This window comes from Bidens hawaiensis, unplaced genomic scaffold (assembly GCF_021521415.1).
Source record: "Bidens hawaiensis isolate Kalapana, Puna unplaced genomic scaffold, B.hawaiensis_p1.1 tig00010056_1, whole genome shotgun sequence".
Taxonomy (NCBI): domain Eukaryota; kingdom Viridiplantae; phylum Streptophyta; class Magnoliopsida; order Asterales; family Asteraceae; genus Bidens; species Bidens hawaiensis.
In genome coordinates, this window is record NW_027491759.1 from 629439 (window position 1) to 699849 (window position 70411).

Genomic DNA, 70411 nt, shown 5'->3' on the forward strand with positions numbered 1-70411 from the left:
AAATGCATTATATCGTATTGTTAGCTATATATGATTATTATTTCTTTATTTATATTTATCGGCACGTGTCTAGCTAGGAGACATTGGGTGGGTTAAAGCATATATTTCAGGTATGAAAGATATGCGTTTATTTTACTAACCCATCAAAACAAGTTTTGTTAGTCTTGTCATGCAGAGAAACACAACAGGTTATCAATACAATAGTATATGGTTACGAGATGACACAACAGAAGTTTTCATGTGAAGATCATGCAACATTGTTCAACTTAATAATTCGTATGTCAACGGACGAAGACACAAAACAAATGATTGAGTACAAAAGTTTTGAAGTTTTCATAGAAGATCCATATTTGCTATTTTAACGGATATATAAATCAGGGGGAGACAATACGCGCTGCACTCTTTTTCCCTTAGCTATGGTTTTGTCCCACTGGGTTTTCCTAGCAAAGTTTTTAACGAGGCAGCATCCTGAAGCGTATGAAGTTGATAACCAAGGGGGAGTGTGATGAATAATAATTATTATGGTTATCAACACCTAAAATAGATTTGGCTTATTCCCCAAGTTTTTCCATCCTATATATACATCTCATTATACCTCATTGTAAGACACACCTAATGAATGAAATCTCCATCTTTCTTCCTACATCTCTCTCTCACATGTTTGGCTATTAGGCTTGTTTCACAATAGATGATAAATATTTAAAATACAATTATTATGCATGCTCTTTAACATTAGTTTTGTTTTTATTAAAATCCTGTTTTTTTTTTTTAATTATACACATCATCCTTACCTTTAATTAGATCATTTTTGTTATTTTTAATCGTACTAACGGACACTTAAATACCTAATTTGGGACAAAGTCACAAAATGACAAAGAAAATAATAAGCCTGCACAAAATATATTAGTTATAATCAGTTTAGTAATCGTTTAATTTCCAGCACAAACTTTATCAACAGTTTCTAATTTTTCATTATCAATTTTATCAGCTTATGGCTTTGGATTAAATGCAAAAACATCAAAAATAGATATATTTCAGGCCAGTTCATAATTATTCGTTAATTTGGTCTAAAACTCTAAATAATTCATTGAAAGATATATTTCATGTCAACATTTTAAATATATATTAAAGTTATAACGTTGTTATAAAAAACAAACTAAATGTGTCATAATTAGTATATATAAAAAAAGTACTTAAAGAAAAAATTAAATAAGCTAGGCCTGTCATCATTTTGTCATGTTTGTAAACATTAATTCAACGTACATGCTCATTTTGTTTGACGGATTAATGAAAGAAAAAAGTAGTATGATTATTTAAGTATTAGAAAAATTATCTGAGAAGTTTAAATAGTATATATGATCTTATATATAAATAAATGTCCGTAAAACTTTACATCAATGGGTAATTTAATCTTCAACTTTTTATTTATCTTTAGAATCATCAAATTTCTATTCAACGTTAGATTCATTTTTATAAATCCTTACATTTGTTCACATAATTACGGCTTTTTATATTTGCTTTTAGTAATCAAATTAATTTTTTAATAAATCAAGTTATTTGTAAGAATTTGATTAAGTCATTATAATAACAAATACTTCATCAATATATTGTATAGTAGAAATAAAGTGTAAAAAAGTTATATAAATCAATGTTTATAAAACTAGAACATCACATATTCTTATAATTATTTAAAATGATTAAGAACTAAAAATAAATGAGCGTATAAATCCGTATTAATGCACATCGTAGAAGTCCACCTAAGGCACTTGTACAAGTTGTGATGTGAAGTGGTTGATCTCAATTTCTATGCTAGCTTTGAAAGTTAGGTCACAACTCAAAAGGACGTCAACCGACTATCATTCTAAAATCGTCTTGTGCGAATATTTCATACTAAGCTACTTCTGTTATCACATCTGTAAGCGCTAAAAAAAACCCTCCACATTCGTTTCTCGTGCTTTGTACATGTCTAAGAGTTGAGGAAGTTAAAAATTCAACAGGAAAAAGCAATGGTGTACATCGTGATTCCTTGTAAAAAACCATGGATCCCGGGGTGGTGTTCACGGCCGACCCCCGGGTTTTTCCTAGCTCTTCCCACTATCACTCCGTGTGCTCTAAGTGTACACGCGTCTTATCATAACGATTAAATCTTTAATTTATTGATTACATACATTCCTGTCACCAAACCAAAATAAAGGCAACAATCTACTCTTTTGATGGTGTGTTGTGTTTTTGCTCTAGATGTTTTTATAAGAGAGAGATTTTTGTAGAAAAAATAAACACAGCAAGCTTAAGAAGCCTATGTGTGGTTCAGTATACTTCAAACGGTAGGAACACCATTCATAAATAACATAAAACTCTTTTAATGAATGTCAATATATACTTAACTCATTACAAGATGTTTTTAACAATGAAGAAAATATATCATTTTCTTGATAGTGTATCTTTCAACTATTTGACATTGAATCATTACAAAAATTGCAACCACAGGTCCACAGGATTATCTTTAATTTGGTTGTACTTATATTCAGATCATCAATTTAGATATGTAGGTCTATCATAACAAAAAATTATTAACCGAGCTAAAATATTGTTCAGAATAAATACATATTTGAAAGAATGTTTACTTTTTTCCCTAAATAATACGCTACGCCCAATTAAGGGGTGGTTGTAATATTCATATATAAAAAATATATAGTTTTTTTTTGGCATTAACCATCATAGTTTAAATTACTAAACTTAATTTTCATTTTATACATTTTAAAGTTCTATTGATTTCTTAAATCAGCAAAATTATAAGTTTTCCTACTTTATTGTTAACTCGTTTGCATGAAACTTATATGCAAAGGAGATAATTATAAATAATCCAAATTAATATATACCTACGTTGCCTTCCCTCTATGTGATTGGGCCATTCAATTCGAGTAGCTACAAAACCCCTTAATTAATATTATTAAGACTTAAGAGTACCTTCACCATTTCCTCAAGGGTTACTCACTCACTCCATCACTCCAATTTAAATCCCTATAAATAGGCTTGTCTTTGCAACGGAAGTCTTCACTATCTTGACAGACATTAAAAGAAGATCATGGTGATGAAGGCTATGGTGCTAGGTGAAGTCGTGCCGTGCATGCTAATGGCTTCAATGGAGTTTTGCACCATCGGGTTAACCATCTTGGCTAGCACCGTCTTGTCCAAAGGGCTAAGTCCCTTGGTGTTCGTCGTCTACACGAATGCACTCTCTTCTATCTATCTTCTGCCTTACAACACGTTCATCGTCACTAAAAACAAGTTCGGTTCTTTCCTTTAACTAATTAATTAATATCAGAACTATTACAAGATGACCTGGTGGTGAGGATTAAGGACCTGAATAAATAGTCTCAGGTTCAAACCTTATCTTGGATTGACCATTGTTATCCAAAAACAAATATATATATAATCAACATCATATGATCATTCAAATGTATTTAGATCGAGCATATATATACCCAATCGAACACAAAGTTTGATTGTGAATTCAGATGCAAATACATATGGATCATCACCATAAATAACACATGATCGAACGAATGCATGCATGCAGATTGACTGTTTTAGTATATTCATAATACCAACGTACGGTTACTTAAAGTTTGCTTAATTCTATATTGGTTATATATCTTGCAGGAGAGAAGATCTTCTGCCACGGTTTTTTCTTCTTGGTTTCGTTGGGTTTGTATTCTTGCTCTTGATGATCCTTATTAGCAATGGCAATCAATCGATATATAACAGTTATGCGTGGTGAAGAGGTATGTACCCGCCTCAACACTGAGCGAGGCGGGTCAACCCACAAAGATACAGACAAGTAACTTGAAATCAAAACATTATGAAGGCACAAAGCCAAAACCTATGCGCATGGCGCATATCACATATGCTCAGGCATCATATGCCCAGGCACCACATATGCTCACGCATATCACATATGCGCGTGGCGCATCCGCGCGTGGCGCATATAACATGCTCGTGCATATCACATCTGCGCATGAAACATCTGCGCGTGAGAATAAAGAGAAGACCGAGCGCATCCTCAGGATGGGCGCATATCACACATGCACATAATCAACCTCGTCCTTATCCAAATCAGGATTAGGGCAACCTTGATTGTGCACGTCAGACAACCTTCCAGAAGGCATCTTTTTAAGGAATAAGGATATGCTGATGTTGACAGCTGCTAAATGAAAGGTGGACAGCTCAGCATGACTCATGGGTTACCACGTGATTATAACCAATGAAAAAGCACCAGGTGTCTCCAAGGACACGTGGCGCAAATCGATTGGAGGAGGCCAACAAGGCTGAGCCCAATCAATGGAAACCCTAGCACTATAAATACAGCATCAACTCCACAAGGAAAGATGATCCAAGAGCTGACAGTTACAGCCAGTATTTATTCACATTCAATCATATTCAATCACATTCACTCACAAAACAGTTACATCCAGTAACACCATAAGAGAGAGGGTTCAGCTATTCAGCAGAGTCTCCAGATTTGATACACGGAGAAACACAATCACATAATCATACAGAGTAACATACAGTATTCAGCAATTAAGCAATACTCTCCAAATTCCCTTACTCTCACATTATCATCTTCTCCTACATATACTTATTCTCACGCCGGAGGGTTACCCCAAAGAGGACCCCTCTGTCCCTTTCTGAGGGGTAAGTAACGGCGCTGTTCATTTTGTAGGTGGAAGAACACTGATCCAGAAGAACCATCGGTGAAATAGTATAATCACACCCGAGGAAAGTAGATCTGCTACCAGTGAGTAGATCCACGTTTCTTCATTGGCGCCATCCACTGTTACAAACGGCAATCAGATCTCATCAGATCTACAAAAAAAAAAAAAATCAATCACCATGGTTTCTGGCGTTCATAACGTTGATCAAGTTCTGGAGGATATTGAACGTGGGGATGTTAATGAGGGACAGCAGTTCCTGAGGGGGCCGCGTGATTCTACGCGCCCCACCAGTAACCGTCCCTTCATCACAACTCCTCACGGGCAGACTGAAACTCCTCCAGACGATCTCACGTTACACAATCTTGCCGGCGCAAAACAAAAAGGACCAATGGGTCCAGAAGATGAAGCGAATGATCCTAAAGAATGGCTCATAAGCGAGCAGCGGCGTCTAATGGACAAGTATAATGAGATGGTCAAGCAGAAAAACCTAGCCGACATAACACAAAGGCAAGCGTTTGATAAGCAGACTACAAAAAGGCCGCGCGCGCCGGAAGAAGGACATTCTGTTCACACTGCACACACTGAGTTCAGTGATGAAGAAGTGCATAGCATGAGGAAGACGCGAGATACTCATGCAAGAGGCTCACAACTCCGCGCGCCTGTGAACATGGCGCCTGCAGCCAGAGCAGATCTGGATCTGCACATGCCGTACAGCCCGCCAGTGAGGGGGCAAGTAGACGTAACCACGCCGTACAGGCCGGCCATCTTAGTGAAGCACTCAAAATTTACTGAGCGCATCGCTAAGGCCCCCATCCAGCACAAGACCAAGATGCCAAGTGGTCTGGGCAAATATGATGGCACAACAGATCCAGATGACTTTTTGCAAGGTTTCTATAACACGGGAAACCTAGAGAGCTGGACGATGCCAACATGGTGTCACATGTTTGCCCGCTGCCTTACGGGCGCGGCGCGGGTCTGGTTCGAGAGCTTGCCGACTGGGCAAATTGATGGGTTTGAGGAACTATTGGAAAAATTCCAAGCCCACTTCGTACAGCAGCGCAGACACACGCGCGATCCTGATGACATCATGCACTGCGTGCGCAGAAATGATGAAACGATTGAAGACTACATCACTCGTTTCAATCAGGAGTCCCTGGCAATCGGGGGTATAACTGAGCAGCTCCTGCGCGTGGCCTTTATTCAAGGCGCGCGCAGTGATCAACTCCGCCGAGCTCTCGTAAGCAAAGATGGTATGCCCACCACTTGGGCAAAACTAATGGAAGCATCGCGAGTCTTCGCGAGAAATGAAAAACAGATTGCCCAAGATAGGGCAAGAGAAAGAGCGCATCAGGCTGAATCACCGCGCAGCAAAGAGAAGAGGGCCAAACAGAACTCTGTATGGTCCAGGTTGCAGCCAACAAGTTTTTCTTCCGCAGAAAAACAAGCGCAACCAAGCTCACCCCAGCCCCAAAAAGATGTTCGTAATCGCGGGGAGGGTGACAAGAGGGAGGGCGGCAGAGATCCTAGCAGACCTCTGCCAAGAATATGGACTTCCCTCACTAAAACACCTTCACAGGTGTTAAGTACTGAGAATGTCCAATTCAAGCCCCCCAAGCAACTACACTACAAGGGACCGCAAAACAGTGGCAAATATTGTGAATTTCACAGGTCCCCGGGCCACAACACCGACGCATGCCATCATTTAAAGGATGCGATCGAGAAAGATGTAAAATCAGGCAGGCTGGCTCACTTGGTGAAAAACCCAAGAATAGAAGATGAGCAACCGGAAGGCGCCTCTGCCAGCAAGAAATACAAAAGAATCTGTGTGGCTGAGGGGGGACGACAAGGGCAGACGTCAAAAAAGAGAAGTGCGCAAATCAACGGAGATTGGCGCGAGCAGCAAGTTATCTTCCCAAGAATCAGGGGAGGCCCTTCAATAAGCAGTCCTCTCGTCATCACCACACACATTGCTCATTACGAAGTGTCAAAAGTCCTGGTGGACACTGAAAGCGAATCTGACATTATGTATGAGCAATGTTTCAGAAAGTTAGACCCGGCAGACCAAGCGCGGCTAGAAATTGTGAACGCACCAATCTGTGGTGTTTCAAATGAAATCATCCATCCCCTAGGTCAGATTCAGTTTGAACTAACTATGGGGGATGATGAGCACAAGCGAGCCGAAATTGTCAACTTCTTGGTCTTGCCCACCACGTCATGCCACAATATGATCCTGGGTAGGGGAACGATTGCCCAATTTAATGCTATACCGTCGCCGGCGCACGGCGCATTGGGGTTCCCTACACCAACAGGCGTAACATTTGTTTACCGCGATCATTTGTGCGCAGAGACAAGTACGCCGCGGGAAGGGAGAATGAAACTTCCAATGGCGGACAATGCGCCAGAGAAGTGGATTTTAAACCCAAAATTCCCAGACCAAACGGTCACAATTGGCGCTACCATTTCAGACGAAACGAGATTGAGAATGAAAAGGTTGCTCACAAAATACACGTCGGTCTTCGCGTGGCAACACTCCGATATGACTGGGGTCCCGCGAGACTTGGCGCAACATTCTCTTAACACGTTCAAGTCGGTGGAGCCAATTGCTCAGAAAAAGAGAATCATGGGGGATGAAAAGGCGAAGGCCATGAATGAGCAAGTCGAGGACCTGTTGCGCGCAAACATCATCCGCCCGATCCGATACCAGACGTGGGTAGCCAATCCTGTGATGGTAAAGAAATGCAACGGGTCATGGAGGATGTGTATTGACTTCAAGGACCTCAACAAAGCATGTCCGAAAGACTGTTACCCCCTCCCAAACATCGACGCAAAGGTGGACTCCGTGGCGCCATTCAAGCTCAAATGTTTCCTGGATGCCTACAAAGGTTATCACCAGATTCAAATGGCACCACAAGACGAAGACAAGACTGCCTTCAGAACCGACAAGGGTGTTTTTTGTTACACAAAAATGCCCTTTGGTTTAAAGAATGCGGGCGCCACCTATCAGAGACTTATGGATTCGGTTTTCAGTGAACAAATCGGAAGAAATCTAGAAGTCTACGTGGATGATTTGGTGATCAAGAGCAGGGAGGAGATACAAATGCTCAAAGACATCGAGGAAACTCTTCAGCGCCTAACGGAAGTTAACATGAAGCTCAACCCGAGCAAATGTACTTTTGGCGCGGAAGAGGGGAAATTTCTTGGTGTAATGGTCACTAAGGATGGTTTCAAGGTGAACCCTGAAAAAGTGGAAGCCATCCTTGACATGCCTTCACCATCCACCATGAAAGAGGTTCAGAAGCTGAATGGTAGATTGGTGTCAATCAACAGGTTCCTAGCGAACCACGCCAGCAAATCTACTCCATTCGTTAACACTTTGAGGAACTGCTTGAAGAAGAGCCAATTCAAGTGGACGCCTGAGGCTGAGCAAGCTTTCAGTGAGATAAAAGAATGCCTCATAAAAATGCCCGCGCTCACAGCTCCACTTCCTGGCGAAACCCTTACATTGTACTTGTCAGCTGGAGACCGCGCCATCGGCGCAGTATTATTGATGGATCGCAAGGGGATCCAAACGCCAATATACTATGTGAGTCGGGTGCTGACAGATCCTGAGACGCGCTACTCCATCATGGAAAAGTTAGTTTTGTCACTAACACACGCGTCGCGCAAGCTTCATAGATATTTCAATGGTCATCCCATTGAAGTTCTGACTGGTTACAACATCCAGCAAGTCTTGCTCCGTTCCGCGCTCTCAGGAAGGCTGACAAACTGGGCACTGGAATTAGGAGAGCACACGATCTCCTATAAGCCTCGACCAACAATAAAGGGACAAGTCTTGGCTGATTTCATTGCCGAGGTCCCCGAAGGAAAAATTGAAGAGGCTCAGCGCGAGGTAGACCCCCCGCGAGCCAATGATGAGGAAAATGTTTGGAGATTGTTCACTGACGGAGCTTCAAACAATGAAGGGTCCGGCGCAGGCCTCAAACTGTTGGATCCAGAGAATCATGAATATACTTACGCCATCAGGTTGGACTTCAAAAGCACCAACAATGAGGCTGAGTATGAAGCCCTGCTGGCTGGCCTGCGCATCGCGCACAAATTCGGGGTAAAAAAGCTAGAGGCCCATGTTGATTCATACTTGGTAGCAGCACAGGTCAATGGCCTTTATGATGCCAAGGAGAACACCATGCCTCTATATCTAGAGCAGGCGAAAAAGCTCACCGAGCAATTTGACAGCTTCGGAATCATTCATATTCCGCGCAGTGAAAACAAATCTGCAGACGCGCTGAGTAAGATGGCATCAACCAGTTTTGATCACTTTAGCAAAGATGTCAGGGTGGAAGTGATGAGCAGCCCGTCAGTGCAAATGCAATCTGTCCTTGTAATTCATACAACCCCTTCATCCTAGATAACTCCAATAATGGAATTCCTGAAGGAGGGGAAGTTACCGGACGATCGCGCACAGGCGAGGAAGATAAGACACAAGGCGCAGAACTATGAACTACTTGATGGTACATTATATCGACGCTCTTATCTTGGACCGCTCATGAAATGCCTGGATGCTGAAGAAGCAAGCTATGTGATTAGGGAGATTCACGAAGGAATCTGTGGAATACACGCTGGCCCGCGCATGGTGGTTGCCAAGGCAATGAGCTCAGGCTACTATTGGCCAGGCATGTACTTGGATGCGCTAAAAGAAATCCAAAAATGCAAGGCATGTCAGAGCTACGCGCCAAACACCATGCGGCCAAAGAACAACTTGATTCCAGTGACCTCCGCATGGCCTTTCCACAAATGGGCCATTGATATTGTGGGGCCCCTGCCGCAAGCGCAAGGGCGAGTGAAATTTTTGGTAGTGGCGGTAGACTATTTCACAAAATGGGTTGAGGCCAAGCCGCTAGCAAAAATCACAGCTGAGGCGATGAAGCAATTTATCTGGAGCCACATCATTTGCCGTTTTGGCCTTCCTATGGAAATTGTGAGCGACAATGGCAAACAATTCACTGACAGGAAGATATCCAGCTGGCTCAAAGAATTGCACATCAACCAAATCTTCACTTCGGTCTACCACCCTCAGGGGAATGGCCAAGTGGAGCGTGCGAATCAAAGTTTGTTAAATGGGTTGAAGAAAAGGTTGGAGGGAGAACCCCATTCTTGGGTCGAAATGTTACCTAATGTCCTGTGGGCGCACAGGACATTAAGCAAAACTAGCAATGGCGAATCCCCGTTCAGCCTAACATATGGGACAGAGGCTATGATCCCAGCGGAAATTGGGTGCCCATCCCATAGGGTACTCATGATGAGCAAGACTGATAACGAGCGCGAAAGAAGATTGGACCTCAACTTGCTTGAAGGGCGCAGAGAAGCGGCTATCATCAATGAAGCCAAATACAAGAAAAAGCTGGAAAAATATTATAATCAGCGCGTTAAAGAATGCCACTTCAAGAAAAATGATTTTGTCCTTCGAAACAATGAAGCTAGCCGCGCAATACCCCCAGGAAAAATGTCCCCCAATTGGGAAGGACCTTATCAAATCTCAGAAGAATTGGGGAAAGGCGCGTACACTTTAAAAGATTTGAATGGAAAAAAGATACCGCGCGCGTGGAATGCAGCACAGCTTAGAAAATGCTTCATGTAAAAATTCAAATATGTAATCAAGGCTTTTAAGCCATCATGAATGATGATTCGCGCTATCTTTCAATATTTGTTCTATTACCTTTGCATACATGTTTCACACTTCCTTTATTAATTTGGAGCAATATGACAACACTATATTGACTTCAAAACAAAATAAAACGAAGTAAAACATACATGCGCGAGCCTTAGCTCAAACGCGTTAACGAGTCTTAACTCTAAAACGTCAGGGCCGTAGCCTAAAACAAAAAGCCTTAGCTCAAAACACTCACAAACATCCATCTATCATCCCGCGCAGCCTGATCATAAAAATCCCTAAACACAACTAAGGCAAAATACATGCCAAATCATAGTTGTTAAGGTCTCAGGTCGTGGTCGCGCGCGGAATCATAGTGGATATCTGAGTAACACATGCTGGCATGTAATGGCTAAAACTCATAATTCCATATAAAAAACGCGCGACAATGACGCGCAAAAAAGGAATAGTGAAAAGTCATCGCGCGTGTCAGCATAAACAAGATACTGCGAAACCACTTACAAAATAGGACTATGGTTAAGTAAATAATTTCCTTACAACCTTGTTCTTATTTTAACGTGCAAGCATATCTTATATCTATACAAGCAAACATGAAGAGATGAATGGAAATGCGCAAGATGTGAAAAAGGGAAAACAAATTTCATTCCATAGCATTGAAATTTACAAGTGTGATGAGTTACAAATTACAAGTATAACAAAAAACAAAAAAAAAAAAAATTAGAAAGATGAAGGGCTTCTCAAGTCTCCACGTCGACGTCAGCCACTTCATCACCCTCATCATCTCCTGCAGCATCTGGCGCGCCCCGCTCCTCATCTCCAAACTGACCATAGTCAAGTTCTTCCTCCTCATTGGAGTCTTCTATCACGACGGTGTCAGGAGCAGATTCTTTCGCCGCGCCAGAGCCGCTGGCAGGGGCAACATCCCCCGCGCCAACATCATCGCCAACAGCCCCCTCGCATTCATCGAGCAACTTCTTTAGCGCGCCGAGGTCGGGCTGGTCAGCAAGCGCAGCTATCTGCAAATCATTAGAAAAGTATTGAGTACAAAACACTTGGAAAATTAATCAAGAAAAACTCATTAAGGTCAAGGTACCTGCACAAGGATGGGGATGGGAGTATTCATATACTTCTCCCCCACCGCGGCCATGTCCGCGCAGGCCGCGTCGCTCTTGTAAGGGTAGTCGGATGGGTTCTTCTTCAACATGCCATATTCATACCCATCCGTAAACCCTTCAGCTCGACCCACCAAGCGCGCGGCAGCATTGCAGTCCATCACAAGGGCTTGAAACTCGGCAGAATATTTCATCGCCAAAGCGCAACGAGTCATGCCCTGTGACACCAGCCATTGGCGATCCTGCGCGAGGCCAGCAACAGACGTCTCGAGGGCAGGAACCTGGGAGTTTAATAACTCAACAGTTTCCTAGGTCTTTTTTAGCTCCTCTTTATCAGACGCTGCTGCCGCCAAAATTTTTTCTTTCTCCGCCTGCGCAGCATCAAGTGCTTCCTGGCTAAACGCTGCCGTCGCCAAGGCCTCATCCCTATCGGCCTGCGCGGCCGCCAACTCCTTCTTCAGGCGCGCAACCTCACTCTCCAGTGATGATTTCTCAGTGATACTCTGGACGATAGCTTGGTCACGCGCCTCCGCCTGCTGTTCCAAGACACGCACTCTCCGCGCGTACTTGGCAACTTCGCCCTCCGCCATCTGCTGCTTCTCCCGCGCAGCTTGGAGCTCATGCCCGCGCTTAATAAAGGCGGTGTTGGCACTTGCTCGGTTTTCGCTGAGCTCCGCCTGGAGTTTCTCAGCTCGTGCGCGAGCATCAGAAAGGTTCCAGGCGGCCACCTTAACCTCTTGCTGGGCTGCCACAAGAGCATCGCGAACTTTAATATAATCACGATGAAGCTCTTGGGAGGCAGCAAAGAAAGCCGACCCAGCGAAAATGTGATCGTTGAGCAAGTCAGCGCGGGTGCGCCCCTCCTGATACCTCCTTTCAGTAGGAGGCACGGCATGAGCCCAGAAGTCCTCGCATACGCCCATGGATTGGAAGGAACTGTCTTCATTAATATTCCATCTCGGGCGGTAAACGTGGTCACCTTCCTGCAAAACACAAGAAATGTTCTAAGTCATAAAACATACAAATATAGAGGTACGCGCAGCGGAGCAACAAATTAAAACATACCTGCGGGGATGAAGCAGAAAAGTCAGCGCCAGCCCCACCAGAAGTCTGCGCTGCGAAGTCTTGTGGCATCGCAGGGCTGGCGCGGTCTCCCAAGGAGTCTTCAGCTTGAGCCCCCTCATCCTCCTCATCTTCTTCAATAGGCCTCTTCTCCTGCGACCTGGAGGGCTCCAAACCAGTCTCGCGGGGAGGGCTGCGTGTAGGAGGAGGCGAGGGAGGTCTCGATGCCGCCAGTTCGGCGCGCAATACGGTTTCCTGCTCCTTTGTAATCCCAATAAGGGGAGACTCAACACTAGCAGGAGCAGGAGCAGAACCAGAGCGCCGGCAACGGCGCCAGGAGTGTCACCAGCAGCTTGTACGCCAGCTACAACTCCTATGAACAAATCAACAACAAAAAATGGTTTATGACTTGATCAAAACAAAAACTTCAGAAGACAATGGCGCAAAACATACCTTGGCGCAATTCTGTTCGCGCGGCGAACATCGCCATAAAGTTCATTCTACCCTTTTCTGAGGGTAGAACAGGGGACTTCGAGGCAGTCCCCGGCGCAGCCTCAGCACCTTGTTGCGCCTGAGGCTGATCTGCTACCGTCGCCGGTCCTGCAAACATTCAAATGCAAAAAGATTTAATAATAATTCAATCAGAATCGCCCTCATTGAACCATTATGGGTAAGCAAAGTATACCTTTCGCAGGCGCGGCACTGCTTCTCTTTTCAGCAGCGCGAAGGGAGGAGGTCACGCCACCATACCTCAAGTGGACAGGAGGTCTGCCCACTTTCACAGGCAGGGAAGCTAAAGAAACCTTGGTGGTAAACACCTGGGTTTCCTCAGGTCCTTTCCTTTGAGCATGGGGATGAGCGACAGGGGTGTCATCTTTCTTCTGTTTCTTACTGGCCCCTGCGCCAGATTTCCCCTTAGCTTTGCGTTTTAATAGGGGCGCCTCCTCTTCCTCCTCCTCCTCTTCCGCGAGCTCCAGCTCGTAGTTTTCGAGCGCATCTACAAATACAAGCAACAGAACTGTTAATAAACTTTGGTATTCTAAAGGAATAAGCATAAGTGCGAAGGCTTACCAGGCGCGTCGCTATCAAAGTCAAATTCCAGATCCACAGGGATGAACATGTCATCGAAGCGATCTGGGAAACCAACCTCCCCAGCGCCAAGCGCGACGGAGCCACCTTCCACTTGATCATCATAAGCGGCGTGGATATAATCCTTGGTGACTGCGCGAAAACAAGTCAAGTGATATCAGCAAAAAGAATTATGTTCGCGCAGAAAAAGAAATAAAGCAATGAAATAAACTTACACAACCCGTCGACTTGGATAACGGGCTCAAGCGCGCTGTCGGCCCACAGCCTACTCATGCCGACCCCCACCAGCGCCTCCTCGCGAATTTTCTTGGCGGGGGATGGTTCGGCGGTCAGTTTCTTAACCCAGGCGCCGGTTGGGTTCTTAATAACATCCGCATCCGCGGGCGCAGAATCGATCGCGCGCATCGTCATGCGGATGGGGATTACACCAGCCCTGATGTAGAAGAACCTCTAAGACCAGTCATGAAGGCTCTTGAATGACACGGTGCTGCACTTAACCTTCTGACTGCGAGGAATAAAGGAGATCCAAGAATCTTGGATCTTGGGCTTGTAAAAAAATTGAAAGCGCCGAGGGGTGGGCTCCTCGCGCTGTGATTTGCACATGAACTCGAAATGAGTCATGCGCACAAGTCCAAACGGATGGATTTGGGATATATGAATCCCGAAAAAACGTAACACCGCGCCTACAAACCTTGTCATCGGAAGACGAAGGTTGCAGTGGGTGAAAAAATGGGTGTACAGTGAAATATAGCCGGGAGGCGGGTCCTCCGCCGTTTGCCCGGCCACAGGCAACATGCAGCCAAACACAGGGAGAAAACCCTGTGACGAGATGAGGCTGTCGAGATCGGCCTGCCTCAATTTGCAGGGGATTTCATTCCACCTTTTCGTGGCCTTGGTCCTCCCTACTTCCTCCGATGTGGTCTCAACAACCCTCTTCCCCTTGCCCTTTTGCTTAAATGTCGACATCACCACAGATTTCACACGGCGTCTTCGAGAGGCAATAGAGGTGATTGAGGGGTTAGAGGAGTCTGAACTATCAGACATACAATTGCAGCAGCAGATAATCGAAGATTCGAAAACAATGAATACACTCAAATCAGAATATGAAAGGCAGAAATTCGAAAATTAGCAACAATGAAGATGAAGATAAAAAATTTTCTTAAGGGCCTGCTTTTATAGGCCCAGGAGAGAGAAATTTGGCAACTGATCGGATTTCACGCGCCCCCACTCGCAGCTGTAAGCCAACGTGGTCGCGGCACGTGTCCTTGACACTGTTGAGGGGACATAAAAACGTCACGGAACTGCCACGGAGCAGAGACGCGCCCCCACTCGCAGGTGCAAACCAATGAGAGCGCGACACGTATTCCAGACAGCTGTGCGAGGGGACATGAAAGGCACTGTAGCACCTCGAGCACACGAAACGTCTGACACGTTTCCGGCGCACGTCACCACCAACCAACGACGTGTGTGGACCTTTCGTTTTAACCAAATGGATAGAACTTCGAGCAACGATGGAAACAACCAAGAAAACGACAAAACCCCATTAAAAGACCAAATCAGTAAGTCTAATATCTATCTTACCGCGCTCGCGCGAGATAAGACACACATTAGACTGGGGGGGCTTGAAGAGGTATGTACCCGCCTCAACACTGAGCGAGGCGGGTCAACCCACAAAGATACAGACAAGTAACTTGAAATCAAGACATTATGAAGGCACAAAGCCAAAACCTATGCGCATGGCGCATATCACATATGCTCAGGCATCATATGCCCAGGCACCACATATGCTCACGCATATCACATATGCGCGTGGCGCATCCGCGCGTGGCGCATATAACATGCTCGTGCATATCACATCTGCGCATGAAACATCTGCGCGTGAGAATAAAGAGAAGACCGAGCGCATCCTCAGGATGGGCGCATATCACACATGCACATAATCAACCTCGTCCTTATCCAAATCAGGATTAGGGCAACCTTGATTGTGCACGTCAGACAACCTTCCAGAAGGCATCTTTTTAAGGAATAAGGATATGCTGATGTTGACAGCTGCTAAATGAAAGGTGGACAGCTCAGCATGACTCATGGGTTACCACGTGATTATAACCAATGAAAAAGCACCAGGTGTCTCCAAGGACACGTGGCGCAAATCGATTGGAGGAGGCCAACAAGGCTGAGCCCAATCAATGGAAACCCTAGCACTATAAATACAGCATCAACTCCACAAGGAAAGATGATCCAAGAGCTGACAGTTACAGCCAGTATTTATTCACATTCAATCATATTCAATCACATTCACTCACAAAACAGTTACATCCAGTAACACCATAAGAGAGAGGGTTCAGCTATTCAGCAGAGTCTCCAGATTTGATACACGGAGAAACACAATCACATAATCATACAGAGTAACATACAGTATTCAGCAATTAAGCAATACTCTCCAAATTCCCTTACTCTCACATTATCATCTTCTCCTACATATACTTATTCTCACGCCGGAGGGTTACCCCAAAGAGGACCCCTCTGTCCCTTTCTGAGGGGTAAGTAACGGCGCTGTTCATTTTGTAGGTGGAAGAACACTGATCCAGAAGAACCATCGGTGAAATAGTATAATCACACCCGAGGAAAGTAGATCTGCTACCAGTGAGTAGATCCACGTTTCTTCACGTGGTTATAATGAATGGTAGAAAGTTGATCACTAATATGAAACTTTAAAAGAAAAGAACAATCAACTTTGGAACTAAAACTAAAACCATTTGTAGGAAAACATGGGATAATCAGTTTTAATCTTATACGTACGTGTTTGAGCTTCAAGGATCATAATATATACATAGTCAGATTTGCTTGATCTGATTTAAGGTATAATTTATGTGTACATATATACAGGGTGACAATGGCACAAAATCTAGCGTTTGTTGGATTGAGTTATAGTTCCCCTATCGCTGCTATTGGAATGGGTTGCACGATCCCCTCTTTTTCATTCATTCTTGCTGTGTTTTGCAGGTTCGCTTCCCTCGTTTTAATTACATAAATATCTTTTTATTGATTGAGGAATTTTAATAGTACGTAGCTTTTATATTGAATAACAAGCTAGTATGAAAATAAACTTGAAGTTTTTGGAAATATATAATTATCTACTTTCATGCAACGAAACCTTATATAATAGAAAATGATCCGTAGTTAGTGCAGTGGTTCTAAATACAAACGTTGGAATATGGTTACTGATGCACATTTTTGTATTATATATGAAAACAGTATATTTGCATGCATGCATGCAACCATGCAGTAATTGTCTAAGGATTTGGTTATTGGTTCACACGTAAATATATATATATATATATATGAATGTTTCACACAACAGATTTTGACAGCTTTGTTGGAAATGGCCGTTTGCTACATATTTCTGTACAATTTTGATATAGGAAACAACTGATCAGTTTTCTAGTAGCTAGTGAACTAAAAACTTACGTACATATATTTATAATTAATCACCAAAGAACCTTTAAATGGTATCGTTTTCCATGAGGTTAAGGGTTCCGTTTCCGTGATGGACAATGGTGTAGATCGATTTAGCTACAGGATATATTAGAGTGTTAATGTTTTTGCTCAAATTATAGATATATATATACACGTACATATGGTTAATAAGAAAATTCACAAACTAAAGACACACCTCAGACACTCAAGCTGTATATGTATAATTCTATCACATCGTATATTTTATTTGTATTTAAATACTTGCATTTGTTTTGACTTAATTTAGAAATCGTTTAAGAGAATATTTGATTCAGAAATTAGAAGTGGCCGGTGGCTCCCAAAAGCACCCTTAAATGACAACTTACGTTAGCTTTGTCTGTATAAAAAATGTGTTATTAAAATAAATTATGAGTATTATATGTACCGAGATTCAGATATATACAACTATACAAGAATATTGTTAGATCATGAACTCAAAACTATGACCAAATTGTTATGAGCATTTAAAACACAGAAATATTTTTTGTTTTATTACCATAGTGATTATTAATTTGTTATTGTTTATAGAAGGACAAATGTGGATTTGAGAAGTTCAAGCAACCGAATAAAATTGATGGGTACATTGATATCTGTGGCTGGAGCCGTGACGCTCACGCTCTATAGGGGACCCGTGGTGAAGGACCCATCGACTCATCTTCAACTAGCTCCTCGACTCTTTGTTTTCTTGTCTCACAATGAAAACTGGGTACTTGGTTGTGCACTTTTTGTGGCCGCGTCCTTGTCTTACTCAATATGGAATATTATCCAGGTTTTACTTGACCCAGTATAAAACACATATTATAATTACGTCAAGGAATGTTGTTAGTAAATATTAGTATTTAAACTAAACTTATAATTGTCGTTTGTTTATTTCAACCTTGTATTATTCAATTCAATTGTGAATTGATCTCTGATTACCAACAGTAAAAAGGGTCATTTTAGTCATTATTCCTATATGATAACGCCCATCAAGTATTATATATGATAACGCCCATCAAGTATTATTGCTAAATTGATATCCATGATTCAGTTTTAATATTGATGGCAGGTGGGAATAGTTGAAAAATGCCCTGATGTAATGACAGTGGCTTCTAGTTCTACCTTATTGGGGACATTTCAATCTGCTTTGCTTGCTATAGTCACAGAACGAGATCCTACTGCATGGAGGCTTGAATTTGACATGGCACTTCTTGTCATTGTGTTAACGGTAAGCAATTTAGCTCGCTTATATGAATCATGTCATTGTTTTGTAGTTTTACGGTTTAAGAAGTAATTACAAGTCTGATTAATTATCACGTGTCTTCCTTAAAAGCCGCTATTTGGAAGTCTAATCAAAAGCCATGTATATATGTGGTGCGCACAAAGAAAGAGCCAGTTTTACGTTATTATGTTCAAGCCTTTCGGGGTTGTAGTTGCTGGCATGTTTGGTTGCGTTTTCTTTGCTCAAACATTTCATTACGGAAGGTAATCCTTTCGAAACATTACATATTAACTTGCTACCAATCTTAGTTTGTTTTGGCATTATTAACTTTTCCTAATTAAGATACAAATCATATACGCAGCTTGATGGCCGCAGTGATATCGGGAATTGGATATTACTCAATGATGTGGGGTCAAATCAAAGAGGATGAAAGTAAGAAGGCCAAAGCGAACATACAGGAAGAGAGCATCCCTCTTCTACAAGAAGAACAAGTTTAATTAAGATGTGTTTTAATACATATATATATATATATATATATATATATATATGTTTTATGCAAGCTAGCTAGGGTATTTTTGAAGGCCCTAGCTATAAGCATAATGTACAATCTTATATCATACAAGAAATAAGTAACAAGATTTGAAGTTATGGATGAAAACAAAATAAAAAGTTATAAAATGGCTTTCTCTAGCATCAATGCAGCGGCTATCCAAGTACGCATACAAAGAAATTAATACCCCCCCCCCCCCTCCCCCGGAATGCAGGAACACCTCCATCTCCTATTTAACTTAAACTCCGGTCACCCAATTTCAAGTTATAGTACCCGGTCATTGATACCTTATTTGTGGACCCTCAATCTTACATACTCAGTTACCAATCATCTTTTATAATTTATTTGAAAAAAAAAAAGTTTTTAGTGGGTAATGTAGTATTGATAGAACTTGTAAATTATTTCAAGTAATTTTGTAACTCAATAAATGCAACCAACAAACCCCTGGAAAAAGTATTAATTAGAAACCAAAGCACTAAATGTCATACATATTGATGAGCAATTAGTTTTTAAATTTCTTGAAAATAAATTGAAATTAAGACATTTCATTTTGTAAAATCTTTGTCACGTCATATCATTGAATTTTTTTCATTTAGTGGAGCACGTCATATCGCATCACATAAATATTATTAAGATTAAGAAATAAATAAATGTACGCATATATCGTTCCAAAAAAAATAAGTGAAATTAATCAAGATTAAGGGGAAATAAAATGATTAAAGAAACCTCAGAAAAAGACTTGACAACCACAATACTCTCCATAAAAATTCAAAATTAATTTCTTGATGGTAGAATGGTTAAATACATAGATATGAATCATATATATCCAACCACCACTTGTACACCATGCAATGAAAGTTGTACATAGTATGTTGGAGGGAAATATCAGTTCTTATTTCATTTTCAAAGATCACCAAACAAACCAAGTATTGTTTTGTTAATATATATGTTTCCATTTCTGTTCATTTATTTTCTTCTACTTCAAGTGAAATATATATCTCTTCATAGGTTGTTGTCAAGTTAACCTACACTTGCTTTATACATACTCTCAATACTATCTACTCATATTATGTTTATGTAATATGTAATTTAACTCTCCAGTAAAACTAACATATTGTAACAATAATAATAATCATGCCATTCGGGTTGGTTTCGGCTTGGAACAAACGAAGGAGAAGCAGGTCGGACGATCATCTTGATCCATGTAAGTTTTCTCGGTTGTTTATTTTATACAAGTTTCCGTGTCATGAGATTTCTTGAAATTCTAATTGTGAATTATGGATTTTCAGGGGTTTATAGGCCTGTGGAGTGCTGGAAGCTTGAACATGATCAAAGTATTCAAAAACCGCCTCCGAAAAGGAGACATGAATCGTCGGTTTTTACGCTAAAGGAAATGGAGGACGCGACGTGTTCTTTCAGTGAAGAAAACCTGCTTGGGAAAGGCGGGTTTGGCAAAGTTTACAAAGGAAAGCTGCCCTCGGGCGAGGTAAGTTTTCAAAAAGTTATAATCTTGAGCATAGTTTCTTAAAGAAAACCGGATATATAAAGTGATGTATGGTATCTTGATAAAGACATGATTATATCATATTAGGAAAAAAGTACAGGATTTAAGTAATCCAATAAATTGGCAAATAAATAGGAAAAAGTAACAGATTTTGAATGAAAAATACAATCTTGAAGTTTGGTATTGGAAAGAAAATGATTTTTTTAAAGGTGTATTGATTTTTATTAATTCCAACATATCATTTTTTGGTCGCTACCGGTCCTAGTTAACGAATTGGATGATAGCGATCCCACCTTTTGTCATATTTGTTCCCAACAGTCTGCGACTAACGGAACGATAACGCTGTTAGTTGCAGGTAGCCAGAAAACGTTTTTGGCCAGAAAACTCAGCATTTTCATGCTAAACGTCTTTGTAACCTTAAGTCGGACCTTTAAGAACCTTTTTCAGTAAAAGACCCAATTATTAAGGTCGCCGGAACCCTAGAACCATCGTCGGAATCGGTTGGTAGTGCTCAAGTGGTGGTGGTTGGTTGGTTGTGGTGTTCGGGTGATGTTTCCCGGCAAAAAATGTGACTTTTCTGGCCAAAGGCGCTTTTCCGGGGGGCTTGCAACTAACGGTGTTAGCATTATGTTAGTCGCGGACCGTTGGAAACAAATATGTTAAAAGGTGGGATCGTTATTAGCCAATTCGTTAGTTAGGACTGACAATGACCAAAAGATGATATTTGGGATTAATAAAAACAAATACACCTTAGAAAAAAGAACAGATTTTGAATGAAAAGCAAGAATCTTGATTAACTGTTTTATTGGAAGGTTGTGGCAATCAAGAAAATGGAGTTACCGCCGTTTAAAGCAGCAGAAGGGGAGCGGGAGTTTCGGGTTGAAGTTGATATTTTGAGCAGACTGGATCATCCAAATCTTGTTTCTTTGATCGGGTACTGTGCAGACGGGAAGCACAGGTTTCTGGTTTACGAGTACATGCAGCAAGGAAATCTGCAAGATCACTTGAATGGTATTAAAAGTAAATATTTATGTCAGTTAAACATTTGGTGCATATTGTCATCTGAACAAAGTGATTACAGGAATTGGAGAAAAGAAGATGGATTGGCCTGTGAGACTTAAAGTGGCAATTGGAGTAGCAAGAGGACTTGCTTATTTGCATTCAAGTTCTGCAGTTGGAATACCTGTTGTACATAGAGATTTTAAGTCAACCAATATTCTTCTCAGTGATGACTATGAAGCAAAAGTATATATAACTTTCTTATATTAATATAATATAATATAATTTGGTTTACAAAACTGAAAACTAAATGGTTTTCGCAGGTATCAGATTTTGGTTTGGCTAAGTTAATGCCAGAGGGTCAAGAAAATCATGTGACAGCAAGGGTGCTCGGTACATTTGGCTATTTCGACCCGGAGTATACATCAGTAAGCAGTAATTTTATTTGTTCAATGATACACACAATATTACATTTCTATTAATATTGACCTCAACTAGGGGTGCAAACGAACCGAGCCGCTTACGAGCTACTAGAGCTCAGATCGATAAAAAGCCTGAAACGAGCCGAGCTTTTTCGAGCTCGAGCTGAGCCAAGCCTCAAATAAAGCTTGTTTGGTTATCGAGCCCGAGCTCGAGCCTTGTGTGTTTTTAAGTTTTACCTCTTTCAGACTTATGTTTATTAATTTCACACTACACGAGCTTGAGACGAGCTTAGGCTTGTTTAAGGTTCTTCCCAAAGCATATAAAATTAACTAAAAATGTATATAAATTAATTAACAAATAATAAACAAGCCGAGGCTGAGCCGATCTTGAAAAAACAACTTACGAGCCAAGCTCGAACTTTTGAAAAATAACTCGGAACGAGCCAAGCTCGAGCCTAGTCGAGCTCGGGCTCGGCTCGGACTGTTTACACCCCTAACCTCAACATTATGAGCATATACGCTATAGTGTCATCTCGTGTACTTGCTAAACTAATAAAGATTACTTTGCTAACAGACAGGAAAACTCACTTTACAAAATGATGTTTATGCATTCGGAGTTGTTTTGCTTGAACTTTTGACAGGGCGTAGAGCGGTGGACCTCAACCAAGGACCCAATGATCAAAATCTTGTACTTCAGGTATGGGTTCTTTAACTAATAAGGACCTTATATGTTAAGTCACCAAGGGTATTTTTGGAAACTTGCAGGTTAGGCACATACTGAACGACAAAAAGAAGTTGAGAAAGGTCATAGATCCAGAAATGAACCGAAGCTCATACACAATCGAGTCAGTATCAATGTATGCAAACTTAGCATCAAGATGTGTGCGAGTTGATAGTAACGAAAGGCCGTCAATGGAAGAATGTGTGAAAGAACTCCAAATCATCATTTATACAAACTCTAAAGGATTGGGCATGGCAATGCACGCGTTTAGAATGTTATGAAAACTTTACAGACTCTTTTTATGTTTTCAAAATAATTAAATTTCAATTCTGTAAACAAGTATAGCATAATCTCATTAAAATTTGGTGTTCCTCTATAGAACTTGAGGATACCACAAATCTTCATAGAGAAAAGAATGAGTTTGTTGGATATTTGTTTCTTTTTTCAAGAAAACATCATGTACTTTTGATATGTTAGTATGCATTATAGGATTACTTTCTTGTGTAACAAATATACATTCTGGAAAAAAAAAAAGAACTATGATACACTACAGCTTTAGACAGCATACCTCATGCATATGAGGCTATGACCCAAGGATGGTTGAAGTGACATAATAAGATCAAGGAAGCATTGACTTTTAATAGAAGTCAACTCTAAAACTTCAAGAATCTCTTCATCAAGACTTTTAGGCATCAGTTGGTGCAAGATTTTTTTCATCCTCGTACACTGAATTTGTCTCTGATCTGATATTTGTGGCGGGAGGAAGTTGTTTACGCATTAAATGTTTACGTCTTTGTAATGTTAAAAGGATGAAAATGCTATCAGTCTTGAAGACAGAATATCCTGCTTTTGAATACATGTTAAATGGAGCTGAATTGATCATTCGACAGTGCAAGTAAACCTCTTTCACTGAACTCATTTGAGAAATAAGTTCTTCGCTCGCCTTTAAGAGATGCCAACCGATGCCCTGCCTGAATGAGAATCACTTGTTAGACTTCAAATTTTATGATTTTATATAGTCATGGTAGCAAGAACAATTATTAAGAATCTAAAATTGAAAAAAAAAACAAATAAATAAATAACATGTACACAAAAAGGCAAGACAACCAAACATAACGGTTATGCTCAAGTTCTTATATGAATTCATACGGTTAGGCCTCCAAGAGTTGACCATAACTGTTAGGAACCAGTTGATTGGGTAAACAGGGCCGAAAGGGCCCAAACTTAGGAGTTCACATTAGTGATGAGAAGCTGATCCAAGAGTTAGCAGACTCTTATATGAACCAGCTTGATAGGGGTAAACAAGGCCAAAAGGACCTAAACTTAAAAAGGGCATAACGTGGGCTACGGGTGTAATTACGGCCCCCCTTACCAGTCAACGAAAAGGTCTCGACGATCCGGACATTGTGGCAAACCACCGTAAGCGGTTAGGCCCAGCTGTCAAGCCTAAAATCTTCATTTAAGCCTCTCATTTCACCCAAGAAGATTGTATACTCAAGATTCGCAACATTCAAAACTTTCGATAATAAGCTTAACGCATTTTCTAGCTTCCAACACTAATTTAGGCCCGTATTTAATATTTTAATTTCTAGCTTTCAAAACAATTTAGGTTGCAAAAGGTTAATTTGTTAATGGTAGGACTAGGAGAGTAAACAGAATTGTTAGTGTTAAATTGCTATATATATGAATTTTACATGATATTATAATTACCAATTTCCCACTACGATAACCAATATATCAAATATTTTTCCGCATTAACTGCTTAGCAAACATTGGATAAGAAAACACACAAAAGAAGAAATGTTAGTACCTACCTTCTAAGTGACTTGCTGACAGTCATATTACAAATATAAGGTGCATCCTTTGGAGGAGTGGGAGTAGGAGGTGAACCATTAGCCCCCAACTTATTAAAGCTTACTTCCACAGTCCCTGCTAACTGAATATCTTCCACTTCACCCCCTTGTTCATCACTAGTAACCCTTCCATGGAAAGCAATCAAAGTGGCAGCATGAGGCATCAAGCTCCTCCTCTCAATCAAATACTGTTTGACCAGAAAAGCCAGCAGCTTTACATAAGCTTTAGGCAGCAGCATGGACTCTGCAAATACTCAGCCAGCAAGTCAACTGTCATGTCCAGTTCTTGTTCTTGCATCACACGGATTAACAGCATTGACCCAGATGGTAGTTTGTGGAAAAGCTTGAAGCTTTGGAGGAATTGGAGGTTTTGGAGATCTGGGTATGAGAGGAACTTGCCAGTGGGAAGTGGGTTTGGGTTGTCTTGGAGAGTGGATGAGCAGGTGGTGAGGATGAGGCTGAGGTTTGGGGTGGGTTTTGGGAAGATCTTGGGGTTTGTGAAGTGGGTTTTGGAGTAGGGTGGTGGGTGGTGGTGGTGATGGTGGCGGTGGTGGATGTTGATGGAAGAAGAAAGTGTTGTGGCCATGGAGAGTGTGGAGATTGGTTGTTGGTCTTGTGGATATGGGGTGTTTGGTAACGGTGGTCGGAACTTTACATGATTAGCTAAGTTAGTGTGTAAAAACCTTTAGTCCACGCACATATTTTCAATTGTTTATGTCCACTCACATATGTAATTTTAAGTTTCATACATGTGCAAATACATTTTGGCTGGAATCTCGTTAAAAATCGCTGATTGTTGTTGGAATCTCGCCAAAAACCGTCGATTTTGGCCAGAACCTCATCATGAAAAGCCAATCAAGTCCGATTAATGCTGATTTTGGCCGGATTGACCACTGGCCAATTAATTGGCCGATTAGCCCAAAATTAATCAGCAGAGTGGGGATTAGGGATTAATCGGCGGCTAATCGGGATTTTTGCAAAACTGCTATGAGAAGTTGTTGATTCGAGTTTTGACGTATGAGTTAGGGTGTTTTACTTGATTGTTGGGTTTTCGTCTATGAAAGTTTTAAAATTGTGTCTGAAAAATTTTAAAAAACTGTTGAAGATTGAAATCTTGTCACCGGTAAGTAGGAGAATCATTGTTAAAAGAACTAGATGTTGTTCTCGGCGCGTTGCGCCGGTCGCAAGGTTCAAACACACAGCACGCCGGTCGCAAGGTTCAAACACACATTAAACATAGTATAACACGCAAGTCGTAAGGTTCAAACACACATAAAACATAGTACACTACAATAACTTGATCGCCACATCACCTTACATTTTAGTTGCTTGATTAGTATGAAATCGATAAATAAAAAAATCTATTTCAATTAAAAAAAATCAAAAAAAACCGGAACCTAACAGGTTCAAACCCGGGTGTTTGCATATTGCAAGGCGACATCAATACCACTATATATGTATGTTACTTTCTTTAGTTTCAAATCAATAAATATATAAACTAACTTTGAAATATTAAAAAAAATAATAAACTTAGTAGCTGCCACATGACACCTACTGATTGGACCCATAAAATATGTTGTAGTTAAGGGTTTCCATTTATATTAATTATTTATATATACATATATTATCAAAAAGAAAATAAGCACCTAGGCAAGGAGTTTAATAAGCAAACATAAATAAGTCTTTATCTGAAAGTCATTGAAGTGTTTCATTAATATAAAACTTTTATTATTAGACAAGCATGTTTTATAACAAAAGTATTTTACAAACATAGTATATAATTTTAGGAAACTTTTATTATTAGATAAATATGTTCAAAACAAGATTATTATACAAACCAAATAATATTGTTCTATTTATTTGAAACAGTTTTGAATCAAAGGTTATTTGCAACTTCTAATTCTATGAATTACATCAACCTTACATATTTAAGTTTAAGTTTTAATTGTCTTTATTTTCTATATTTCGATTATTGGAACAGTTTAATTCCATCTCATTCTCCTCATACCCTATCTATGCTTTGCTATATATAGAATTTTATTTAGCTCGTTTTTGTTTGTTTCCTATTATTAATTATTAAAATTTTATATTTTATTTATAAATTTTTTACATTATTACTATTATTAAAACATGTATAAATAACATAATAAACTAATTTATATTAACTCTACTCATCAATAGCAACTCTAAAAAAAGATAGTTAGAATCATAAGTTGACTATACATGTTTGGATCCTTAGTAATATATGGGGTTGATTATCAAATAGTTGTTTCAAAATTATTAGTATTGCTCTTGTTGACAAGTTATATAAAATTAAATACCCTCTTCTTTTGATAATGTTAAAAACTAATAACACGTGACATAAGTAAAGTATTCATACAATGTGTGGTCCGGCCATGAATAAAATGTGCTATAAAATTCTAAGATTGTTAATTTTGTATTTAGTTAGTTTATTATTCTTGTGATTATTTTTTTTTTATTCTGTCAATTGACGGACGGGTTATAGTATATATGCAATTGCTAATTTCGTATTTAGCTATTTTGTTAATCAATATAGATATAGATTATATATGTGTAACCATTGGATACTTATATTGCACATCCGGTTAACAAGTTGTAATCAATTGCTAATCCCGTATTTAGTTTAGTCCGTCAAAAGACGAATTGTAGGGATCTACATAATCCGTCCCCTAAGTTAGTATATTAATCAATATAGATTATAATTATGTACCATTCTATACTTATATTGCACGACCAGTTGGTTTTCTAAGGCCGACAATTTCTGAAAATGAATTAAAAGAATGTAGTAATTAGTTAATTACAACATTTTAAACCGATAAATTTCTTAAGTTCAAACTTACATCTAAAGGAACCAAATGGGTTGCTAACCCGGCTGCAACTAGTTCCTCACCGCTTAACCGGGCCCCGGTTAATGCAAAGTATTCGCCTATAACAAAACCACCAAAAAGAAAGCAAATAAATAGTTTTAACTTTAATAAGCAATTCCTAAGAGGAGTTGAATATGTACCCAAATGGCCTGGAAGATGAGAAAGAATGTATGAGAAACTACAATCAGTGTGAAACCCGATACTTGCTTCTGGCATGGCGAAAACCTGGAATTTAAAATAAAGTTTAGTTAAAATATTTGTTTCGATATAATGAAAGAGGAAGTAAAACGCTTACGGTTTTTTCGGTGACAACCGAAAACTTCATTGGAACCATAAGTATTGCACCTCCACCCATTGAGATTCCATGAACAAGAGCGACCTGCGGTTTCTTGTACGTGTGGATGTGATAGCAGAGCCAGTAATATCTATATACCACTTCAAGACAATAATCCTCTGTGGCATGAGAACAGAACTAACTGTTAATGACTTTAAAAATAAAAGATTGGTTACATATGTTAATCGAGAATTACGAAATTATTACTCGAATTCCTGCCTTCATAGAACACTCTTAAATCTCCGCCAGCAGAGAATGCACGACCCGAGCCCTATAAGAAAATCAAGAAACAAAGCTATAAGTTTTTGTAATGTTTTGAACAAAAAGTTTTTCTTTTTGTTTTGAACAGCTAATATTCTACTCTTAAATCCACCTAAGGGTGTAAACGTGCCTAGCTCTACTAGTCTCAAGCTCGGCACGTTTTGACTTACGAGAGAGCTCGAGCTCAGCTGGTTTCAAGCTCTTTTTCTAAAGCTAGGGCCCGGATCGTTTATTATTTACTCTTTAATTTATATACGCTTTTAATTATTTTTATATATTTTGAGAAAAACCTTAACCTGCTCAAGCTTGAGTAGTACCTTAAACAAGCCAAAACTCGGCTCGAGCTTGGCTGTGCAACGTGGAATTAATACATAGAAATCTAAAAGAGGTAACAACTTAAAATACTCAACGCTCGATGAGCCTAAACGAGCTTCCCATACAAGGTTCAAGCTTGGGCTCGATAACTAAACGAGCTTTATTTGAGGCTTGGACCGTTTTATCGATCCGAGTTCAAGTAGCTGGCAACCGTTTGCACCCCTAATTATCCACCTAACCCGCCTATTGCAGGATTTGAACCCTGGAACCTCCAAAGGAAGTGATTACCAATTACACCACCAGATACCACTGGGCCAAATGGCATAGTAACTTAAGTTATACTAACAAAGTAGTTAAGTTAGAATTAGGTAAAAAAAGTAACCTTAATGATGACAAGCTTTGCATCTTCATCTTTTTCCCACTTTTCAAAGTTTTGTGCCAAAAGATAGACCTAACAAGGCAGGCAGGCAGGCACATGATTAATGAATGACAATTTGTTATAATATAGTTAGTTAGTTAGTTACTAACCACTTCGGGTGAAATGACATTAAGTTTTCTTGGTTGGTTCAAGGTGATCAATCTCACATGACCTTTTTCTTCAGTAACAACAACCTATAACAAAACAGATCGAGTTGAATTACATCAATCACTGGAACATAATAAGTGCATAAAGATTATTAGATTACCTCTTGTTCTTGTTCTGGGTTGGTTGCCATTTGAATCAACTAACTTATGCAAGCAACAGGAACAACTGTGAGCAAGTAAAAGATGGGATCTTCAACTTACTTGATGATGAGATCAGTATGCAGAGTGAGTGTTGGAAATGACAATGAAGAAATAAATGTTTTTTTCTCTTTTTCTTTGTTAAGACTAAAGAAATAAATTTGTGGCTTATGGAAAATAATGGACTTGATGGGTGGTAGGTAAGCAAGCAGCATTTGTATTTCACTACTTTTGGTGGGTGGAAGGTGGTTTGGTTGGTAAGCAGTAACCTGTGTTCCACAACATCCTGTTTTTTTTACAATTTGCATAATAAGGATTTTTATTTGCGCATTGCCGCGAATAGTGTTCAACGCATTACATGTTTAGCAGTGGAAAGTATGGATGAGCTCGGTTCGGTACCAATACCGAAGACAAAATTTGAGAAATACCAGTACCGAACTGAACCGGTATCAAAACACAAAAGGTTGGTAATGGCTCATTACCGGTTCCCATAACTGTTTGCTCATCCCTAGCGGGAGGTCAGTATCCATTTGATTCGTTACGGTAAAAGTTTCAATGCCAAAGTTAAAAATTTGTGGGCAAAGTTGAATCTATACTAATAACAAAATTACAAGACATTCATATCCGGTAAATCTCACTCTTAATCAAGTTATAGACAGAATTTGGAAGGTGAAATATATAGAAACCTTACAAATTTGTGGACCCAAAAACAGTTTTAGGAGCTTAGTGTCTGACAAAAAAAAGTATTATAGGAGCATATGAAAAACATAAATATGAAGTAAATTAAAAATACAATCAACCATGCTATGCAACAAGTCATGTTCTCAAGGCGCAAATCTAGCAAATTTTATCAAATCTATTCATCTCAACGTGAAGGATTCCACACAAACCGTGTTGACGAATGTCTTTTCTTTAGATAACTAAATCATCTCAATTGATCCTCCCTAATCTATTATGACATACTAACTCCTCCTAATCTTTCCTGAAAAATCTCATTTCTTATTCGGTCCAACCTTATGTGTCCACACAACCACATCTCAGCCGCATCCACAATCTATATTGTATAACATAAATGGTCAAACTGCAACCGTATTAACATCAACATTTTCCTCCACGACCAGTTCTTAGTTTCTTGAGTTTATTTCCTGTTTGTCTCTGCTTCTCTTTTGAGTTAACATCAATCTGTTGTTATCAACATGTATACCCTCATGGCCACATCTACTAGTAGGAAGAGGTTTAGAACACATAGGTCCGCATGAACTAGTTCCAAAGATTGGGTTGCACGAAAGGCATGCATTGTCTCAACTCTCATGGACCCTCTAAGTTAAGCCATGCCGTGCATGCCAAAGCCATACGCCCAAACGTGTATGCCGGTTTGTGCTTGTAAACATATAGAAGATGCTACATGTAGTATGACTTTGTAAAACTTGTTTTTGAACCATGGTACTTTCATAAGAAGTCTTCCAGTCGGTTCGTGTATCCATATATGCTCATTTTCCATTAGAACCTTACACCCTTTTATGTCACTTGTCCGAGACTTAAAATGCTACTTTGTAAAGTTTAGTTATTGGTCTTTACTCTCCATTCTCACATCCGAGATCTATCACCAAATCTGACCCTTCCATTCATTATCTCATCAAGTTTGGTAGAATAGGAACATTCACCGGTCATGTGATTGCTAGCTTCGTTGTCTATATACCGCATATCATTCCTTAGCTAAGTAAAGATTTGGTAGAACTCTTTCTTCATCTAAGAAAATGTTTTTCTTTTCACCAATTGTCATTAAAAGAGTTGTTTTTTCTTGCTTAATTTTAGAACGTGGGCATTGTCCATAATGTCCATATATTCTTCACACTTGTAACACTTGACATGGCAATTATCCACTCTTCCTTTGTTGTAGTGTCTTTCATTCCTTTGAAATTTGTATTCATAGTGATCTGTTATGAAACTTATGGTTTGGTTTTTATCATGACAAAATTAAGTTTTATCTCAAATTTTGGGTTTTAATGTTGAAAAACTAGGAAAAAACTTAAAACCTGATAAAATCTCTTCTAAAAAAATAAAAAATAAAAAACCATTATTTCAATAACAATGACAACTAAATGGGTTTATAACTTTGTCAAACTTACAAATGAGATTCATTGGATCCTCCTTTAATTGCAGCATCAATAAAGTATTAAAAAAGAAAGTTGCACATGACCTTTTCTCATCAAATCCATGTGAACAATCATCACCTTTCATCATATGCCAGTTGCTTAAACAATAAAAAACAGAGCATTAATTCAAGTCTAACTGACTTTTTCTTCTTTTTTATAGCAAGAATACAACTGTTGATATCTAGACAAGCCAAGGAAACAACATAAACAAACAAATAAGAGTAATGAACAAAAACACAAATGTATACTGGCCTTCTTTTCATATGAATACATGTATCACATCACATGGATTTGCTGTATTTAATTTACCTTTAAGAATACAGAATATTTTATATTATAATTCCATCTGTACATGGATAAAAAAAACTATTTCTTGGAGCACCATGTCTTGTTCTTCATCTACATGTGTTATAATTTTACTAGCTTGTTTCCTCTGACTTCACCTAATTTCTCCATAGTTGTTCACCTCATTTGACCATTTTTTTTTTAAAAAATCTAAACTTTTTTAAAGATTCCATCTTTTCATTATATCTAACATGATCTCATTCCATGTATCTATTGGCCCGGGCAAGCACCAATGAACACAATCGTTTGGAACCCTTTCTCGTTTACCATTCGCAAAAGGAAACGGATACATGTAAGGCCCCGGGTGCCCATCTGGTCTCATTAACGCCAATTTCGTCACATCCAACGCCTCTAAATGAAAAGTTTTAAATTTCTCAACGCTTTTCTTGGCTGAAATCACTTGCTCAATCTCTTGTTGTCTCATTTCATAATCCATTCCTTCTAAATTCTTCTCGTTTTCATCAAAAGGTTTCGTCTTTGAACAAGCGTCTAACAAATCCCAATCGCCTTCAAAATGGGCAGGCGAAAAAGTTGTTACAATCACATCTATTTGTCTGTTAACCAACACCTTAAGAGTAGTATTAAATGCCATCCCATAAACATCATAGAATCCAACCTCAGTGTAATTCTTGTTATTACAAGAGTGACAACCTAGCACCGAATCACCGTAGTAAAACACCGCAGGGTGAAGATACCAATGACCGATCGACAAAACCACCATATCGATTTCGTCTAAGTCTTTAGCCCAAACATCATTAACAGAATCCAAATAAAGCCTATTATAAGGTGTGTGTTCTGACTTCTCAACACCCTTAACAAGAAAAGGTGACCAATAAACTGAAACATTAACATTATGTGATGCAAAATGCCACTTCCTAAACTTATTGTCTTCACCATTGGTGTAAATTAACTTAGGAACAGAGACAGTGGCAAGCATACATAGGAGGGACTCCAACTGGTTCCTGGCAAGTGAGTCACCAACAAATGCCACGTGTCTGTCTCTGGTTAGGTGGAGGAAGGTGTTGGGGTCAAACCTGGGGAGATGACACTTGTTGGGCTTCCATCTCCAGAAGAGATAGCCAGTGTCTGGTCTGCCATGGCCTGCACAGTTCTGACCATCTTTGATTGTACCACATGCAGTGGAGTTGTACATTGGACCCATCTTGTCATGGACCCATTTGCCATTGGTGTAGTCACAACCATCTCTTCTGATTCTACTTTCTTGTTCCACAACATCTGAAAATTAAATAAAAGAAACAGTATCAAGAATTTGTAATAAATGGTTTGGAAATTAGAAAATCTTAAAATAAAAAACAAAACCCAAGAGCCTAAAGTTCCAAATGGTCAAAAAGGTTTAAACTTTAATAAAAAAAAACAAGATCAAGAATTTATAATTAATGGGTTTTGTGGGGTAAACTGGAACAAGAAAGAAATTAAAAACCCATGAAAACCCATGCTCCATTTAGTAAAAAGATTCAAAATTTATCAGAAAGATGGTAAAAGGTTAGAAATTTACTAAAAAGACCAAGATCAAGAATTTGTAATAAATGGTTTGTAAATTAAAAATAAAAAATAAAAACCCTGGAGCCTAAAGTTCCAAATAGTCAAAAAGGTTAGAAATTACTTAAAAAAAAGACCCCAAAATGAAGAGTTTATAATTAATGGGTTTTGTGGGGTAAGCTGAAATAAGGAAGAAATGAAAACCCATGTTCCATATAGTAAAAAGATTCAAAATTTATGAGAAAAATGGTAAAAAGGTTGAGTCTTTGGGCTGTATAAAGATGGTGTACCAGTGGCCGGAGGAGTCAGAATCCGATCAACGGCGGTGGAGGTGGAGGATGGGAGGTTGGTGGGAGGTGGGAGTGGGAAGAAATACAAACGAAAGATGGCAATGAAAAGAAGTGCATACAAAGCATAAGGAAGCAATTTCTTTCTAAAAGAATGAGAATGATCAGCTTTAATGCCCATGAGCCACCTTTGTTTGTTGTTGAGTTTCCGTGAATGATGGGTGAGTTTGAGTGGTGGTGGTGATTGGGTCAAGATTCAACAAACAAACACTAAGAGAAGAGTGGCAATGATATTATATAAGCAATATCTTGGATGCATATGTTACCATTTGGAAAGTGGAAACCATTGTCCTCATATGCTGCTGCACGTTCTTGTACCACTTGTTTTTTCCTTTACCAACAAAATTGACTTTAAGCATACACATTTTTCTAAATGAAAAGAAAATCTATAAACCTAGATTAAGGGTGGAAGGGCGGTCTATTTGGTTCACCCGAGTACTTGAGTAAACCGCCTCCCTTCGGCCGAGTAGATGGTCAGGTAGTTTGGAGCGGGTACATGTACTCGGGTGGTGTAGATGGGTTGTAGTTGAGATGATTTTGGTTGATTTAGATGAGTTTTAGAAGGTGCTCTAATTGTTAAGTAAATAAATAATTATAGAAATTAATTATATCACTAGTGATTGTGATGTTAAGAGATGTGGTAAGTTGTTTTTATAAGGTAAAAAAAGATTACAAGTCCATATAGTTCCTAAGGATTAATTTAGAAGAGAGATGAAATGAAGTTATTGCATGTCAAAATTGGAGAATCATCTCAATTTATTATGTATATGTATAAAGTTTATATTCTCACAGCTTAATTATTATAGCATCCCATAGTAGTTTCAATGGGTTCAAGTCTCACAATATGTTAAAAAATTAAAAATAAAAATTAGCTGTTAAAAAGAACTCGTAGTCTTCAAAAATTGACAATTTTCATCTATTTTGTGTTACTTTATTACTTAAATAGGGATGATATTTAGAGAATCCCTTTCTATATTTAGAGCTCCATTATCTTATCTTAAGAGAGTGTAAAAAAGAGAAAATCAAATCAAATAATAATATGTAAATATAATTTAATTGAATAGTGATGTATATTATAAATAGGATAGGATGGGATGTAGAATGAAGGAATGTAAATTGATACAAGCCAAAAAAAATTATTCACGGTTTGCAAGTTTTGTTTTATGTTGGTTTGTTACCAACTTGGTGTGAGGTGGGGGCAATAACACTAGAAGCCATACCAAACATATCATATATTCATATGCATATGCATCTCGGATATCTTGTATTTTGGGTTCATAAATATCAATAAATAGTAGATCGAGCTACTTAATGTTGTTGACCATATACTATGCTATACTATAGACATTTGTCAAATGTGGTACATTAAATGTAAATTTATTTATGCGGAATTTGTTCGGCCGTAGATTATGGCAACTTCACGTATTCTCATGTTTATGTTTATGTTGACATCAACACGTTAAGACTAGTGTATTATATAAAAGATCTCGAATGTGCATCATCAATTATATGTCTTATCTAATATCATCAATTATAAAACAATTTATCATCACATTCTCTAATGTGGATTCAAGAATATTATAACTAAAATCTTGCATTTTAAAAATACTTTTGTTAAATAAAAAATATCTAAATAAGTCCAATTCGCTTGATATGGCAACCGATGTATGCAAAGAAACAAAAGCGACTTGAGTAAATTTTGTAACAAAACATGGATAAAATTATACTCCGAACACCCTAGTTTATCAAAAATAATTATTATTCTTATTAAGTTTGACCAAATTGTTAAACTTGAGAGCATAACTCAAATTGTCAAATTCAGATGGGTGAAATTGTCTAACTTAAAAAAAACCCCAAAAAGTCCCGCTTTCTATAAAATCACATACTCGTTTATTAAATAGTTATATACATTTCACAAATTTAGTGTATGAATTGGAAGACATTTATTGAATTTACAAATTGATTTTGGTTTCAAACTTTAACTTACTTGATCATGCATGTAATCACAAGTTAATAATGAAACAAATTTGAGATTAGTCTCATACGTTCAAACTGTTATAAACCGTATTTATATATCAGTAGCTTGGTTGAAACTAGTTTGAACAAAATCTAATCTTCAAACCGGTAGTTGTTTAATAGATTGAAACGTGCGCACCCAAAAAACAATCGGGTGCATATGTAATCAATTGATCAAGTTATAAAAAGGATATATGTAATTTTCTATTTTCTTTCATGAAGTAGAAAATATATTAACAAAAAAGGGACTGCTTTTGAATAAGTTGTATTTAGGCACGTGAGGGAAATGGGTTGTTGTGTAATGTGCACTAGCTTCATGATGTCGATGTGACCACTAATACGTTGAACCAACCGACGATCGTTACAACTAATGCCTATTTGTTTATTAGCCAAACACTTTACAGTTTACACACACAATGCACACCAAGGGAGAAGCTTTTTGAAGGGTAGGGACCCCCTCGATTATTCGTTTAGAAGTGTTAATTTTATATTCTGTTCACTTCGAAAAATTATACATACTGAGTTTGCTTCCTGATTTATGGATTCCATGACTTTTTATCCGTCAGCCCCCTATATTATGAGTCAAGCTCCGCCACTATAATGCACACACTAATTTAAGTAAGCTTTTCTCTAGTTATACTCCCATTTATTTTTCAGATGCCTCCTACTCTTCTTTAGAAGATAGCATATGTTATGCTAGTAAGGTGTCTCCCTTATATTGTAGAGGTCGATGTTTTAAATCCTTGAGGATGCAAATATAGGTGCTTTATAGAATTAATTAGAGGTTAATTTGTCGTTCAGAAAGTTATATATTAGAAGTCTAAAAAAGTTAGAAGAGAAAACACAGTTACAATTACAAATGAAAATACAACGAAAAATAACTTCATCTGATCAGGATTTATAAAAGACAAGAACTATCTATAGCTCACCCAGTTAAACGATGTGAGCAAAATATCGCATCGTTTTCATGGGAGGTAATTCTATTTTATACCTTAGCTTTTAAATGTAAAACTTTATGATGAAATATGAAAACAAAAACTTTAGTGGTTCATTTTGGAAAAAAAACTTCTTATACACACTTTCTCGTGAACCATTGTTAAATTATATTTATCACACGTGGAAGTAGAAACATATTTCTAAAATCGGTTTTTCATACACTAGTTTATGCACCTCTGCTTCCAACTTCCAAGGCCCATCTCATAGCTTTGACTTTGAGAGGTCTAGTTGGACTCAGTTTGAGATTACAGATTCGATTTGGGCACATGTCCTATTGGATATAATCTGAACCCAGCGGCCCATCTTAGTTATCCGGTCCACTGAGATCACCACCGCCCATTTTTTATTTGGAATAAAGTTGACTCAAATGTACTTTCATTTAAAATTACCAAGTCCACAACTTTTTAAAATTTAGGATTTCATAATCGTAACTAAATCTTACATGGATGTATTAAATCACTTAATTTTCATTAAATATTTAATATCATCACCTGATAACAACCGCCTTCGACACATGCTTCACATCGATTACGAACCATAAATATGGTATTGGTAGGGTACCGGCACTAGTATAACTTATGATACAAAAAATAATCTATTTTGAATACAACTATGTTTTTTAACAAAAATTTCATAGGAATGCCGAGATAAAAACATTAAACACATATGCAAAATCATATAGCGAATACCGATACTTGTTTAATAATATTGATGCCAATGTTGTTATGTTGAAATCAATTTGGTTCGTCATTGTATCAACACTCGCATAGCTTGGAAAACAACAAAAAAACACTATGTATTTTGAATACAACTTTATTTTAAGCATAATTTATGCATAAGAAAAAAAGACTACACACACCTTTGTATTCAACTTTTGTAAAAAAGTTAACGAACGTAAGTTAACATAGATTTTTTTTTTGTATTAAATTTTAACTAGGTTAAATATGTGTATCATTTAAGTATAAGACATATATTATTTAATATATATATATATATATATATATATATATGTAGTTTAATAATACATTTGAAAAACCAGATGAAAAATCTTATGAAGAAATAAGTACATACAAAATATTTTATTTGTAAGGTATATAGACATAAAAGAGAAGACTATGTATGCATCCTTGGTCTCTAAGGAAAGCGTTACTCATGAATGAATATCTTTTTTGCTTTGAATCTTATTATTTAATACTCCCAAAACTGCTTAGGCCATGAGTAGTGAGATTTAGTAAAAAATATTATATTTATAGTCTAGTTTTAAAAGGTAACATGTTTGGTATTTTTATATTTACATTTGCAATTTGCAATTTTATGATCCACCACTAACTTGATTGCTTAACAATTATGATTAACTATGTATATTGTCAAAATGACTCGTGCAAGTGGACTTAAACTCTTATTTAGAAATACAAAATAAATTATTTCGAAGAAAATGTAATCATTTGGGACACAGCTAGAGTCGCAACTCGCAAATGTAACCCCGTGAGTAGTCTCAGGCATTCATAATGGTGCTTTTGCTCGGTCAGAATAGGAAGGCGGCAATATGGGGTTGTGTTTAACTTCTTTTTTTTTATCGTATGAGTAAATTAAGTAAAATTATTGGTTGGTAAATAAGTAAAATAATTATTTATACAATTTTAACAAACTTTCTATAGAGGTTAATGTTATATTCAGAAAGTGATACAAAATAGAAAATACAAACAAAGTTTGCTATTTAATTCTATTTTATGCAATAAATTACTTAGAAAATATCAATTGTTGCAGTCAAGTATACTTTCTTGGGTTATATATTTATTAATATAAAAGAGTCCATCCTATTCCTATAGAAATATAATAGAGATAGATGTTTGTTCATACCAACACGTTTTACTTTATTTGAATTTTCACACACTTATTAAATACAAACTGAATCAATTCTTTGAGTGTAAAACAAACATTACTTATATATTATAATTATTATTACACACTATACTAATTCAAACATGATTGAACGTTTTTACGTCTTGTGTTCTAACGTTTTTACGTCTAATTTTTGTTCATTTTAACAGTTTCTCCGCAACATGCTTGTTTTCTTTGCATAAGCTTTTGGATATTGTCAACGTCCTTGCTATAACAAATGGATTTTTTTTATATAAATTTTCAGAAATGTTAATCTTTTCCGCAGCTTAGCTTAACTAATTCGTATTTATTTTTAAGAGCTCCATCATAAAACGCGAGTTGTAACTAATACTAGTTATTATTATTATTAATGGTAATAATATTGTTATATTATTATATATAATATGTTGTAATATTATTACACACGGTGAGAAGAGTATTACAGTTATACTGAAAGAAGATTGGTTGAAAATGATTAAAGCAGGCAGGGTGATATTAATGGATTACTTGTGCATGACTGTATAAAGTGCAGAGATGAGTAAATAAAAGTTGGCCGTGGGGTTGAAGAAGAATTGCTTTAACTTTAATTTCTCTTCCTTTAACAAAAAAGTATAACCCTTCCTCTATTTAATTCATATAAAAGATTCCATCTTTTCTTTGTTTCTTCAATCTGTTTCACGCATTCTCTTTATTTCTTATACATATATCATCAACTTCCTTAAGTAAGTTTTTGCACATTTAGTTTAAGTTATTACATAGAAACTTGCAGGCTAAGATTTCTAGTGTGAAACATAAGGGCATGGCCGGAGGAGGAGCCGCACCGCCACCGAAACAAGACGATCAGCAGCCGCACCCTGCTAAAGATCAGCTTCCCAATGTCTCTTATTGCATCACCAGTCCACCGCCATGGCGTAAGTCTTCCATGTTCTTTTTACACATTAAACGGACAACAAGCTGCGCCTTTTTTTTTTGAATAAAAATAAAATTCATAAAAGTTTTATTTGATTGCAGCCGAGGCAATACTGTTAGGCTTCCAACATTACATTGTAATGCTTGGAACAACAGTTCTCATTCCCACAACTCTTGTTCCTCAAATGGGTGGTGGTCATGTAAGTCTTTTCACAATCTTAATTAATAACACACATCATTTTAATGACAAACTTGAGTTCATTTGTTTTGTATCTTAGGAAGAAAAAGCAAAGATGATTCAGACACTGCTTTTTGTTGCTGGTTTGAATACCTTAACACAAACGCTTTTTGGGACACGGTTGCCGGCTGTTATAGGGGGGTCGTATACTTTCGTCCCTCCAACGATTTCCATCATATTGGCGGGTCGGTATAGTGGCATCATGGATCCTAAGGAGGTGGTTATACTTATACTATCCCAGCCTTTTATGAAACTTACATAGTTGACATTCTGTTTGATTTTAAATCCATTTTACTCTCCAAATGTTGATGATTATATAGAAATTTGAGAGGATTATGAGGGGGACTCAAGGTGCTCTTATTCTTGCATCAACTCTGCAAATAGTGCTCGGCTTTAGTGGCCTTTGGCGTAATATCACAAGGTTGGTTAGGTTTCAACTTTGGGAATATATTACTAAGAAAACTTATTATTTAAAACACATTTCGGGCTTCTCAATTTCAGGTTCATGAGCCCGTTGTCTGCAGTTCCGTTGGTGGCTTTGAGTGGATTCGGACTGTATGAGTTTGGTTTTCCCTTGGTATATATACCTTATCTACATATATTATATGGAGTGCCGAATGCTGCCTTAAGTATTGGTTTTAATATAGTTGCATGATTTTCTGTAGGTTGCGAAATGTGTTGAGATTGGACTGCCACAGATCGTGTTTCTGCTGATTTTCTCGCAGGTAATGTCTTTAACAATATTTTACAAGTGACAAATTATGACCTGTTTTGCCACATATAGTATATTCCTAGAAAGATGGTCTAATGTTATGAGATTGAATGTTTATTGCAGTACATACCGAATCTTATGAAGGGGAAAAGTCATATATTCGACCGCTTTTCTGTTTTATTCTCTATCGTAATCGTGTGGATATACGCTCACTTACTCACTGTTAGTGGGGCCTACAAGAACAAATCTGACACAACTCAACTAAGCTGTAGAACTGATCGGGCTGGAATCATAGCTGGTGCTCCTTGGTATATGCTGTCTTGTCATTTGTTGTTTTTACATTCTTTACACTCTGCAGTAATATTAAAAAAACTGTTTTTCTATAGGATACGTGTTCCTTATCCGTTTCAATGGGGGGCTCCTACTTTTGATGCTGGAGAAGCCTTTGCTATGATGGTTGCATCGCTGGTCGCTCTTGTCGAGGTTTAACTAACTTTTAATGTTCTTATTTCATTTGATAACTGTTTCATATGTTTTATTAACCTTTTTATTTGTTATTGGGTTGGCAGTCTACTGGTGCATTTATTGCAGTAGCTAGGTATGCAAGTGCAACTCCTATGCCACCTTCTGTTCTTAGCCGTGGCACTGGTTGGCAGGTACCTGCGGTTTTACACTACGATTTTATACAGTTTCCGGGATCAAAACTAATTCAATTTTGTTTCTTTAAGGGAGTTGGCATTCTGTTTTCGGGAATCTTCGGAACAGGAAACGGTTCATCTGTATCCGTGTAAGCTATGCATTGTTTCAAAATAAAAAGGTTATCAAGATTTGTTTCTAAGGTGGAATGTATGACAGGGAAAATGCTGGTTTGCTGGGCTTGACACGAGTTGGCAGCAGAAGGGTTGTGCAGATTTCTGCTGGTTTTATGATATTCTTTTCCATTCTTGGAAAATTTGGGGCGATATTTGCGTCGATTCCAGCACCTATTGTAGCAGCCTTGTATTGTCTGTTCTTCGCCTACGTGGGTATGCATGCATACATGAACTACAAACATTTTTTCTTTTAGTTGCATTCTGTTGACGAGTGAGTTTTGTTGGATGATAACAGGGTCAGCAGGACTCGGGTTTATACAGTTCTGTAATCTAAACAGTTTCAGAGTAAAATTTATTCTTGGATTCTCGATCTTCATGGGGCTATCGATACCTCAGTACTTCAATGAGCACACTGCTCTTAAGGGTTACGGCCCTGTACACACAAAAGCTAGATGGGTAACAACTCCGATCCTCTTTCTTAGAGACCGAACAAATGATGAAGTCGTCGAATTAAGCTAAGCTAACGTTTCTGTTTGTTTGTTTATCTGTTCAGTGGAATGATATGGTGAATGTACCATTCTCTTCGGAAGCGTTTGTAGGTGGATTATTGGCTCTGTTGCTGGATGTGACATTAAGGCAGAAAGACACTGCAGCAAGAAAGGACAGAGGAATGCATTGGTGGGACAAGTACCGATCGTTTAAAACGGATTCAAGAAGTGAAGAGTTCTACTCTTTGCCTTTTAATCTCAACAAGTTTTTCCCTTCAGTTTGATCTTTATGCTTTCTGTTTTGAATCATGTTTCTTGAATCATAGTGAATTTTAGTTATTTCTTTGTGTCTTGGTTAAATTGGCTTAAGAGACTGGGACTTTATTATTGTCACAGTGGATTCAAGATCTGGACATATATATATAATCTAATTAATTGCCAAAGTATACTTTTATCTTATTAAGGCTAGGTGTGCTGTGATATATGAAGGGTTGGATTTGCTCTCTTCTATTTATTCATGTAGCATCATTTGTTGTGGTTTGCACAAAAACTTTGCTATTCCATGTTTAGTTTACAATTTAAATGTTAAAAAAATGGAAAACATACTTATCTAAGCAATTCCTTTTATCAAGACGAACGCCACTGACATACTATCACGACATCACTGACGTGTCATACATATGATCCATAAGGGGAAGAACGGTCATATGGTTCGTATGAGGGGCAAATCATATGGCCCATATGATGTGTTTGACTGACAAAGAAAATGACTAATGTGACCATTAACAAAGTCATACCATATGATCATTTTTTCACCTTATCGGGCTTGTATGATGTGACAGATGCAAACTTGATCAAACATCATATGACTCTTGATTATTCTACTTGTGAATTAAGGTGCCATGTTGACATAAGATGCCACATCCGTCAACTACTACAATGTCAAAAGGTCCTAAAATGAAATATAATATAAACGTTAACTGAAAGGAAGTTTTAAGTACTATATATAGAAAAGAAAGAGAGAAGATACTTATTTAGCATTTACAAAATATGAACAAATATAACAGTAAACTAATCAAAAACATACAAACAGATTAATCCTCGTCCTCGGTCTCTTCGTCGTCGTCTTCATCAACACCACCACCGCCGCCATACCTCCATCCATCCTCTCTGTCTTCTTCAGTCTCTTCACTGTCTTCTTCCTCTTGCATAGGTGTAACCACCACTGGCCATGGCTGCTTCTTGGCAGCAGCAGCAGGTGGCGCCTTACGCTTCACAGCTTTGGCAGAAGGAAGCTTTATGTTGGGTTTTGGGTGGCTCGCTTTCTGGATTTTGCTGCTCCCACGTTTGACTGCATATTGACCATCATGGTCACTACCAGCGTCCATGTCAGCATCTGCATTGTTCTTGTTATGTGGGGGTGGGTTGTTTTTCGGATATTCCTCAGGGAGATGACCCGGGTGCTCTCTTCTTAAATGGAGGTTAAGTTTGTATTCATGTATGTAAGCCTTTTCACATCCTTCATAAGGACATGCGTATGGCCTATCCGACGATGCTGCGGCGTAAGCGCCGGCTGCAGCCACCTTCGACGGCTTGGTACTGGAAGGCGGTTTTTCCACGGGTTGGACTTGGATATACTTGGGCGGCAATTCACCCATGTTATTCAGATTCTGCTAAAAGTTGAAAAGTCAAAAGGTCAAACTAAATACGATACTTATGTTGAGCAATTTGTTTGAACTTTGAATGTAAAGATAAACCTTTTCATGGTGAGACATAATGTGATTCTTTAGTTTATATTCATGAGCATATCTCTTGCCGCATTCTTGAAAAGGGCAGATATGATAGTTCTCCTAAGAATGAGTCTTCATGTGTGACCGCAGGTTAAAATCTAATGAGAATGCCTGCAATAATATACTAAATCATCTAACTGATATTTATTAATAATGATAATACTATGAAAGTGAGTCTTTTTAATTTCTTAGGAAGCGTAAAGTAATTACCTTACCACAACCTTCATGTGGACATACAAAATCTCTCTCACCCGTATGGATTAAAAAATGCCTCTTTAACTTTGAGCTATCCAAAAATTTCTGCAAAATAATTCCAACTTTTACCGCCTTGATAAATCAACCATATAACTGCTACCACATAACTCTCAGGAAAAGACTAACCTTTCCACAATTCTCATAATGGCAAACATATTGGCGTTCTCCGTGAATGTGAGAATGCTTTCGTAGAGCTCCAGCGTCAATAAAGGTTTTCCCGCAGCCTTCATAGCTGCATAAGAAGAGAACTTCAGTAGTTGGTTCGGGTTCTGGTTCTACTAGTGTCACCGGAGTTTCTGTCTTGTCTTGCATGGCCTTCATTTGAGATTCTGATAGCACAAACAGAGAAAAACAAAAAATAAGTTTATTAATCCAGTAATCTTGTTGTGCAAGTGTTGTTTAGTGGTGGCTAATAACCTGTGACCCATTTGAAAAGCAAGCATTTTCCACCTGTGGCTACAATATCCTGGGGTACCCTGGTGTATTGCATATATACATAAGTTAATAATAATAATAATAATGTGTAGGTTGGACATAAATGAAATTACATAGAGCAAGCTCATTATTATATTATAGTGTTTGTTTTAGGCCAACATGACATTGATGAACTAAACGAACAATCAAATCAAAACAAATAAGCAGAAGATATAGAATTTAGCAAGGACTTGAGCTAGTAAAGTAAGTTTATGAATTGAATTGAATTGAATTAGGGCTTATTATTTATAAATTGGGAATCATAATACTACTACCTACCATTCTTTGAACCACTTAACAGCAGGCGTTGTTTTGGAGTTGATCATCAACGGACGGCGTTCGAAGAGATTGTGGAACGACTGATGATGCTCCATACTAGTCTAGTCTACTTAGGGTTTTCAATTGAATTGATATGCGTTGGCGATTGATACACGGAGGAGACCACAAAGAAGAAGATGATGATGATGATGATGATGATGATGATGATATTACTGTTCCATTGAGTAACATGAAGCAGTGGACTCGAAACAAACCAAGAGGCTTTGGTGAAGGCAAAGTTTATGATACCTCTTTGGAAGACAGGCTACTGGAAGAGTTGGACCACAGCAGGGCTGCTCAACTTGCTAATATTAATAACCTCAACAACAATCCCATTGGAAACCCTAATTCTAAGCTTCCCAAACTTAAAGGTTTCATTTTTATTCAATTGCATACTTTTGACTCTGTGTAAAAATGTTTCATTTATGCTTCAAGATTGATGTGTTGTGTAAATTTTAAAGAAATTGTTGTTTTTGTACTGGACTTCACATTACATGGGTGCGCATGGGTTGGGTCGGTTTGGTTTTGGGCTAACACCGAACCAAAAACCGAAACTCTAGTTTTTGAGTTTTTAAAAACACTTCAGTTCCGGGTTTTTTTTGAGTTTTGAGGTCAAAACGAGTTACTGAACTCGCTCAAAATTTATTTGAGTTTCGTCATCATTGTTTTTTTTTTCTCAATTCTGAAAACTACTCGTTAAAGGGTTTTGATGTACTCTTCAAACATTTTTTTAAATAATTATTGAAGTTGAAAACTAGTCATTTTGACCTTGAATCGGGGCTTAGTATGCAAGATTACTCTCGATGCTAAAGCAAGCATTTTTTTTCCAGATTTGTTGATATAATTTCGACACAGCCTATAACTTTTGGTAAGGTTCAGAAGCAAATCAGATGTGAAATAATGAAACCGAGCTCTCCAACTCCAGCTCCAGTTAAACCGTCTGTTGATAAAATAAAAAGCCCTCTTCCAGTTTTAGACGCCACTATGTCAGTCAACTCAAACCCTGCTATTGAAACACCATATGCTGAAGAGGATACGTCGAGCGGATGAACTTGAATTTGCAACCGTTGTGGTCGAAGAAAAGCATGAAGGCGAAGTGGGTTCAGAGCCATTAAAGAAACAAAAGGTTAGAGAAAAGGTGAAGAAGACTACAAGGTCCGAAAAGAAAGTAGAGAAAACACCGAAACTGAGTATTCCCGGATCTGCAAAAAGGTTGTAATATTAATAATACAGTTTCTCCATGGTAAGGTAATGTAGTAGTTGTGTGGTTAACAAACAGTGTGTGTATTGTATTGATGATGCAGGTTGAAGATGAAGGAGAAGGCTTTGCTTTCTGGTGTGTTTTCAAAATATGGTGGCAAGTCTAGTGATTGAGGGAGGCACTCGATCATTTTTGTTATGTAGGAAGTTTGTAGTGTAGTAATGATATTGTTGATCCAGACTAATGAGCTTGAGCTTGGTTAAAACACAACCTTTGTCGATATATGACTCACTCATATGATTATGAACAGATGGTTGATTGTTACAAAGAAATTCATTTGGTTGTAATGCGTGAGTTTTCTTTAATAATATTTTCTAGGACGAGTGTTTGGGTAGTTTTAAGGTGATAGATTAATTTGCACTACCTTAATCAATCATTCATGTCTCTTTGAGCATTTGTTTGGTACCACTATAGTTTTTTTTGTAAGATTTAGTGGGTACAAATTACAAAGTGTGAAAGTTATATTGGAGAGTTCCATTGCCCCACTCTAACCAGTTTTAACATGGCCCACGTTGACTTCAGAGTTTAAACCATACCGTCGGCTAACACTTGACAAGCGTTGTGCCAGCACAAGAACAGACAAAAACTCTCGGGATTCGAAGTTTATAGTAAACAGAATTTGGACTTATTGATTAGTTGGGCCACTGAATATAGAAAATCCAGGCCCAGGCCCAGGTTGGAAGTAGAAACCTGGACACCAACGGCGGATTGAAGAAAGAAAGGTAGAGAAATGGATGGACAGAGGACAGCGGCGGTTCACAAGGAGGATGCGGATGAAGAAGACGAGAACGTGAAGCAGCTTCAACAGTGCTCCTCCGTCTACTTATTATTACAGGTATCTTTCGAGCTACGAACAACTAGCCTTACCTTACCTTACCTTACTTACTTATTATTACTAATTTGGTGGCAGGATTGTCTTGTTCATTCTAATAGAAATTGGAAGGCTTGCCAGAAAGGTATTCTTATCTTATCTTCTTCTTCTTCAATAATGAATGAGTCTTATTATTATTATTATTGATTAACAGAAGTTCAAGACCTGAAAGCATGCAATGACAGAAGAAGACAGCAGAAACACAACTGATGATGATGTTAGTTGGTTTGGTTACCATTAGATTACTATTACCATTATATTATACTAAAGCTGGTTATTATTGTTGCCCATACATGCTGCAAGGTCTTCAAGATAGTATTATTGAAACTGTCTAGTAGTAATTCATTCATTTAAGGCCTGTTTTTTCTTAAACATTTTTGTTTCATAACCATGCAGCAACTTTTAACTGTTAATTAAGGTATGTATAGGCGAAGGCAGCATGAAGCGCAGATCCCCTTGGAAGCACAGCTTCATCGACCACATAGTAAGGACTATGCGGTGGATGGACAGACCCTGCCTTCTCATTTCTCATCCCAAGAAACGCTAATGTCCCCGGAATCCTATCCAAGTAAAACGCAAAATCTTTACTCCCCATGAATGGACCTGTCACGTCTGTATTACCTTCTCCAAACATCATGTTTGACACCTTTGTCACATGCTCATATATCTTCTTGTCATTCACAGTCGGTGGCACACCAGCTGGACATAATTCACTTCCTTCTAAAGCAACCTCAAACGAGCTCGAACAACGATATACTGACGCTTGCGCTTCTATAACCTACCAACAACAATCATTATGATATGCATATGAACATGTACAAAGTTTATGCATACTTGTTACCTCCTGTATTCTTTGTCCAAGTGCATAGAAGGTCTTTTTGCTAAAAGCTCTATAAGTACCAACAATGGAAACCGAATCCGGAATCACATTAATAAGCCCGCTTCTGCCATCCACCATTGTTACGGAAACCACCTATAATCAAATAGGTGTTATGCAATATGCACGAATGAAGGGTTAACTTATATGTATGAGGTTTCGTACAGGACTATCTAAGGGATCAGCTTCTCGAGAAACAATATGTTGTAAGCTAATTATAGATGCGGAAGCAGCCAAAATGGGATTAATAGAATCTTGAGGCTGTGCTGCATGACCTCCTTTACCGCGGATCACCGCTTTGAAACAGCCACATCCAGCCAGAAATTGGCCTGGCCTGGTGGCAACCACACCCGCATTGGTGCTAAGGACTAAATGCAGGCCAAAAATGGCCTCCACATTCTCGACAGCGCCTTCTTTAATCATCTCTTTTGCTCCTTCACCTTGCTCTTCTGCTGGTTGGAATACCAAAACCACAGTGCCCTAATCAAACAATAAGTTACGACATTACATGTGTACGAATTAGAGCTAGGGGTCTCTCTGGAAGCAACTTATCTGTCATTTGGAATCCCCAGACCCTACTAACAACCTTGCTATTCATGGGATTTTTACTGGGTATGGTTGTTACTAGGTAGTATGTTACCTGCAATTCATTTTCTAGTTGTTTCAAGATTTTTGCAGCGCCAAGAAGCATCGCAACGTGAGCATCATGTCCGCAAGCATGCATCTTGCCATCAATCTTGCTTTTGTGCTCCCAATCAACCAGTTCCTACACACCGCCCTCGACAACTAGTTATTTCAACAATCATATTTAGAATATTGAAGTGAGTTAAAAATTTTCTAGTTGAAGATTAACAAAAACAATGTGCATCACAAGTAACCTGAATGGGCAAAGCATCCATGTCTGCTCTAAGTGCAACAAAAGGGTTGAGTGTTTTGGTAGTAGAAGATAATGATGATAGAGGTAGAAGAACATTAAGAGCGATGAAGATTATGATTGTTAATGAAAGATGCATATTTCTTTCTGGACCAAATTAAGATACCAAAATACAGTGGGTGAGATTAACGCCAATTAATGTCACATGTATCATGCATGAATGGATTTGTCCTTGTGGAAGATGCCTACAACCCACCACCACACACCCCAAAAATAATAATGAGGTAATGGTTTGAAAGAGCTTTATCCACTACACTCATTGTAGCCAAAAACCCATATGGTGACGTGACATAACGCCCCATAGAGGCTCCATCCAATACACATGGTCTAACAATAACAATTGATCGACATTTTGTATATATTTGTGGAAGAGAATCAATAGTACGAATTTTGGCTATTTGTTTGCTTGATCTTACCTAGAAAGTCCCACATCGCACATGAGACACGATGGTCATTATGTTTGTAGCTAACCCGTACTTGTAAACATTTTCTTTTTTATTTTTTGTTTGTAGCAAATAGAATAGAATAATCTATTAATTCACTTATTTTAAGGTTTTTATATTTATAATATTGGATAATAAAATAAAATATGAATAATAAGAAATGTCTTTCGAATTCCCAATGGGTATGTTTAATAAACTAGTCGGTATACCCGATAAATGATAGATAACTACTTGACAAATACTAAGGCGCGCACTGAACTATAGGTATGAGATACGATTTTACAATTAGGTATACTTGTTGATTAATATCGATCCATTAGTGATGTGCTTGAATATAAAATGAAGCCGCAATTATGGTTGGCTAAAACAGGGATTACAAATATGCCGTGCTTAGCTTTCATTTTGTGAGTAATTTACACTTTAAGAAGCAAGGGATTAAATATATATACCATGCTTAACTCTTCAAAGGAAAAATCAAGATATCTCAAATGCAATTGGAATGACAAACTCAACAAAGCTACGTACAATTATAAAAGAATTAGTTATGATTAAAATTATTAAAAAATAATAATAAAACATTAACAGCTTAATGTTTGTCAAACGTGACTAATATATGTATGCTAGAAAAATCAATGATCAGTTCGATTTTGTTTATTGATTCGATGTTTTGAAAGCTGTTAAAATCAAAGACGCAAATTCACATTTTTCATCATGATGTACGCCCCATTTCAAATAGAATCAAGAAAAACTATACCTACATGTTGAAAACGCTTATATTCACAACTTATTGCATGATGTCACAGCTAAGTTTGTTCAAAACAATATTTATATCTAAACCTTTCTGACAACCAATTAATTTGTTTATACGATTGCTACTGCTCAGTCTGATATCTTTGATGTGGAAATACAATTGGTTATTCAAGCAGATGGATAAAACATAAACGACTTAATGTGAGAAATGAACTAGAGTAATCATGTAACGGTAGAATAATTATTATTACTCTATAGTCTTTAAACTATATATATTATGACTCTATTTTTTTTTTTTTTTGTGGTAATGTAATTACTCTGTATTATTGTAGTTATTTGTACGTTTAAAAAGTTAATTTTATTTGTACCGGAATATATCAAGAAAATACATATATAATGCAAAATCTGAGGCATCATATATAGAAAAGTCTCAATTCAATTAGAAGAAATTTGTGTTTTAGTCATCCCTAATCTATTATTTTCCAACTACTACGTACCTTTATGTTTTTATTAATTAATATGTTATCTTAGTTATCTAGAAGGAGATGATAAATGAAGTTGTCACACGTAATCACTCTTAAATTTCTTGCTGCTTGTTTAATTGAATTAAATAGAACAGACATCGATCGGTATGAGTAACTTAAATTATTTAAAATAGTATAAATATTAAACAAAAGTGCATGAAAAGAAATGTTCCCTAATCTTCGGTTCTCTTCTAAAGAAACCCTAGTAATAAATCAACCAACATAATTAATTAATACTAATATAAATTTTGCTGTCTTTCTTGTAGTAATTGATCAACAATACATTATCATATATAGGTTGGTCACCATACAAAAATAAACAAATAAATAAAAGGAAAAAAAAACTAATCCAGTAAGATGTATCCTAAGAAGCAAATGTTTGAATAATATTAGTTTCAAGATTAATTAATTTACATGCATATGACCATGAGAATATTTCATGTGATTTACATGCATACATATATGATATATTTTTGGTTTACATGATGGAGTTGGAGCTCAAAGTTAATTGAAGATCTAGGCCTACATACTTTTGCTTTAAATGATCATGATGATGATCAACTGGTCTGGAATAGGGTTTGATGGCAACTGGCCTATAGTTTCCTCTTGAGCTATCTATATGTGTAAGAGTAAAATTGCATGGATCCCTAAATGACAACAGATCATCATCATATGGACTAAAACTAATACTAGACTCATTTTCTGGACCATGAAAATCAAAACTAGCCCCATGTTTATGATAGGTGTAGGGTTGGAGGTAGTAGTTGATTCTTGCCCTTCTTGCTTGCAATTGCAACCTTTTTTTCTTCATTCTTTCTTTCTTGTGTGCATTCTGGTGACCTCCTAAAGCTTGCGAGTTTGCAAACTCCTTGAAACAATACTGGCACTCGTATTTCTTTAACTTTGTATGATGAACATCCTTTTCGGTTGTTGTTGATGACGAGTTTACGCTTTCGTCCCCTTCAGCCGACGTTAAATGTTGTGGATGTAGCTCAACTCCGAATATTTTGAGTTTTTTCTCAACATATGTTTGTGTTGAGTGTTGATCACTTGCATCTCCTTCTTCCCATGTTGATGAAAGGAGATCAGGACCATTTTTCCCTATCATCTTAAATTAATATATATGTTGTAACTTATTATGATTTGAAATTGATGTACCAATATGAGGTATTGCCTCTCTTCCTTTTATAGCACCTCAAAAAATTGTTTCTTTTTCTTTTTCTTTTTATTAATGTGTACATCATATATAATTATTTTAAAGCATCGTGAAGATATATAATGGAATAAAGAAAGAGAGGGGAAATAGTCAAGATAGGAGGAGGAATTGGAAGGCTGTGTAAAAGCAATATTTGCTCAAGATCTCTTCCACCTAAAGTAGGAGACAATACCATAAATTAAGAGTTTAATAGCACTTTATAGTAATAGTTAAGTGATTTTTTGTTTATGATTTACATGAATGAATTATTTTTTCTTACTTTAATATAACTTTTAAATGTTTATTTTTAAACGTTGGTATTTTAATTAGTAGTAAGATGTGAGAAGTGTGAGAAATGAATTCTTACCATTGATTAAGATTGATCAACGGTCTGCATTGATTATGACATATTTGTAATTATTTGTAACTAATTTTAATAGTTTTTAATAAAAAAGGACAGTGAAGTAATTTCCCAAATATGTTATATAAAGAAACTTAACTTTTGTCAACCATAATCTCTTTCTTTTTTGTTTTAGTCTATTCAATTACCAAAACAAATTCCACTCACTTCTGAAAATACTTAATAATTTATATTAATTTTTCCTCAATACTTTTAATTGTTGAAAATGAATAAATGTTTAAGAAAATTCAACAGGGAAAAGGGTTGATTGCAGTTATGAATCCTACACAAAGATTAATAACATCCTACATAAAAATTAATAACATCCTACACAAATTTGATGCCAAGCCTACACAAAAGGAAATAAGCAAAAAAGTTGCATAGGTCATATGTAAACTTTAGCATGTTATGGTATGCTCTATAACAATTGTTTTTTGTTTTCTCTTACATTTTTTTTAACAACCATTTGTACCTAGTTACGTATCCTACACAAAGATTGATAAAATCCTACACAAATTTGGTTCCAATCCTACACAACTGAAAATAAGTAAAGACAAGTTGTGTTGTGCATATGTAAACTTAGTGTGTTACATTTACTGTGTAGCAATTATTTTTTTTTCTATTACTGTATAACATGTGTTTGTTTGTATATTATTGTGTAGGGGTTATGCATGCCTGTGTAGGCCATATATGTAAACTTTGGTATGTTATATTCTATCGTGTAGCAATTATTTTTTGCTTTATTCTTGCATGTATTATGTATTACCGTGTAGGATGCTTGCCATGTATGTAGGTATATTTATAATTTGTGTGATATGCTCAATTAATAGTTTCCATATAAACTAAATAGAAAGTTTTACCATTCTACCCGTGTATTTAATTAAAAGAGAAAAAGAAAAGAAAAAATCTGATTGGCTGCATTGATTTCTTACACTTCTCGCAATAATTTGATTTTTCTCCTGAACTTAACCCTATATATAGGGGAGGGATATTTTAAGAACCATGGTGAGTTTTAAAAACTTAAGAACTCAATTCTATGTTACATATTTAATTAAATGGATTGAAATATGTGGTTGAGATTAAATCTGACAAAAAAATCAAAGTAGCAGAGAGAATAAAGATGTAAGTGGTTACACTAACTTTTACGTCCGTTACACATGTGTAAAAAGTCGACTCGGTGCGTAAAAAATTCTGTAATTTTTTTAAATGTATGTAACCTACACATATTACGCATGTGTAAAAAAAATTTCGAAAAAAAAAATCGTTACACTGAATTCTTTTGAGTTCTTAAAACTCAAAGGGTTCTCATTTGAAATCTCCCCTCTATATATATATATATAGAGAGAGAGAGAGAGAGAGAGAGAGATCATTGGTTAAATGAGATTACGACAATGTTGAACCATCAACATTTTTATGGTGTCAAAACATTTGTTCTACTCCCGCTCTAATTGCAAGGGACTATTAGACTACACATAGTTGGCCTTATAGCCCTATTATGAGCCTGGCTTGGTATTTTATCTCTATACATTTAAGGATTATTGGTTTAATGAGATTATGAAAAGTATCGAACTATAAACATTTTTGTTTGTTTGATCATTTGTATCTTTTAGTTTTTGGCTTGAAAAGTGTTTTAAAATGTATTTTTCACGGAAGTTGAAAGTTAATGTACATTTTTAGATTAAAACATAAAACAAATTTTCAGTATTTGAAGTTAAATTATAAAGTTAAGAATTAAATAATACAGAAAAGAGAGTTTCAATTGTGTTACCACTAGATCACATATATTCCCCAAGAGTATATATTATTTTAATATTTTGTAAGAAACAAAAGTCAAAGAAAGGGGATGTAATGTAAGCACCTGGAAAGAAAGAGGTCTTCAACTGCAGCAAATCTATTGCTTACAAATTAATATTTAATATTGCATTTGTTGACTAACAAATTAGTGGATTAATTCTTGCAGATTAAATATTATTTTGCCTTATCTTTGATATATTCCCCACGATGCTATATATATAAACAAGTCAAATGTCTTTATTGTCGATCAATGGTAATTATAATAATATATAAATAAAGTTTATATCTCATGAAATTGAGTATTATAGGTAATAGTTTTGGAATAACATGCTATTCAAGTAACAAACAAGTGCATAACAAAGTGTTGAAGACATCAAGACAATATCAGTACTTTTGGGTTATAACTGTAATTTGTTAGTTGTTTAACTTGTTTTGTTGTTTCCAATTTTATCAGTTGCTTCCTGTAAATCTGTTACATGTCGCTTTTATTTTTTTAGCTCATCAACACGTTACACTTATATATAATGAAGAAGATAGTCTTCTTTATTAACATTTTGGCACACTCTAAAAAAAGGTATCATGCATTGACCTGGAAACCCACAAATATGAAGATGACAATCTTAAGGTTGTTCATTATGGAAGGGGGGGGGGGGGGGGGGGGGGGGGGGGGGGCGTTAAAGCCACTCCACAGTGCCATGTCACTGCCACGTAGGCACCGGGGCTCGAAGCATTTCTTCATAACGCTCCGTTGTGGTTCAAAGCTCTTTTACCGCCCCATGATATATATATATACACACACACACATATATGTATATGTGTGTATGAGAGAGGAAGAGAGAGAGAAAAATGCATGGCCCCACCATAATTCCCTTTACCGCCGGTCTTCACCAAACCACCCCCACCCTTATCGCCCCTCTGCGGTATCTCCCCCCCCCCCCCCCTTTTACCGCCCCTAAACCACGCCCATAACTTGCAGTCTAAGAGATCCCATCCTCATAAATCCAACTTTGTTCCTTGTATAAATTAAGGTCCTCACCTACAAGTTGGATTGGGATTTAGGGTTTTTGAAGTGAAGAAGTAGGTCTCAGCAGAACCCAGTTGGTCCCGCAAGACTCACCTTGAACAGGGACGTCGGCGCAAAGACCATCTGCTCCCGCAGGACCCACCATGCTCATAGAACCTTACGCGCAGTACGCAAGCTGTACACGCAGGGAAAGCCTCCCAATGGTGAAGTACCCCGCCTGTTCCCGCAGTTGCGGATACAAGCCATCAGGGAAGGCTACCCGCAGACAGCAGGGCTACACGCACAAGACAATAGATACTTCAGTAGTCACATGAAGGAATGAGCAAGGCAGGAACAATCCCGCCTAAATGAGCCAGTCTGTATGATTCTGAAAGATCTTTTGTACTATACCTACCAAGGTATGGATAGGACAGACGATCTGACCAGAACAACCCATGAGCCAATCACAGGGTGACAGCTCACCGACAACAGTGCGAGGAGGAGCACCCTCTAGTACTGTTTGTCACTATTAGCCGCTGCCTACTCACCAACCCTTACTGTGGGACATGCGCAGCCTACAGTTGGTGGAATAGTGTTACTATTGGCCGTAACCTTTTCACCAACCAGCATGGCCTGCGTACAATCCACAGTAGGTGGGACGTGCATAATCTACAGTTGGTGGAATAGTGCAGCCGACTTTGTCACTGTTGGCCGTAACCTACCCACCAACCAGTATGGCCTGTGCATGGTCCACTGTTGGTAGAACAGGAATACTATTCAGCCGGCTGTACCTGCTTGGAAACCTACCTTCGGCTATAAATACTCCAACATCTTGGAATGGTAAGATCATCTGCTACCCAGTTATCTAGCAATCTCTTAATATACACTTATATTCAGAGCAATCTAGTCTGATTCTCACGCCGGAGGGTGGTCACAAGGAGGAACCCCCCCCTTCTCAGTGACGAGCTTACGGTGTTTGTTTTGCAGGTCTCCTGAAGAACAGCCTTCTCAGTTAGACCTCATCCGTGGGAAACATTACTTAACCCCCAGATTATCTATAATCTGTCCAGATTATCTATAATCTGTCCAGGGTTCACTTAGTGTTTCTTCATTGGCGCCATCCGTGCATAAAAGCTAGAACTATTTTAGTTTTTTCACAATTTCTGAAGAAATGGTTAACGTTACTCCGGTTCAAAGGCCAGTAACCGACCAAGAAACCCCGGTAACAACCCCAGCAACTGGGGGGAACACCGGCGGTTATACAATCCTTACGAACACTACCCCGACTACCCAAGCCGGGGCAAGTGGAGTAAATATTCCATTGGGATTCTCCGATACCCAACTGGAAAAACGAACGAAGGTCCCTCGCCAAACACTAGATCAAGTGAAGGCGTGGGCCGAAGCACGGCAAAGAGAATTCCAAGCCGAATTGGACGAACGCTTGCGTTCAGTTCAACAGGCTGATGAATTCGCCAGTACTCGCCAACACCTCAATATGAGCAGTGACTGCGAGTACTCAGACGACGAGTTGGAGTCCGACACCGACGCGAACCCTCGCCATAAGGCGAAAGGGAAGCGTAAGGAAACGGACGTCCAACCAAAAAGGAATTTTGGGGAAGCCTTTAAACCAATCGCGGAGAGAAACCCGCGTGACTTTTCCAAAACCTTTAGACCAACTGCTACAAATGCAGGGAAGTCAAAGTTCGCAAGGGACATTGCGGAAGCAATCGCCCCGAGAAGTGCCAAACAAATGTCCAACATTGGCACTTATGATGGTCTATCCGACCCAGACGACCATTTGAACAGGTTCATTGCGGGGGCTACCGTCAGCAACTGGACGGAACCCACGTGGTGCTACATGTTCCAGATGACTCTGGTCGGAGCGGCCAGGGCATGGTTCGATCGTTTACCGATCCACCACATATATGACTGGGCGGACTTTCAGAACAAGTTCAGCCAGCATTTCAGCCAACAGAGGAAGTACACTGAAGAGCAGTGGACGATCCTCAACTGCGTGAGAGAGGAGGATGAATCTTTACTAGACTTCATCACTCGCTTCAATTCCAAAAAGCTTAGTCTCGGCAACATAAGTGAGGATCTGGTTCGCGCCGCCTTCATCCAAGGCGCCGAATACCCAGAACTTATCCGCACATTGACGGGTAAGGATGGCATGCCATCAACTTGGGATGCCATCATGACGGCGGCAAAGCGCTTTGCCGAGACGGAAAAGCAACTGGGAAGGGATCTTCCCCAGAGTACACACCTCTACACGCAGAGGACCAGAGAGAACAATGTCCGGATCGCCCGACAGAACAAAAAGAGGAGGCTAGGTATTTGGCAGTCAAGGGTAAACTTTGACACCTCATCCAGCTCTCGCCCTCTTGTTGGCGGAAGGGACAACACACACCCTTCAAACCGAAAACACCGGTGGACGCCACTCACGAAGAGCGTCACGGAGATATTTGCCACGGAAAAATTGCCATGGCCTAAAGCCCCATTGATCCGGCAGAAACCTAATGCGGATCAAAGCAAATCCTGTGATTTCCACGGGACAAAGGGTCATGGTACTGAAGAGTGCACATCCTTGAAGGATATTATTGAGACATTTGTCAAGGATGGAAGACTTGCACATCTTGTGGCATCGATCAGGAAGGGAGGAAGGAATGACAACCGGTACAGAGGTAACGGACGAAAGCCCGTCGATATCAGCATCAACATGGTTCATGGCAAGGTCAGAGGAAGAAAAAGACGGGTGGCAGAACCATGCGCGTGGAAGGAAGCTGAGGTGCGCTTCCCGCGAGTGCCAGGAGGCCCCAGCAAAGAAGGCCCCATCGTCATCAGAAGCCAGCTGGGGCACTACATCACTTCACGCACTCTTGCTGACAACGGCGCTTCGTCGACAGTGATGTACAGGCAGTTCTTTGATAAGCTGGATGATGAAGACAAAGAACGCTTGGAAACGGTCTACGCTTCAATGGAAGGGTTTGACGGAAGTACAGAAACACCCCTGGGTATCCTATCTTTCCCCGTTACTCTTACTGATGGGAATCATTCACGCACAGAAGACGTGGATTTTGTCGTGATGAAAAAGCCACATCACACGTACGACATCCTATTCGGAAGAGACGGGATGGCAAGATTCAACGCCGTGGTATCTTCAGTCCACGGCATGATGGGATGGCCAACAGCTGAGGGTGTAGCGATGATCTCTGGCATTCCCCAGGTATGCATTGCATCTGTTTCATCTAAACCCAAACCGAAAAAGGCTAAACCAACCATCACTGAACCAGAAAAATGGGCCTTCAATGGCAAATACCCCGACCAGGCCGTTACCATTGGACCAACAATCGTTGATCCCACTCGCACCTTACTCAAACGCTTACTGCAGAAAAACGCTGACATCTTTGCGTGGGCACCAGCTGACATGACTGGTGTACCCCGAAGTAAGGCGGAGCATAAGCTCAAGTGCGATCCGGCTGTTACGCCAGTCGTACAAAAGCGCAGAGTAATGGGGCCTGAACAAACTAACGCGTGTAGAACCCAAGTTAAGGAACTCCTTGACGCAGGCATCGTACGCGTTAGTAGATATCAAACATGGGTTGCAAATCCCGTAATGGTACCGAAGAATGACAAACAATGGCGCATGTGCATAGATTTCAAAGATTTGAACAAAGCATGCCCCAAAGATTGTTATCCGTTACCAGAAATTGATCTCAAAGTGGATTCGTTGGCACCATTTCGCCTTAAATGCTTCTTGGATGCGTATAAGGGGTACCACCAAATCCACATGGCCATTGATGACCAGGACAAAACCGCATTTCGGACGCCCGATGGTACATTTTGTTATAAAATGATGCCATTCGGACTTAAGAATGCAGGGTCCACGTACCAACGACTAATGGACAAAGAGTTTCATGCCCAAATCGGGAGAAACTTGGAAGTCTATATGGATGATTTGGTCATCAAAAGCCTCGAGCCAGAGGCGATGTTGGAAGACATTGAAGAAACTTTCAACACGCTCCGAAAGATAAACATGAAGCTCAACCCGAGCAAGTGTTCATTTGGGATGGAGGAAGGGAAGTTCTTGGGAGTCATTGTTACTAAAGATGGCTTTAGAGCGAACCCTGAAAAGGTCGAAGCCATTGTTAAAATGGAATCACCTACCACCATCAAACAGGCTCAGACACTGAATGGACGACTAGTCGCACTTAATCGCTTCTTGGCAAACCATGCGGATAAGTCGTTTCCTTTCGTGTCAACATTGAGAAACTGCTAGAAGAAAACGCACTTCCGCTGGACACCAGAAGCGGAAGCAGCTTTTCAGGAGATTCGGTCACGCCTGATCGAACTCCCAACACTTACAGCACCACAAGCGGGAGAGGAGTTAATCCTATACCTTTCTGCAACAGATAGAGCAACCGGGGCAGTCCTGCTAGTATAACGAAATGGCATCCAGATGCCAATCTATTATGTTAGCCGTGTACTAACAGACGTAGAAACCCGGTACTCTACCATCGAAAAATTAGTCTTAGCACTTATACACGCTTCACGCAGGTTAAGACGATATTTCCAGGGCCACCTAATCACCATTCTCACCAACTTCAAACTCTCAAACGTTCTAGGCAAACCCGAATTATCGGGACGTCTAGCCAAATGGGCAATTGAATTGGGAGAATATGCAATTAAGTACAAGCCAAGACCAGCCATAAAAGGCCAGGTCCTGGCCGATTTTATTGCAGAAGTCCCCGCTTCGCGGGAGAAAGAGTGCCAGGAGGAGGCTCAACCCTCCCCAGCACAGGACGTCAATGATGTCTGGCGACTCTACACTGATGGAGCGGCCAGTAACGAGGGTTCAGGCGCAGGGTTAAAATTAACCAACCCAGCAGGCCAAGAATATACTTACGCTACTCGGTTGGATTTTCCAAGTACGAATAATGAAGCCGAATATGAAGCATTCTTGGCCGGTTTGAGAATTGCGCGTAAGATGGGAGTGAAAAACTTGGAAGCCCACGTGGATTCCATGCTGGTGGCCAACCAAATAAATGGGACGTACACGGCTGTGAACGACACCATGGCCCTGTACCTCGCCCAGGCAAAAACCCTTATGCGTGATTTTAGTGATTGTAAAGTCATACACGTCAAGCGCAGCGAAAACAAATCTGCGGATGCGTTAAGCAAGCTTGCATCACTAGCCTTCACCCACTTGGGAAAGGACATCCGCATTGAACTCCTCGAAGCACCATCAGTCCCGCACAAGGAAATTTGTGTCATCCAAACCAGTACAGAAACGTGGATGACACCAATAATAAATTACCTTGCAGCAGGAAGACTACCAGAGTCAAAAATACAGGCAAGAAAACTACGCTGTAAAGCACTGAATTATCAACTCGTCAATGACATCCTTTACAGACGTAACTTTCTTGGCCCACTCTTGAGATGCGTGGACAACCAAGATGCCAACTACCTCCTTAGGGAAGTACACGAAGGCATCTGTGGGGTACACGCAGGTCCCCGCGCTGTTGTAGCCAAGCTAAACAACGCGGGATACTTTTGGCCGGGGATGCATACGGATGCACTGGCATACATCAGAAAATGCAGGTCTTGCCAGCTTTACGCACCTAACACGCATCGCCCGAAAAACGAACTGGTTCCAGTCACTTCTTCGTGAAAATTTCAGAAGTGGGCCATCGATGTGACAGGCCCATTTCCTACAGCAGCAGGAAATGTTCAGTTCCTAGTGGTAGCCATCGACTACTTCACCAAGTGGATAGAAGCAAAACCTTTAGCCCAAACAACCGCAAAGCATATCAAAAAATTTATTTGGGAATTTATAATTTGTCGTTTTGGACTTCCACAGAATTTGGTGAGCGATAACGGCACCAACTTTGCTGACAAGAAGCTACAACAGTGGCTAAAAGAACTTCAAATCACCCACACCTTTACCTCAGTGGCACACCCGCAAGGTAATAGTGAGGTGGAAAGAGCAAACAAAAGCATCGTTGATGGCATAAAGAAAAGACTCTCGGAGCACAGATCCGGCTGGGTGGACGAGCTTCCGCACGTCCTTTGGGCAAACAGAACGCTGAAGAAGGCCAGTACGGGAGAAACCCCGTTCAGCCTCACTTATGGCACTGAAGCCATGGTCCCGGTCGAAATTGGTCTACCCTCACCAAGGGTCTTGAGTCAGCCAGAAGACAATGATGCGGAAAGACGGTTGGATCTTATGCTAACCGAGGAACGCAGAGACTTAGCCGCAGTGCGTGAAGAGAACTACAAACGACAAATGCAAAAGTACTACAACACGCGGGTAAAACTCTGCAACTTCAAGGAAGGAGACTACATACTGCGCAACAACGAGGCTTCAAACCAAGAGCGCTCAGGAAAGCTGGCCCCGATCTGGGAGGGGCCATACATTATCAAAGAAGTCCTGGGAAAAGGCGCATACCGGCTTGAAAGGCTCGATGGCACTCCTATCCCAAGAACATGGAATGGAGCTCAATTACGCAAATGTTATATGTAGATCAATTCCAAACTTGTAAAGAAAAGGCCTAGAGCCACTTCTAATGGAAATGATTCTCCTTACACAATGTGTTGATAGCCTTGCCTATAACTTATGAACTTCCCATGTGCCGGTATTCACCGCACCAATGCGTGAAGAAGTAAGTAGTTGCGTGTGGAAGGCGGCAAAACCTGCATAAACACAACGCTAAAAATGTTAAAAAGTTCTAAGGAAAACCTACACGCAGGTCAGACGTAAGTTAAGTTTAGCCATCCTTGTGAGTGCAAGTGACGGTCTTACCCGCACAATCACGAACAAGGAAGCAAAACTTCAACCTATCATCTACCACGTTCAAGGGTTAACTTATACTAAATAATAAGGAAAGCCTACACGCAGGTCAGATGTAAGTTAAGTTTAGTCATCCTTGTAAGTGCAAGTGACGGTCTTACCCGCACAATCACAAACAAGGAAGCAAAACTTCAACCTATCATCTACCACGTTCAAGGGTTAACTTATTCTGAACACTTAGAAAATCTCAAGGAAAAGATAAGGAAAACTTCCACGCAGGATAAATGTAAGTTTGGCCATCCTACTAAGTGCAAGTGACGGTCTTACCCGCACAATCATGAAAGAGGAAGAAAAAATAAACTTATAATTTACCATGTCAAAAAGTTAACTTATCTAAGTACTAAAGAAATTGCCAAGTGTAAACATGCGTTAAATAAAGAAAAGGACAAACACATTCTTTATTTCAACTTGAATATTACAAACATTGCTGGGTATATACCCGCATATAAAAGAAGTAAGAGCAAATATCTACGCTAGTGGTGGAAAGGGATCTTTTGGATCATGCTTCAGGACCACTCCCACTTGGACCCGCACCATCAGCAGAGTGTGACGGTTCAAGGAAAGCTCTAAGGACAGCAAGCCCATCATCAGCAGCAGCAATTTCATTTACCTTCTCCACCACCGGATGCGGGAAGGCAGCATAATGGTTCACTGCTTGGTCATAAATAGTTTCGGTATCCGCATTATACAGAGGGAAGTTGGAAGGCGGGACGCCTTTCTCAGCAAACCCTAGACCAAGCAGGAAGCCGGTCCGTTCCCCATCCTCATGAGAAGCGTTGAGAGCTGCGCTCATAGCATCGTCGTAAGATGTCTCTGAAAAGACCCGATGCACAACCTACAAAAAATGTACAAGTATAAGAACTATTCTACAAAGGAAAGCGTGACGACATAAAGCTAAAATACCTGAGGCAACGCTTCTCGAAGAAGCCATTCCTTGGCAGCCAGAGCTTGGGTGCAGGCGCGTTCAGCTTCGTTCTTATTAAGATTGGCGAGAAGCACATCCTTTGCGGCGGCCTCTTCAACGCCCTTAAGCTTCCGCTCGGTCTGCGCAAGCACACCCCTCTGGTCCAGGATCTCTTGAAGCTTCTTCGCATCCTCCATAGCCAAGGCATCATGAGCCTGTTGAAGAGCCTCTAACTTAGCTTTAAGTTCTTCATTCTCCAGGCGGAGAGGCTCAGCAACAGCTTCAGCCTTGGTGGCCCTCTCGGTCGCGTTCCTCGCAGTCTCCTTAGCTAGCCGAAGCTGTTCGTTAACAGCTTGGGCAGCCTTGGAGTGGGCCTCGAGTCGCGCTTGAACCTCAACCTCGAGGGCCTTGAAGGCCTTCTCCTTCTCCGCAGATACCGCGGTCAGTTTTTGGTTCTCCTCCTGGAGAGCACGCGCCTGAGATATTTCTTTAACACGAGCTGCTTTCAACTTGTCGTTTTCACGACAAAGCAGCTCGACGCGTGGCTGCATCCGGGCCAGGAGAACCCGAAGCTCGTTGGTTAGCCTACCCTCCTGGTAGCTAACCATGGCTTCCCCCAACGCACCATGGGGAGCAGCGTGGCGAGCCCAGTCCACGCACTCCACAGGTGTACGAAGGGTTGTTCCTCGGCGTATGTTCCATCTTGGAACATACACTTCATTGGAATCCGACACTGCAAAAGAAACAAAGCAGTTAGGAAAAGATGATAAAAATTACATAAAGGACAAAAGAACCCTACGCACCTGTAGGGTCGATCACAGGCCGATAGCCACCGAACCCATCACCTGAACCTAAGGGAAATCCATCCAAAAGGTCAGGCAGATGGGAAGGTAGCAAAGATCGGCGAGAAGCCCCGCGCGTACCTGAAGGTCCAGCCGTCGAGGCCGATGGCGGAGGCGGCATGGTTTCCGCCGCAGTCGATGGCGGAGGCATGGTGTCCGTCGCGGACGCCGCCGAATAGTCAGCAGCAACAGTAACCGCCGGCTCGGTGAACGATGCTGTAAAAATTGCACTCACCGCCGGCGGTGACGTCATCTCGGCTGGAACAGTCGGCTCAGAATGAGCAACTGAACCCGCGGAAGCAGGCGCAGGCGCCTGGGTCGACGCCTCAGGTAGGCTGACCAAGCCTACCGTCATTGGCGGAGAGGTTGTACTCGGCCCCTCACCCTGGAATGCGCCAACATCCACACCTGCGTAAAGAAGAAAAGTGTTAAAAAGACTTGAAGATTAAACTATGAAAATAAAAGCTAAGAGTTGTACTTACAGGGTTTCTTCCGCTTGAACGTACGGACGGGCGGGGACGAACCCGATGGAGCCGGTCTCTTGATGCCGGTCACCGTGGTTGTCATTGGTTCTCCAGAGGTAACAGTCGTAGCCTCCGGAATAGTGGTCTTCTCACCACCGGGCTTCCCCCCCGCCTCTTCACTATCTGACTCAGTGTCAGATAGGAGCACTGGATCGGCTGTGGAGGCCGCCTTCTCCTTCCCTTTCCCGCCGGCAGCCCGCTTCTTCCGCACTAACGAAGGACCATCTGCGGATTCCTCAGAAGAAGACAGGGTGTAAGGAATTCCAGCAGCGGGTACAGCACTGAGGGGTGGAGGGGAGAATAACGCCTTACCTGGCCGCCGGTGGCTCAGGATCTCGTGGCCCAGCGGATAAACCTCCACAAACCGATCCGCTGTTTGCTCCAGGATGGGCAACTCGTTCTCATCAAGAGCACGAGTACCCATCCGCACAGGATCGTCAGCTTCCCGCGGGTACAGGAGCGACTCCAAATTGTTCCCCTCTAAGAGAAAAGAAACAGTTAGAAGACAAACTCATATCAGCAAGAAGGACAAGACGTACCATAAGGAGTAGAGTTCAAACCGTATTCGAGAAGGATGGGAACCTGAGACGCCTCCTTCCACACCCGGCTCATCCCCAGCATCACCATCCCGGACTCCGCAAACCGGTAAACCGGAGATTGGACCAGGGATATCTTCGAGAACCATTCCGCCTCCTGGTAGTTGGGGGCGTGAAGGCTCGGAATTGCTTGGCCATTTTTAAACTTCATGGCAAGGGGGACGGCGCGGGCGGATATGTAGAAGAACTCCCGCTTCCACGATCGGAGACTACGCTCGGTCGCACAAATCTTTAAACCCTTGATACGGGTTGTCAGGGTGTACCACCCCTGGATGCACCTCCAGGTATAGAAGGTCATCAGGCGGTCCACATGGGGCTCGATGCCCAGAATCCGGCACACCCACTCGAAGTGGCGAATCTTGGCGACCGCCATAGGGTGCAGCTCGGTCAAATGAACACCGTGCCTCTCAAGGACACGGTAAACAAATTTTGTCAATGGGAATCTAAGATTCCCATAAACAAAAAATGCAGCATAAACCCCGATCTTGCCTCTGGGGGCATCGTACACGGTCTGGTGGGATTCAGGAAACTCAGGCTCGAGGGGATCGAGCATGAACTTCCTGACAACATACCGGTACTGATCGCCGGGCAGAGCACACTGGCACTCGCCAGCAGTACTCCTGTCGTCGGCCACAGCTTCAGCATCACGTGAAGACATCTTGCAGAGGAAGAAGAAAACGATTTCGAGAGAATGCTCGATTAAATAAAGGAGTATTCGCCGGAAATCGCCTTAAAGATGAAGAGAAGAGTGAAAAGTGTGAATTGCAAATAACCCTCTCCCCCTTTATATAGTAATCGCAATTAATGCGGTGAATTTAATGCGGAGGAGAGAGAAATCGAAGGTGCAAGGAAACTATGACACGTGGCAAAAAGCAAGCTGGCAACAGCTGTTGACAGGACGCGTGCCAGTAATTTCGCGGCCACGCGCCCGAAAAATCGTGCCCACGCGCCTGAAAAAGCGACTGGAATGACCATGTTCTGTCACGTCACCATAACTTCCTGCACGTCCTGACACAGTCAGAAGAAACCGTCGCACGACGTTTCAGATATCTGGACTGTTCTTATCCTTACCAACCTTTCGAATTTCAAAATTCAAAATTCAAAAAGATTCAAAAGTAAGCGGGAAAATACCCCTTACCTTGGCAACCAAGTAACCATAAGACGGATGCGGGTACAGTGTTCAGGCAAAACCCTTCACATACCTAGCACCCGCAGGGAATTGAAGCCAAGAAAACCCCGGCAACAAAGTAACTATAAGGCGGGTGCGGGTACAGTGTTAGGGCAAAACCCTTCACATACCTAGCACCCGCAGGGAATTGACGCCAGGGGTACCTTGAAAGTAAAGTAACTGTAAGACGAGCGCGGGTACAGTGTTAAGGCAAAACCCTTCACATACCTAGCGCTCCGCAGGGAATTGAAACCAAGAAGGATCTTTTGGGCAATGCTTGTGGAAACGGAAATAACATCCCCGCATAGCGGGAACGTCGAGAAATACATTGTTTTGAGGCTCCAGGATGGAATTGGTGGTTTAAACATAATTGATCACTATGTTCAAAACCACTAAAACCTCAAGGAGAATCCACACAAGTGAGACTCAACGCTCCTGACTTGCGAGAAGGTTACATACCTACCCGCATCATACCCAAAGATCAAGCAAAAAAAAAAAATCGGGAATTTTTGCAAGTGACATTAGGAAATCCGCGGGAAGAATCCCCACGGAGAACCTTAAAACTAAAAACCTTTTCAAAACCCCTTGCTTAAAGTCCAAAAGTTCACCTCACTTTATTGAACATTCGTGAGAAGAACATTGGACTGGGGGGACTTGAAGAGGTAGGTCCCAGCAGAACCCAGTTGGTCCCGCAAGACTCACCTTGAACAGGGACGTCGGCGCAAAGACCATCTGCTCCCGCAGGACCCACCATGCTCATAGAACCTTACGCGCAGTACGCAAGCTGTACACGCAGGGAAAGCCTCCCAATGGTGAAGTACCCCGCCTGTTCCCGCAGTTGCGGATACAAGCCATCAGGGAAGGCTACCCGCAGACAGCAGGGCTACACGCACAAGACAATAGATACTTCAGTAGTCACATGAAGGAATGAGCAAGGCAGGAACAATCCCGCCTAAATGAGCCAGTCTGTATGATTCTGAAAGATCTTTTGTACTATACCTACCAAGGTATGGATAGGACAGACGATCTGACCAGAACAACCCATGAGCCAATCACAGGGTGACAGCTCACCGACAACAGTGCGAGGAGGAGCACCCTCTAGTACTGTTTGTCACTATTAGCCGCTGCCTACTCACCAACCCTTACTGTGGGACATGCGCAGCCTACAGTTGGTGGAATAGTGTTACTATTGGCCGTAACCTTTTCACCAACCAGCATGGCATGCGTACAATCCACAGTAGGTGGGACGTGCATAATCTACAGTTGGTGGAATAGTGCAGCCGACTTTGTCACTGTTGGCCGTAACCTACCCACCAACCAGTATGGCCTGTGCATGGTCCACTGTTGGTAGAACAGGAATACTATTCAGCCGGCTGTACCTGCTTGGAAACCTACCTTCGGCTATAAATACTCCAACATCTTGGAATGGTAAGATCATCTGCTACCCAGTTATCTAGCAATCTCTTAATATACACTTATATTCAGAGCAATCTAGTCTGATTCTCACGCCGGAGGGTGGTCACAAGGAGGAACCCCCCCTTCTCAGTGACGAGCTTACGGTGTTTGTTTTGCAGGTCTCCTGAAGAACAGCCTTCTCAGTTAGACCTCATCCGTGGGAAACATTACTTAACCCCCAGATTATCTATAATCTGTCCAGATTATCTATAATCTGTCCAGGGTTCACTTAGTGTTTCTTCATGAAGTTTTATCACATTTTGAATATTTTTCATATTGAAGAATTTGATAAAAGCTTTCAACTATCGAATATTCAATTAAAACTCGTGTAGTTTGATTGTGCGTTCTTGATTAACATTCATTTGTGTTTCTATGTGAGCTGATATCAGAGCTAGGGTAGTCAAATAGTTGGACGTGGAAGGGTCGCCCCTTTGATATCATAGTTTGGGATGATTCACCAACATATCAGGCCTCCTAATCAAGACAATCAATTGCGGATTTTGATGGGAGTGTTTTAAGCTTATGACTATATTGATTGGATCAACACCATTGAGCAAATTTTTTACCTCAAAAATATCCCTGGTCGATTGAAGGTCAAGGTAGCAATTATCAAGTTTAAGAGACTGGCTTTCTCTTTGGTGGGAACAAACTGAAGATAGAACCCGCGTTGCGGAAATGTAAAAATTTTCGGTTTCAATATGCTTGCTATAGTAAATTAAAGAGAATTCAAATAATATAGTCGTAATATAACCAAAAGGGTATTGAAACGTGCCCATTTATTTGATTATTTATTATATTAACATCCAAAAACGCCACCAAATTCGTGTGATGCGACGGGTGCCAAACAAAAGATAAACTCCATAAAATATAACGTGTTCAGTTTATTGGTTAGGTTAATATGTGAGTTAAATAAAAAAAATAAAAATATTAAAAATAAAGTTTAAAAAATATAATGTGTTCGGTTAGTTGGTTATGTTAATATATGAACTAATAAAATAGGAAAATAAAATAAAGTACAAAAAAATTGAATTGAAAATGGAATGAGAAAGATGGAAAACACCTTATACATGACTTAAATGAGCTTGTATACAAAACTCCTAAAGTTATTTATTATTAGAATATAAAGATGCATAGTATATGGGTGGTGATGAGTCCCATCAATTACAGGATGTTGGAAGATCATGTTCATATACAATGTTTGAATGATCAATCTAGATTCCTGATTATTCATCACTCTAACTTTGTAATTATCTTTGCCACCTACACATAATTGTCAAAAAATGCCAAAACTAAACCTATAAATTTCTATCTTTAGTTGATGCCCTTAAAATAATGGAAGAGTTGTTACCAAAGTAGGAATGATATAAAGTGGTTGCATGCTGATACAAGGATTCTGCACCAAACTAATTTTATTTTATTTTATTTTATTTTTATATGTAAGTGAGAGAGATGTACTACTAATTTTAATAGAGAACTTCACAAATTAAACTAGTAGTATAGTGTTTGTTCGGTTCAACTTATACAATGCAAGGCATAATGGAATTATGTTGTAAACAAATTGTTGTTAAAAAACGACAATAAAAAATTAAGTACAAACACATTTATACAAAGTTTATGAAATACAATAACATCCACAATAATCTTATTTTTACAAAGTGTTTTTGTGTACTAATTGACACTTACCCGACTTAATTTTCATTTTTCTTTCTCATATTTTATTCACAACGTCTTAAAAATATAATTTCTCTTATATCTTTTGTAGTCCGTCTCACAAAGTTGTTTTTGAATGGTTTTATAAAAGAACTAATCATCATCCTCTTGTCCACATCACGCTCTCTCCTTAAAATCACCCTTCAATACGCCTATTGCCGTTGCTCTCATATGTGATGAGTGGTTAAAAACATGTCTCACATTTGAATAAATAAATAACATATTAATTTCACATATAAAAGCAATAGGTTTTTGTATGCAAATCTTATATGACATGTGTATAACATGTGTATGTGATTTAGATTTAATATTTGTGAAAAGATTTTGAGAAATAAATTTGATAAATATTTAATGTATTATTTTATATTTCTGGATTTGTATAGTATAATGTAAATATATAAGATTCAATATTGTAGCAGTGGTGTTGATTGAGATCTAGGCATATCTTCTTGGACCATACAAATCACGTTAATCAATGGCCTAAAAGCATATATATATTAAGGTGATTAAAGTTATGACTTTGCTATGTATATTAATTTAATAATAAAATAGACAAGCTAATACTTAGGTTAGACAAATGTTAAAATATGGGACCTACAAAATTGATTAGAAAGTCTTTTGACATGAATTATATTATTTAAGTTTATTTTTTTTATTTCTTGATTTATTCCATTGTCTCACTAGAAAAAATCTATAAATTTGGTGGATTAGTTACCTCCCACCACCATTAGATCACTAAAATTAAATTCCCACTTCTTAAAAAGGAACATTAATCTTTTTTGATTGCTTTAAAGGTAAAATTCCAAGTAGGTATGGTGTCATCATATATAGGCTTATATATTTCATTATCCTAACAAGTGGGGCCAATTAATAATTTCAAACTTTATTTTTTCCCATTGCCTAGATTAGTAATGTGTTAAGATTTTGTGTTTATTAGGTGATAAAAGTTCAAGCTTTATCGTCATTAAATAAGGTATAATAATTTAGAAGTAGAGTTAGATAACTAAATCGTTTAAAATCTTTGTAAGGATAACCAAATGATTATAAGTTAAAAAATTATAGTTTGCCGCTATTAGGCTCGTGCTAATGGCTGGTGCTAGGGGGAGAGTACATGGAGGCCATACTAGAAACCGTGACATGCCCACGTGTTAACCAGGGGCCAATTGAGGAAGTGCGTGACAACACTATGAATGACAGTAGTAAAAATCCTTCGTTGATTACTAGCGGGTCCTATGAAATTCTGAAAAACGAAAACTAAAGTTTTAAATGTCACCATATGCCGAAGGATTTTCGACGCATACCACAAAATTCAAAAAGAAAAAATAGATACAATTGGAAAATCAATCAGTAATTACCTACGGATCTTGTAAATGAAATATTTTTAAATAGGCATTGGAGAATTCTCACGAAAATCCGTCGGTGCTTACCGACGGATCACACAAAAATCTGAAAAAGTTTTTTAAATTGACAGAAAACTTAGACGCGCAATCATAACTTGTTTAGATGTTTAGCTATAATATGTATTATTGTAACATCCTGCTTTTGGGTAAAACAGTTATCTTTTTAAATGAATGTTTATAGTCTATTTACATCAAAGGCTTATTAAAGTTCCATTAATCATTTTGGATGTTAATCGTGTGTGTAAACTTATAAGACAATTGTAATGTTACCTTGGGCTTTAACTTTAACTCTTAAGACGTAGGTCAGGGGACCAAAGGTGTTAATACCGAAACTTAGTTTATTAGTTCATGAAATTGAGGGACCTTAGTTGTTACAAGATCATAGTTGCCTAAAGGATTTTTATTTTTTTTCTTTTACCTTCGCTTTTATTTATCAAACAAATCAATATTGTCTTATATATAACAACATTTAAAAACAAGAATAGATTTCTTAAAGCATAAGAAACTATGGTCAATAAGAATATTTGTTTTATAAGTTGAAACTATATGAACATATAAAACAAAGTGTTAGGATTGGAATGATCTCCTGAATCTAGGATTGATACATGTATTCACTCAACTTTTTGAAACTAGTTGATACAGATCAATTAGGCAGCGGAAACACGATTTAGGATTTGAGCAATTACTAATGTTATTGTTCATCAAGCTTGCAATACACTAACATCTTTACATTGGGCTTGCTT

General features: G+C 39.2%; 7 protein-coding genes and 2 pseudogenes across 12 annotated transcripts; 3 read left to right on the forward strand and 6 right to left on the reverse strand.

The window, feature by feature from the left end:
* Positions 1-2877: 2877 nt before the first annotated feature.
* On the forward strand, positions 2878-18860 carry LOC143534079 (WAT1-related protein At1g70260-like). Its single transcript, XM_077028674.1, has 7 exons — positions 2878-3288; positions 3664-3708; positions 16533-16649; positions 17691-17931; positions 18211-18369; positions 18475-18626; positions 18725-18860. Exons 1-7 carry the CDS (start codon positions 3086-3088, stop codon positions 18858-18860), a joined length of 1053 nt encoding a protein of 350 aa, XP_076884789.1. The 5' UTR covers positions 2878-3085.
* A 1177-nt stretch (positions 18861-20037) lies between these two features.
* LOC143534087 (putative serine/threonine-protein kinase PBL28) lies at positions 20038-23053 on the forward strand. 3 transcript variants are annotated; one of them, XM_077028680.1, is made up of 7 exons: positions 20038-20117; positions 20203-20399; positions 21230-21428; positions 21490-21662; positions 21740-21844; positions 22413-22535; positions 22604-23053. In XM_077028680.1, the coding sequence occupies exons 1-7, from the start codon at positions 20048-20050 to the stop codon at positions 22838-22840; spliced, it is 1104 nt and encodes a 367-aa protein (XP_076884795.1). In that variant the 5' UTR covers positions 20038-20047; the 3' UTR covers positions 22841-23053. The 3 variants fall into 3 exon arrangements, with proteins under 3 accessions (XP_076884795.1, XP_076884796.1, XP_076884797.1); XM_077028681.1 differs by having other exon boundaries at positions 21499-21662; XM_077028682.1 differs by having other exon boundaries at positions 20056-20117; positions 20213-20399.
* A 37-nt stretch (positions 23054-23090) lies between these two features.
* Positions 23091-25050, reverse strand: LOC143534088 (GCN5-related N-acetyltransferase 5, chloroplastic-like; annotated as a pseudogene). The gene is made up of 2 exons (XR_013135470.1): positions 24374-25050; positions 23091-23530 (listed from the first exon to the last, which is right to left on the reverse strand). The product of XR_013135470.1 is annotated as a GCN5-related N-acetyltransferase 5, chloroplastic-like (transcript).
* A 2001-nt stretch (positions 25051-27051) lies between these two features.
* On the reverse strand, positions 27052-28953 carry LOC143534052 (3-hydroxyisobutyryl-CoA hydrolase-like protein 5). The gene is made up of 9 exons (XM_077028653.1): positions 28897-28953; positions 28739-28822; positions 28593-28661; positions 27842-27905; positions 27596-27753; positions 27441-27525; positions 27274-27359; positions 27144-27194; positions 27052-27102 (listed from the first exon to the last, which is right to left on the reverse strand). The coding sequence occupies exons 1-9, from the start codon at positions 28924-28926 to the stop codon at positions 27052-27054; spliced, it is 678 nt and encodes a 225-aa protein (XP_076884768.1). The 5' UTR covers positions 28927-28953.
* Positions 28954-31591: 2638 nt separating this feature from the next.
* On the reverse strand, positions 31592-32677 carry LOC143534080 (xyloglucan O-acetyltransferase 1-like). Its single transcript, XM_077028676.1, has one exon. It carries the CDS (start codon positions 32594-32596, stop codon positions 31595-31597), a length of 1002 nt encoding a protein of 333 aa, XP_076884791.1. The 5' UTR covers positions 32597-32677; the 3' UTR covers positions 31592-31594.
* Positions 32678-38973: 6296 nt separating this feature from the next.
* Positions 38974-41617, forward strand: LOC143534081 (nucleobase-ascorbate transporter 6-like). Of its 2 annotated transcripts, none has more exons than XR_013135467.1 (13): positions 38974-39085; positions 39186-39283; positions 39362-39538; positions 39642-39742; positions 39823-39898; positions 39987-40046; positions 40157-40341; positions 40420-40516; positions 40603-40689; positions 40762-40820; positions 40889-41054; positions 41141-41301; positions 41399-41530. XR_013135467.1 is itself a non-coding variant. In XM_077028677.1 (13 exons), exons 1-13 carry the CDS (start codon positions 38974-38976, stop codon positions 41615-41617), a joined length of 1602 nt encoding a protein of 533 aa, XP_076884792.1. The 2 variants fall into 2 exon arrangements, 1 of the variants encoding a protein (XP_076884792.1); XM_077028677.1 differs by having other exon boundaries at positions 40889-41058; positions 41399-41617.
* A 747-nt stretch (positions 41618-42364) lies between these two features.
* Positions 42365-44230, reverse strand: LOC143534082 (zinc finger transcription factor YY1-like; annotated as a pseudogene). Its single transcript, XR_013135468.1, has 6 exons — positions 44132-44230; positions 43796-43854; positions 43505-43707; positions 43334-43423; positions 43091-43234; positions 42365-43003 (listed from the first exon to the last, which is right to left on the reverse strand). The product of XR_013135468.1 is annotated as a zinc finger transcription factor YY1-like (transcript).
* On the reverse strand, positions 44228-48192 carry LOC143534053 (IAA-amino acid hydrolase ILR1-like 4). The gene is made up of 6 exons (XM_077028654.1): positions 48058-48192; positions 47820-47945; positions 47345-47659; positions 47144-47275; positions 46720-47080; positions 44228-44361 (listed from the first exon to the last, which is right to left on the reverse strand). Exons 1-6 carry the CDS (start codon positions 48190-48192, stop codon positions 44228-44230), a joined length of 1203 nt encoding a protein of 400 aa, XP_076884769.1.
* A 2116-nt stretch (positions 48193-50308) lies between these two features.
* LOC143534054 (uncharacterized) lies at positions 50309-50956 on the reverse strand. Its single transcript, XM_077028655.1, has one exon. The coding sequence runs from the start codon at positions 50936-50938 to the stop codon at positions 50309-50311; it is 630 nt and encodes a 209-aa protein (XP_076884770.1). The 5' UTR covers positions 50939-50956.
* Between the last annotated feature and the right edge of the window lie 19455 nt (positions 50957-70411).

Excerpts from the sequence above, each read along its gene's own strand:
- LOC143534079 (XM_077028674.1), top strand. The coding sequence starts at position 3,086 with ATGGTGATGAAGGCTATGGTGCTAGGTGAAGTCGTGCCGTGCATGCTA. Across the intron at positions 16,650-17,690 it reads ATTCTTGCTGTGTTTTGCAG|AAGGACAAATGTGGATTTGA; the intron begins GTTCGCTTCCCT and ends TATTGTTTATAG. Across the intron at positions 18,627-18,724 it reads CAAACATTTCATTACGGAAG|CTTGATGGCCGCAGTGATAT; the intron begins GTAATCCTTTCG and ends TCATATACGCAG.
- LOC143534087 (XM_077028680.1), top strand. The coding sequence starts at position 20,048 with ATGCCATTCGGGTTGGTTTCGGCTTGGAACAAACGAAGGAGAAGCAGG. Across the intron at positions 20,118-20,202 it reads GGACGATCATCTTGATCCAT|GGGTTTATAGGCCTGTGGAG; the intron begins GTAAGTTTTCTC and ends ATGGATTTTCAG. Across the intron at positions 21,663-21,739 it reads GTGATGACTATGAAGCAAAA|GTATCAGATTTTGGTTTGGC; the intron begins GTATATATAACT and ends TGGTTTTCGCAG.
- LOC143534052 (XM_077028653.1), bottom strand. The coding sequence starts at position 28,926 with ATGGCAACCAACCCAGAACAAGAACAAGAG. Across the intron at positions 28,662-28,738 it reads ATGTCATTTCACCCGAAGTG|GTCTATCTTTTGGCACAAAA; the intron begins GTTAGTAACTAA and ends CTGCCTTGTTAG. Across the intron at positions 27,526-27,595 it reads CGGTTGTCACCGAAAAAACC|GTTTTCGCCATGCCAGAAGC; the intron begins GTAAGCGTTTTA and ends TTTAAATTCCAG.
- LOC143534080 (XM_077028676.1), bottom strand. The coding sequence starts at position 32,596 with ATGGGTCCAATGTACAACTCCACTGCATGTGGTACAATCAAAGATGGT.
- LOC143534081 (XM_077028677.1), top strand. The coding sequence starts at position 38,974 with ATGGCCGGAGGAGGAGCCGCACCGCCACCGAAACAAGACGATCAGCAG. Across the intron at positions 41,059-41,140 it reads TCTGTTCTTCGCCTACGTGG|GGTCAGCAGGACTCGGGTTT; the intron begins GTATGCATGCAT and ends GGATGATAACAG. Across the intron at positions 41,302-41,398 it reads TACACACAAAAGCTAGATGG|TGGAATGATATGGTGAATGT; the intron begins GTAACAACTCCG and ends TTATCTGTTCAG.
- LOC143534053 (XM_077028654.1), bottom strand. The coding sequence starts at position 48,192 with ATGCATCTTTCATTAACAATCATAATCTTCATCGCTCTTAATGTTCTT. Across the intron at positions 47,276-47,344 it reads CTGATCCCTTAGATAGTCCT|GTGGTTTCCGTAACAATGGT; the intron begins GTACGAAACCTC and ends ATTTGATTATAG. Across the intron at positions 44,362-46,719 it reads TGCCTTCGCCTATACATACC|TGTTACTCAATGGAACAGTA; the intron begins TTAATTAACAGT and ends TCCACTGCTTCA.
- LOC143534054 (XM_077028655.1), bottom strand. The coding sequence starts at position 50,938 with ATGATAGGGAAAAATGGTCCTGATCTCCTTTCATCAACATGGGAAGAA.